Genomic DNA, 72,089 nt, shown 5'->3' with positions numbered 1-72,089 from the left:
GCCTGTGGTTCATGGATTTAACCAGACCTCACCTGGGAAGAGCCCCTAGCCACCAGTCTGCTTACTTTAATCCTTTCACTGTATTGCTAAATATCTGCAGGACAGGTTCCCCTGCCTAGAGGCAGGTTTTGCTTATCTGCAATCTCCGACTTTTCAATACAACAGGTTATAAGGAAGAACAGAACCTCACCTATACCTTTGCAAACACAGAGCACTAGACAGATCCCCATATTAAAATTTCACTTCAGGCTGACGGTAACAGCAAGAAGAGTTAAGTGGTTGCCTGGCGTACACTAAAGCCCCGTGTTTGGTCCCTGGCATTGAAAACAGAGGAGAAAGAGATAATTCTTCCTTTACTAAGTCTAATCCCCTCCCCCACGTCTTTCATCCTGTGGAGTTCCACTGAGTGAAGCCGCAAACACAAAAGTAATTATCCAAATGAATGTTCTAGACAGAATTAAAAGCAAAGGCATGTACACTCGTGCCCTTTGCAACAGCTTACTTAGACACACAGAAAAGATCCAGTATTGGTTAAAGTAAATTAAATATGTTGTTCACGACCCAAACATGCCATTCAGACAGGCCTCTGAATGCCCATGTGTGAGCCACTCCCATACACACACACACATGCATGCACGCACATGCACACACACGCGCGCGCACACACACACACCGAAACCATTTGAAATTTCTAAACATTTTGGAAGTCCATGAATTTTAAAGTAAGGACAGGGACATCCACAAAGGCCCAGCTGAGACTGGGGTGGGGAAAGTCCTTCTCTCTGAAGGGATCGACTCACGGCATTTTAAACACTGCACTTCCTTATGCGCACTGACGTCTAAAAAGCCAGAGATATGTTTAAGATGCACCCTTGTGCACAGAGTGGGTTCTAGTCCTTCCCATATGACCTGGAATCAGTTTAATCTAATTGCCTGCCTCCTCGGAGCTCAGGAGGAACAGCGGTTTTCCCACGGTAGCAGGGAAGGAGATGTGACTATGGATTCTAGGATCATCTCTGGGCCCTGGCCCAGGTGCATACTCAGACTGTGGCTTGGGTGGGGCCGAGAAGTGAGGCAGTAATTGTTGGGAGTTGGGCAATGTACAGACAGGCACATACTGAAAGTCAGGTCCCCAAGGAATGCAAAGTCGGAGCCAGAATAAACATTGTAAAACTGGGTCAGCCATCTCAAGGGCAGAATAGAGAGCGAGCTCTAAGGTAAAGATGCCAAATGGGTTAGCAAAACAACAGAAAGAAGGGCTTGGTGCTGTCTCCCAGAAGGAGCCAGAGACCACTCTCTGAGGTCAGCGGGCCATGTTTAGAACTAATAGAGACCCAAAGTAATGCCAGCCCCTCCAGTACCTCCAGGTTCTTACCCATGGCTTCTCCCTACATCTGTCTCCTAGAATGTTCCCAGGGGGACCGGAGCTTACATTTCTAAGGTAGTTGAATCTCCCATTGTCACAGTGGATAAAAGTCACCACAGCTGTGGCTGGGATCAGTGTCCCAGGTCAGACAGTCACTGGAGAAAGAACTAACGGGAATGGCAGTCTGAGGAGCATGGTCTAGATAGTTCCAGAAGGAGGTACATGGAAGAAGAAATGTACAGAAGCTGCATAAAGGACTCAGGTGGTCCTTTAAGAAATCTGATTTCTTAAAGTTCAGGTTTTCAAAACTGGGGACACCCAGTATCTTTCACTGAGATGTCCCCCTTGCGGGACTGACAGCCACTGCCCAATGATTTATTTTGACACTTGACTGCAGGTCTATTAGGAAATGGGAAAAGTGTCTTTGGGAAAAGTGTCCAGTGCGGTGTAGTGGCTGGAGCTGAAGGGAACACAGTAGGTATTTTGATCCCCACTGAGCCTCAGAAGTCTCCTGAATTGTCCTTGTATTGCAGCAATGTCGCTGAGTTGGCTGTCCAAGTGCTCTGCAGTCGTTGGCACTGGGCATGTCGTTCTCACTGAGGCATCCTATACCCGTGAGCAGCCCTCGCCCAGCACCAAGGATGCCCTGCTCCCTGTCTCCAGAGTCCACTCACTCCCTCTTCTCACTTCCCACTGCCCCCAACACTCTGCTCCAGGGTGGACCTGATTTGTCTACCCATTCCCCTTCAGCATTTTTCAGAAATGGGCACCGGACCCAATTTTAGCTAAGGAGGGGACACACTCCAGAGGTCTGGGGTGTTCCATCATCCCCAAGAGAAACATGAGAAGTAGGAGATTGTTTCGGAGCTGCTGACTTGCAACATGCCTGGAGTAGAAACCTGCTCAGGGGACAGCATGGGCCAGGAGAATCAGGATTAGTAACCAGGGCTGGAGACCTGGCTCAGTGGTTAAGAATGTGTACTGCTCTTGTTGAGGACCCAAGTTCAGTTCCTAGCATCCTCCTGGGAGCTCACAACTGTCTTTAACTCCAGATCCAGGGGCATCTGATTCTTCTGGCCTCTGTGCACGCACACTTACACACACACACACACACATGCCAATAACGTTAAGTTTGAGAGGGAGAGGATAGCAGGCAAGTTGAGTAGGGCATGGCCACGAGCCAGAGTTTAGACACACTGTCCCGGAGCAGGTTTGGTTCCTCTGAGTTAACACATCTTTTTTCACTTAAGCCAGTTTAAACAAGGGTTTCTGTTTATTACAGTCGGCGTTTCTCCCTGTTCTAGAAATGAGGAAATGGAGGCTTAGGGACGTTGGACAATGTTTCCCAGCCCATACCAACTTCTTCAAGCTGTGGGGCACTGGCAACACCGTATACCCATCACCGTCTTAATCAGATCACCTTGAAATCTCACAAGATCAGGCCTGTTGATGTTCCCTTACAAGAAGGGTCATTAGACCTTCGCCTGGGAGCCCACCCACTCCCTTCTTCTTGGGCCTCACCCCACCCTTCACCCCGGCTCAGTAAAGTTCTGCCCTGGCTGCTTGCCATCTTTGGAGACGGTAGAGTCTGGAGAAGGTGGGAGGTTAGCTGAAGAAGGAACACTGTCTACAGCTGTTAAGGCCGGTATGGGACTTTCTAGCCTTCAGCTACCCTGCAGTCACCTCTGCTCCCATGAGTAACCCCTCAACCATGTCCCTGGCAGTAAACTCAGTAAATTCATTAGTTCACTAAGCCAGGTGTGGGTTAATTGTCTCTTGAGTCTGTTGTTCATGACCTATGACCTATTTAGGTTGAATAGACATTTGCTTATGTCTCCCCAGGAAAAACCACATGTGAGTAAGTTGGGATTTGAAGCGCCCTGAGCCTGTTTTCTTCTTAAAATGTTTGTTTTATGTGTTTCTATGTGTACCACATGCATGCCGAAGCCCATGACAGTTAGAAGAGATCATAGAATCCTTAGAATTGGAGTTTCTGGGAGTTGTGGACTTCTGTGTGGATGCTGGGATCCAAACCCGGGTCCTCTGCAAGAGCTGTAAGTGCTCTTAACCTCTGCACCAACTCTCAGGTTCTTAAAACCTATTTTTTAGTGTCCCACTCAAAATATCACCCCTGGGCAACGTCATTAAGCTACCTCTTAGTCACAAGATCATATACATAGGTTTATGGAAGTGAATGTACAGGGTTCTGGTTACCCTGATGGCTCCCAACCCAGGACAGTCAGCCCTTGTTAAGATGCGTATCCTAAACCAGGATGGACCTTCTGTAGACCTAGGACTGCAGCAAGCAAGCAGGAACTCTCAAATACACATGCATGCAAAGGAATCTCTCCATGTCACAGAGACTTGCTCATCCTTCACGAGTCATCGTAAATGTCTTTTGCTTAGTATGGATCTCCTCGTAGGTCCAAGATAGGACTGATCCTGCATCATACACTCTCTAGCATCTACCATTCTTCTATACATTCTGGTTACAATTAACCAATGACTTAGCTTCTATCTTCCCCCGAAGCTGCAAATGCCCTCCACCCATTTATTAAGTTGCATGTGATGAGTGTATTGATTGAAACAAAGGGGATATCTATGAGGAATGGGTAGTCCTTAGTGGAGAATTCTGTGGAGCAGGGGAATGAGAGTCTAAGGCCAGGCATTGAAAAGGCTGGCTTTTCCCTGGCGGCTAGTAAGATCATGCTGCAACAACAGAGAGTAGACAGGAAGTAGGAGGACCCCAAAGAGAAATTTCATTTGTTTCAACGTACTGATAGAAATTCCCACACATGGAAAAGACAGAAAAACATTGCATTACATCTTCATCATCAAGATACACTCACATATGCATACACAACTACACACAACACACACACACTTACACGAGCTTAATTCTTTTGTTGAGAGAGCTACAAAGGAATTGTCAGGGGCTGGGCCTGGTGGCACAAATTTAATTTCAGCACACAGGAGGCAGAGGCAGGTGGATCTCTGTGAGTTAGAGGAGAGACTGGTCCAGATCTAGGAAAGTCAGGGCTACACAGAGAAACCCTGCCTCAAAACAACAACAAAGAATTATTAGGTTACATAAGACTTTTTAGACTGGTTTGAAAATGTTGTCACTTGAAATTTAGTTCCCTTGGGAAAAGTATTTTAAGGGTGCCCTAAAAGTCTGCATACAGACTTCATAAAGTATAACGATTGCTTTGTATTGAGACAAATTGTGTTGGACATGCGCTTTCTTCAGTAAAGACTGTGTGTCTGGAACTGTAGTTCAGCTGCACAGCACTTCCTCGGCATGGGCAAGACCATGAGTTCTAGTCCTAGAATCATTTGCACAAATGCATGTTCCTGAGGATGCAGTTACACATAGAATCCTCTGCAGGCAGGCTTGGGAGAAAAAAGAAAACACTAGCAAATTCATGGTCCGCTTTCCTCACCTTTCCGGGCAACAGGACTCCTGAATGCAGCATTCCCCCCCCCCCCCCCAACCACCACCACCACCACACACACTCTTCCCATCTGTGTCCTCAGAGGCATTGTGGGACAGGTGAGCCGTTTTGCAGGAGAAGACAACATGGAAGGAGTCCCAGGGGGTTTTATTTCCCTTCCGCTGGTATCTTATTATTGCATCTTCACCAGTGACTTGGAGGATCACATAGTCTGCAATTTGTTTGTTTTGTTGAATTGGCAGGAAATATTCAATTCTTAAGCTCTTAACTAGAGGGAAGCTGAGAATTAGGAAAACAGTAAAAATACAATTTGATTAAATGAAAGGAAAACCAGCTGACTGCAGAAAGGGGCTCGGAGGAACTTAAGATTGGAGAAGGCATTGGCTATCAGCAAACAGAGCTATCAAACAAGGAAGAGAAAATGGAGCTCCAAGGAGCAATGTCCCTGTGTCAGCATCTCTGTGACATGTGCTGGAAACCAGCTCATTTCTGGCTGTGGAAACACTGTCAAGCGAGCAAGAAGGAGGAATTGCTTGGTGCTGTGAAAACATCCCCAATGCTGCTATCTGAGACCCCCCCCCCCAAAAAAAAGGGCAAGTTCCACATCTTCATAAGTCTAATCTCTGTAGAAGAGATCACTTAGACTGTGGGAAAGCTTATAGAACATTCAAGGCAAAGTTCTCATCTAAAGACAAGGAATTTGAGATAATAAATAAAAGGACCCTGCTACACACACACACACACACACACACACACACACACCACAAACCAAGGAGGGTCGAGAGAAGGAGGAACAGAGAAGGGTGGAGAGGGGGAAAGAGTGAGAGGAAGATAAAAAGGGAAAGTGAAGGAAAAGGGAGAACCCAATGAGCTGCCTTCCAAACTTGGCTATGTAATGAGATTATCAGGAAAAAACAAACAGGATGCTATTTATGAATAAAGCTTTACATATGCATTTTATAAAAGCATTTTTTTTAAAACAGGAACAGTCACTGTTTATTCTCAATAGCAGTTAAACTAGAAATAGCTGTCAGGGCTGGAGAGATGGCTCAGTGGTGAAGAAAACAGGCTGGTCTTGCAGAGGACCTAGGTTCAATTCCTAGCACCCACATAGAAGCTCCCAACCATCCAGGATTCCAGGCACAAGTGACAGGCTGCCTTCTTCTGACCTCTGTAGACATTGTGCAAATATGGTGCATAGACCTATGCATGCAGGCAAAACAGCCATACACATAAGAATAAATAAGTAAAATGTAGGAATTACTGTTGCCATCGGAATAAGCAAATTTATTACTTATTGAAAAGCTGTCAAATTGCTTTGCTAGAGACAGAATGAGAGCCAGGGAACAGAGGAGGCTGTGGTGGGATTGAAAGCTTGGAAAACAAGCTATGACACTTATTGTGTTAACCTCAAAGATGGGAGGAGAAAGACTACAGACCCAAATCATCATGGCCAAATTTATTAAAGCAAGCTTTTTAATTGATGTGCATGGACTTCCTCCCCCTAAGGTGGGGTTTGAGAGGTCAGCCCTGAGTGCGAAGAAGGCAAGGCTTTTATAGCTAAAGAAGTAGGGGGTTTCCAGATGGGGAATTTGGTGAACAAAATAGGTGGAGTTACAGGAGCAGAATATAAACGTAACAATTTAGTCATAACAACCTCCTGAAACAAGGATATGATTGCAAGGTGGTCATGACAACGAGTAGTCATAACAAGGTAGCCACAACAAAGCTTTTGAAACAAAAGTAGGGTTGCAGGATGGTTATTAACTTTCTGAAATAAAGCCATTATTGCCATTCCTGGAACAGGCAGTGCAGAACCATCTGTAGTTAAGGTTTCAGGTGGGACATAGCCCAATCCTTGAGAAACAGAGGTTTAATCACAAACAGGAATAAACCTAGCTTGTCTTTACTATAAGATAGCTTTTAAGCTTAAGATGGAGGCAGGCTGGTTCTTCAATTGTCTCCAGTTTATTGATTAAATGTGTATGGTAAGGCCCTGGGGTAGGAGATGTGGAGAAGTGATACACCATCCCACTTCTGCCTTACAGCTTTGTAAGAGGAGAAGTAACAAATACATTAACATAACACAAGTAGGACAGGAAGCTGCTGGAGCCCCAGTGGGGGCAGAGGGAAGAGGAAGGACATAGCCTCCCAAGAGAGATGAGCTCACAGGGAGGAATTACTAAATCAGAAAAGTATGCTGTTAAGGAGGGAACTTTCTAGAGCAATTTCAGACTCACTTATAGTAGCAGAGAGCACGGATAATGATGAGCAAAGATATCATCAGGATGAAAGTTCATGCCGGAATTATTTGCTACAAACAGGGTGAACATCATCCTTCCTCTAAGAAAATGGATTGCCATCTGTCTGAGATTGTCTCATTGTGGTAAGCCAAGTTCCCAAGACTCATTCAACTCCTGAAATGTTATTTTTACAAAAACACAATTACTTCCAAATCAGCCATAAGCATGACCAAACGCAGACAATTGCTGCTCATGCAAACAGTGACTCATCTCACCACAGTGTCTCCTAAAACTGACTGCTCTCCCAAGCTGGGTCGTTATATCCAGACGCTCTTGTGCTTCCAAAACTCATTGTTTACAAGTTATTACGGAGCCTAGCTATCTCCCAGAACAGAAACGTATTAGCTTTGCTCCCCACAGAAGGCAGTAAAAGTTCTACAGCAATGTTCCACGCGGAATGCGGATTGACAAGGACTTAGCTGTTTGTCGACTGTGTGCTTTGTACTTAGTGCAAGGTACTTTCTGGGCATCGTTTACTCTGTTGTCTTCAGTAAATGCCAGAACAATAAAGCTGTCTAAAGCGCTACATCTAAGTAGCCAGCAATGACAACTACACGAAGCCACCAGTCACTGGCTCATAGGAACAACACATTACAACAGGCAATGTGTAAAAGACAGCTGTTCTTACCAGCCCATGGCGTGGTGGAAATGGAACACACAAAAAATAAAAATATTCTTACCATATACACCCTTCTAAAATAATGTGGAAAGAAAATGGTCAGGTCACAAATGATTACTCTGGGAACTAGGCTGAGCCAATGAGATAAGTCTGCTTCATCTTTCAAAGTGTGTATATTTCTTCTTAGCGGCTGTAAGCATAAAGTGCCAACTATGACCTTAAGATTTGCTTTAGATATTGACTGCTTAGCCAAGCAGAGCCTACCAATTCCCTTGGGAATTTCACTTTTGATTTTTCTCACCTCGCACTGGGAAAATGGATCAGGAAGAATACTCTCTAGGCTTATGTCTGGGTCCTCAATTCTAAGCCAAGGGTCCATGTGTCTGTTCCTATGCCAGGAACCTAATGTTTTCAGCAAGATAGCTCTGTAGCATGACTTGAAATTTGGTGTTTTGAGTCTTCCAGAAACTTTTTTACTGTTCTGGCTTGCTTAGGTCATCTGATGTCTTTGGTATTTCCATATGAAATTTAAGATATTTTTTTCAATTTCTTTAAAGATTGTGTTAGAATTTTGGTGATAATTATATTGAATCACTAAAGTGTAGGGTGGTCTTTTTTCACAGTATTAATCTTTACAAATCGTGGCCGTGAGAGGCCCTGCCATCTCCTGATATCTTCCTTAATTCCTTTTCTTCATTATTTTAAAGTTTTCATTCTACAAGTCTTTCACTCCCCTGGCTAGATTTATTCTAAGATTATTTATTTATTGATTATCTATTTTTGAGGCTATTGTGAATTGGATTGTTTCCCTGATTTCTTTCTCGGTATGTTTGTCATTTGTATTTAGGAATTTCTCAATTTAGAGAAAATAAACTGGTGTGGGAAATCCTTCTGTATATGTGTTGGTTTTATTGGTTAAAGAGTAAAGAAGCTGCTTTGGCCTGTGATGGGGCAGAGTAGAGCTAGGTGGTAAAACTAAACCGAATGCTGGGAAAAAGAAGGCAGGGTCAAGGAAGAAGCCATGTAGCTGCCACCTAGGAAAGATGCTGCTGCCAGAGCCCGCCGAAACTTTGCCAGTGGTAATGTACAGATTAATGGAGATGGGTTAGTTTGGGACATAAGAGCTAGCTGGCAATACGCTTAAACTATTGACCAAACAATATTACAATAATATAGTTTCTGAGTAGTTATTTCGTGAGTCTGGGTGGCCGGGAAATGAACAAGCAGCCTCCCCCAACAATAAACCTTCAGCAAATTGGATAGCTATACACAGAAGCATTCAAAGAGATACTTACTACTCCATTTCACAAAACATCTCCCAGAAACTGCCCTCTGATCTACACACAAGAGATAGATAGATAGATAGATAGATAGATAGATAGATAGATAGAGAGAGAGAGAGAACAGTGGAAGATAAAGGCTGGTCCTGCTTACTGGACCATCTAGGTGGCCATGACTGACCTGTAGAAGCAAACCAGCCATATAAACAAACCTTTACCACACTTAGGCTAGGGAGGGCATTCATGCAGTGTAGACTTCCTATTGCAGCTGAGCCCGATCTGATTTGGAAAGCTAGCTGAATAGAGCTGGTCTTAGCAAGCAGGGAAAGAGCTTATATGACATTAAAGCTTTCAGAAAAACCCTTTGCTCTTCTATTGCATGATGAAGCATTGGAAAAAAATCTCAACTCCGAAGTGCCTTTTAGCCATTAGAATTCTCTGGTTAATAACTTTGGAGGATGCAGTTGTGAACAGAAGTGACATTCTGAGATTTGCAAGGCTAGGAACTAAAGGGCTGGTAATTTTCCCCTTCTGGAAGCCAGTGGCTTTGTCAATATAAATATCCACATAAATAAGCTCAAACTACAAAATCAATAGTACAAAGGCCTGAAAGTAAGGTATGGAATTATATGGCCCAATTTTATACTATATATTAGTTATTACATTATATTACCTTAAAATAACACCCATTTCTTATTTTACAGTTTACACTGGCCAAGAGTTTGGGTATGACTTTGTCAGGCCCACTGTTTTGGCATTTCTCCCAGATTGTAACCTAGGTATTTAGCTAATCTGAGCAATCCTCGCAGTGAGGGTCCACTCCCAAACACTCTGCTAGTTGTTGGGAGGAGGCAGTTCCTCACAGGCCTTCAGACTTTGCTTTCTTAGTGGAATTAACAGGAAGACACCCTGACTGCCTTGGCATTTTTCTTTGCTTTATGGAGAAAGCTCCTAAAATAGTCAGAGAATAGGACAGATGAAGGAGGAGAAAAGGGGAGGGAAAAGGGGTGATGGGAGCACAGAGGGAATAGGGAAGAAGGATGGAGAAAAAAAGAAAGGGTATTGTTTTGTGGCCTAAATTTTGGAAGTAATGTTTCATTAGTTTTGCTTTTTGTTTTTATTAGCAATGTTATTAAACCAGGAGGTGGTGGTGTACACTTTTAATCCCGGCACTGGGATTCGCAGGACCTCTCCCTCCTGAGGTTATATAAGGGGTAAGGACTGTAGAGGAGAGACTTTCTGACCTGCAGAGTTGCCTTCCAGATTGTTGGAGGGCTTCAGTTGCCATGCTGGGGTGGGCTTTTGGTGACACAATTGTTTCTGAGTCATCAGTGCTCTTTTAGGTAGCCCCTCATCTGTGTGCCTGTAAGTAACCCCAATAAACATATTAGTTCACAAAGTTGGACTAGTGATATGATTACTTTGATCTGTCACACTAATTTATTTCTATATAGAGGATAGAAATTATATAGGTATATAGACATTTCTGCATGTGTCTCTAGGAATGGTGTTATATAGCTCGCTCTATCTATCCATCTATCTTTCTTTCTATTTATCTATCTTCACATACAATGTAGCAAAAATAAAATTAACTATTGATAGGTAAAATTATATTGATGGAATACTACAATTTAAATGTGTGTAATTTGTATACCAATAAGTTTATGAATACCTAATTTTAAGGAAAGATGTTCCAAATTTATTTTAATATGAAAAAGTAAGTCCATATTTACAGCGTATAATATATATTTGTATATAGTTCTATTTAGCTTGTAAATTTGTATCCAGTATAAAGTTGTACTTACAATATATGGTATGGTTTGTTTACCGTGTACACACATTATTTATTTATTGGTAACATGGTCCCAAATCACCCAAGCTGACCTCAAACTCACTATGTAGACAAATGGTGGCAGCGAGCTGCTTCCCTTTCTTCTTCCAACTCCAGGTGCGGGGATCATAGGCAGCTGGTATTTACAAGAGTATCCTACAATAGTATAAGAAAAACACCTCACCAACCTCTAATAAGTGTGACTTATTAATCTTTGTAGGACGAAGTCTTGAACTTGACTTGCTATGTGTAGTCAGAGAGAAACCCTAAAATAATGAGTAATTCTGTAGGACTGACACTGTGTGGCTCCTAATGGTGCAGTTGGCTTTCTTTTTACTCATTACTCTTTGAGGTCTCACCAGCGGCCAAATAAATACACGGAGACTTATTCTCACTTATCAGTGCCTGGCCTGAGTTTGCCTTGTTTCTAGCCAGCTTTTCTTAATTTAAATTATCCCGTTTACCTTTTGCCTTTGGGCTTTTACTTTTCTATTCTATGTACCTTTCTTTCCTTCTTACTTGGTGGTTGGCTGTGTAGGTGGGTGGCTGGGTGGCTGGCCCCTGATGTCCTCCTCTCCTCCTTTTCTCTCTTCTCTATCTTCTCTTCCCAGATTTCTCCTCCTATTTATTCTCTGCCTACCAGCCTCGCCTATCCCTTTCTCCTGCCTCGCTATCGGCCTTTCAGCTCTGACCAACCATGTGTTTTAGACAGGCACAGTAACCCAGCTTTACAGAGTTAAATGCAGCATAAAAGAATGCAGCACATCTTTGCATCATTAAACAAGTATTTCATTGCATCAATGAATATAACACATCTTCAGCTAATGTTCCACAACAAAGTGGGTGTGTCGTGAAGGAGGTGCATCTGGGAACCAAGTTCCAATACTCATCTTATTACATTTTTATTATACTATTATATTCTTTGAGCAAAACTCACAGCTTCTCAAATCTGAACACTACTATCAAAGCTGAAAAATCACCCACAGTAAGTTTTAGAATCAATTGATGAGTTTGGGAGGAGGGACACATTCCAAGGGCTGCTTAACATAAGGAATGAATCAAGTGAAGGAATTATATGGTGAATCTATATAAAGCATATAGGAGAAACAGGTGTGGACCACAGCTAGGATCAACACTGTTGCTGTCTGAACTCCCCATGTTGTCATTTTAGAGATATCAAAATTCCCAAACTTTACAAAGTGCCTGTGAAATTATCATCATCATCATCATCATCATCATCATCATCATCATCATCATCATCATTATTACAATTATTTGTTCTCTCCCGTTGACTATTTGGGATTTGCCTGCATGCTATGTATTTCTGTGAGTTCTTCCTGAATCGAGAGCTCCAACAGAATCCTTGAGTCTTTTTAATGTCGTTCTTCATCACTGGTCAACTCTAAAACAAAACTAAACCCTGTGACTGTCCTGTGCTGGGTATTGCCAAGAATTCAACACCATAGCTCCTCATGATAATCTATTGCAGATAATTGCTACAAGGCTTACGGTTTACTGACCAGCTGGGGTTCATGGAGAGTTATTGACTCAGAGCTAATTAAATTGTTGCCTGCTGCTTTTGAAATTCTGCCAGAGAATCCTTGCTGTCATTAGCAGAGACTTTCAGTTGGATGCTGTGGTTGAACTGTAACAAGGACATTTTAGAGGAAGTGCTCGCCTTGGGCAGTACTGGGAAAGGGGTGGCCGTAAAGGGGCAACTTGATGTATATAAAGGACATGCACACAGAAATGTCAATGTGAGGGTTTTAAAAAAGTTTTTGATTTTTCATCCTTTTCATTCTGAAATATTTTTAGGGTTCCTCAGATTTTGGAACTGTGTGTTTGACTGGGAATGTCTTGTTAGTAGAGGCTCCATTTGGCAGCCCTCCTGATTTCTTTTAGCATATAACTTCTGCTGACAATTTTAAAGAAGGTATTTTGCTGCAGAGATGTGAATATATGTCACGAGGGATAACTTCACACAAAAGGGTAAGCTTTTCCATTTGGGCTATGACTCAGGAAGCTATGAGAAGGGTCAGAGATGGCTCATGATTAAGAGCAGCGACTGCTCTTCTGTTGAAGGAAGAGCCACTTGTTGGTTCCCGGATGCTTATACCCGAAATAATCTCACAGGAACTGTTTTAATTATATTACTGCTTGGCCCATTAGCTTTAGCTTCTTATTAACTAACACTTACATATAAATTTAACCCATTTCTATTAATCTGTGTATGGCCATGTGGCTGTGGCTTACTGGCTAAAGTTCTGGCATCTGTCTCCGGCGGGGCTACATGGCTTCTCTCTGATTCTGCCTCCTTTCTCCCCATATTCAGTTTGGTTTTCCCGACCTAGCTCTGTTCCCTTGCTATAGGCCCAAAGCAGTTCTTTTATTAACCAATGATATTCACAGCATACAGAAAGGAATCCCACATCACTCTTCCAGAGGATTCAGGTTAATTCTCAACACCCTTCTGGCATCTCACAGTTACCTGCAATACAACTCACAATAACCTTCGTACAATTTACAATTTCTAAGTAAATAAATCTATTGTCTCGTGTGTCTCAACTGGAAGGAGTTAAATTATGTATTATTGTTTCTCAGAAATGAGGAGACGGGACAGAAAGGTTAAGGATTGTCCCTCAATTGACTAGTAAACTAGAAAAGCTCAAACTCCTGCAATACTTTACCAAACTCAGTCTTCAAGTATTTTATACCTCACCCTGCTTGCCCATCCAAGCATTGAATTTACAGCCAGAGTGAAAAATCAGAAAAAGTCCAATCCAAGCCTTTCATTGAAGGCCTGCAGATTAGTGGCTTCAGAAAGAATGATTTTTCCCAGGGTGGCCTCAGATTGTAACTACAACATAAAAGCCCTCTCCTCCGTGTGTCCAGTAGAAACTCTGAGAAGGTTGCACTATCCATTTAATCCTTGCTGGTGACAGAATAACTCAGGACAGGAGGAAATTTATGTATTACTGGTTCAGGGATACATACACTATCATGGTAGGGAGGCTGCCATGATGGGAGCACCTTCCAGGAGGGAGCTCCTCCCCAGAGTAGCATCGGAAATAGAGGCTATGGCAGAAATGGGGCCAGGCTACAATGCCCAATGCCTGCTGGCAGCAACCTGTTTCTTCTGGCTATGCCTTGTGCCCCATGGGTCCTACAACCACTCCAGTGTCATTGGCGAGGGTGGACTGTGGAAACACTTGGGATATTTCACATTCAAACCATAGTGAAAGCCTTGAAGGAGAATGTCCTTTCCCCAAGAAGGAGGAAGGTTGAGACTAACTTGGGAGAGCAACACGGTTTTAAAACTCCCAAGCTTCATGGGAGTTGCCCAGTCTTATTATTCTTATGCTTAGCACTACCAGGAGTGCGTCTAGGAGACAATGATGTCATTTTACTCACGTGGCCTCTGAAAGGAAAGGAACAATATAGCCTTTCCTCTTGTAATTCAGTACAGTGGTGCCTACAGTTTCATGGACAACAGCTTTCTTAAGGGCTTTACAGAAGGGCCAGGAAGAGCCTATGGGGTATAGAGGATAGGTATCAAATTCTGTATGATGTCAATTCTTTCCATTGTGCTCTGTGATATAGGAAACCTGGGGTGGGGTAGGGGAGGTAAAGTCTATGTTAGGACTGGTAAAAAGCATGTGGTAAAGATTGTAAATACATTTACCGCCGTGTCTGCAAGAGAAATCAAATTGCTCACTAAATGGATTTTTTTTTTCTCAAGGGATTCCTTTCCCACCTCCTTCTTAGATCATGCTCTCAGATTCTCAAAAACTGTTTCTGGGGCTTCCTTTCGACTCCCAGATATCTGCACTAATTCCCACCTCAGAGCATCCACACACGCCATCCTGTGTTGCTGCTGCTCTTCCAGCTCTTCTCATGCCCTTCTTCAGATTCTTTTATGGTGCTTTGCAGGATTTGAGGGAAGAAATGATTGTTAAACTACTCGCACCCCAAATTATATTGACAATTGAAGCTATCACCTTGAAAACATAACGTTTGTTCCAGGAATGCTGTCAGTCTTAACAATGTTTTATGCATCCACTCTATGTCCCTGCAAGATACATGTTACAAACCATGAAATATACTTACATTATCATCCTATAGACTAGGGAACTTATTTTATGTGGGCATTTCATTTGTTTGACTTCATGCTTTGTGTAAGTAACTTAAGGAATATTTTGTTTCCGTTCATGGTTTCAGAAGGCTCAGTCTGTGGTTCCTTAGCACCGTGAAAGTCTGCAGAGCATCATGGTCGAGGCCACTTGTGGCTGAGAAGGCTTGTCATCTCGTGGTAGCCAGGAATCTAGAGAAAGAGGAAGAGAAGTGACAGTGGAGGTCACAGAGAGGGAGGAAGGAGGCTGAGATGAGATGTAGTTTACGAAGACACGTCCCCAGTGACCTATTTCCTCCAACAAGTTTCCCAAACTTCTCAAAGAGTGCTGCCAGATGGGGTGTCAAATCTTCAACACATGAGCTTTTTGTGGGAATTCTGTATGTCTAAGCCATAATCGAATCCAATCATATCTACAAGCAGTCACACACCACTACTTAGCGACATTTCAGCCAGTTGCAAACTATGTCTACAGTGCGGTTACAGAAGATCATTATGGAGTTGATGAATCAATATCACACACTGATGTTGATAGGTGTCAGGAAGCACAGTGTGCTCCTCACATGTCTGTAGGGATGCCAGTGGAAGCCTCAACTACTACGACTCAAGTAATACAAATCTCCAGAGCAGAACACTTGACAATGACAGACGGTTATGTGACAGGTTTATGCGTTCACTGTATTTCTATTTCCATGTATCCTGTCTACTTACTGAAACAGGTTTAGTGCGAAGGAGGATGCTGTGTCACCCTGACAACAGTCTCCCTTGACTGCATCGCATCCTCTGGGCTTGAAATAATTTCATGGTGTTCTGTTCACCTTGGCCCCAGGGTATCAAGGTCTGCTCTAGAGACTACATACAGGCAGACAACCCAATTTATGTTTATGTGAGCATGCTCGATGATGTGTCAAAACCTCCTAACCATGCATTTTCAGAATGAGTCTTGACCTTTAAGCAAGAGGCATGACTGTATTAGGAAGGATTATCCTTCATGCTTGAGACTCCAAAGACATGCAAAAAGTGTCCTCTCCCTAATGTAATAAGGAAAACAGTGTTCTCTGAAACAGACCAGTCATCTCTAAGATCATGTTTTTGTCCAAGGGAGAGCAAAGTAGTTTAGTCATTTTAAACACAGACCCGTCTCTTTTGCCACTGATGGGCTATGCCTGTCACCTCTCACCACCACCTGGTGGCTAACAGATATAGACCATCATGGAGTGATTTTCTTCATTTAACAGTTAGTCCCATTTTCTTAAGAGTGATAAAGGCTAGATATGATGACTCAGTTCTTTAAGCCCAGAGGCTGAAGCAGGAGGATTGCTCTAACTATGAGATCAGTCTGGGCCACAGAGTGAGGTTTAGGTTTCCAAAGATCCCAAAGTCCCTGTCTCATTAAATAAAAACAAACAACCAAAAACGAGTGACAGAGACACATTTTAGGTTTTAACTAAAATAGAATGATGATGCACACTTACTATCTCTTCCATCTAGGAAAATTCCTTAACAGAGATAATGAAAGAAAAGCTGAGAGTGGGGGGGGGGGGTATGCTGGGAGCATCTGATCCCACAGCCAGCTGGCATTTCCAGCAGGACAAAGAGTAATTCTCCACCTCCTTCCCATCCTCTGCTTGTACACTCTCCACGGGAGAAAAAGATGGCAGGGGTTGGTGTCCAGTCTTGGTTGTCAGTTTTGCACACCTTTAGGAGAGACCCCTGTTGAGGAATCGCTTCCATCAGATTGGCCTGTGGGGATGCCTGTGGGCATTTTTTGATTGCTAATTGATATACAGGCTCAGCCCACTGTGGGTGGTTCCATCCTTAGGCAGGTAGGCCAGGGTTGTTTAAGAAAGGTGGCAGGGAACCCTGATTGCTCTTCGAGCAGATGAGGGGGGGGGGGACTTGATCGGGGGAGGGGGAGGGAAATGGGAAGCGGTTGTGGGGACGAGGCAGAAATTCTTAATAAATAAATAAATTAAAAAAAAAAAAAAAGAAAGGTGGCTAACTGAGCCTGGGAGGAAGCCAGAAAGCAATTTCTCTCTGTGCTTTCTGTTTCACTTCCTGGGAGGGAGAAGTCGGGGACCAAAGGTTCTCATTCCAGGACTATCGCCAACAGGAAAAATGAAGACCCAAACTAACACATGGGAAATGGAGACAGAACAGAATACTGGGGAGGAGGGAGAAAAATGACCTTTATTGTTTGTGACCAAAAGAGAATGTTATACAAAACCAAACAAATTAGAAAAAAAGAGAGTTCTTTGAAATTTATAAAATTTATTTTAAAAAAGTAACTGAAATTCATATAAAAATGGTAACTGTTATGCCCAGATCTGCGAAGTCCCCCAATAGCCAACAAGGAGACAGAGTCCTGTATGTAAAAGCAAAGAGCTTTTATTTTATGCAATTTTGCAAACTCAGTCTCTCCACATGTCCAATGTATTGAAATAAACAGAGAGCCCCGAACTTAGAGTTTGGTTTTTAAAGTAGTAAAGGTGGGGGTGAGGGGTTTCTGAGGTTCAGGACCCCTAATTGGCTGACATTTGTCTAGGGGTATCCTAGTGAATGGGTGCTGGCAGGTGGTCCTATCTACAGCGGTTGGAATGTTAGGCATTTCCTTTGGATGGTCTGTTCTCAGATGGTGCTCGATTAATCTCAGTGTGTGGTTCTTCCTGCAACCAGGTATTGCTTCAGGGTAAACTACTGAGACTCAGGCCTCCATTAAACTTACCCATGGCTGAGTCCTACTCTGGCAAGTGATAATGGTTGGAAGTAAAGAACTTCCTTGGGATGAGGTCTGTTTCGATTTAGCTTATCGTGGTTGGCTCCTACAGTAACTAAATGAAGTAACAATTTATTATGTTTCAAAGGCTGAAGCTGAGGAAATTCAATGAACACTCAACAGAAAAGAAATTATATGAAACAGATAAAAATTGGAAGCTGAGAACAAACCTAAGTGAGAATACTGACTGATAGTCTGACAGAATTTTTCAGCGAAGGAAAAGAGGAGGGAAACAACTTCATTTCCTGACTTCCCTGGGAGTATTTCCTGTGTGCTATGATGGTTACCTGGCCTTCCAGTGAAGCCTTGGGTCCATCCCTTCCCAGAGACATCCTTGAAGCGCCTCCCAGCTAGCAGAGTTCACCAGACTCCGTTTATTTTAGTCGTCGTGCCTAGAGCTCAACAGTGCCCTTCATACCCATCCTTCCACCGGCAGCAGATTTGGCGCTCTCCTGATATTTGCGTGTGTGTGTGACACCCGCCATGCTGCAGTTCATATCACGAAATCCCTCTCTTTGTTGGTGCCTGAATATTTCTAAGGAATTTACTATAGAGCAAGATTTCTATATCAGGAAACATGAAACAGTTAAATTAAAACGTTTTTAAAAAACGGCCCCCTCCTCGTGATACACAACAGCAGAACTTAGGGAACATGTGTGCACACCTCAGCCAATACTGAATGTGAATGACCCTCTTGGTTTCTTTACAACCTAGTAGGTTGAAGAATAACCTTGTATTTAATTTTCTCACCTACATTTCCTGTTCTTCCTGTAATTTACATCACTGTTGTTAAGGCTGGGGAGGGGCCAGTTTGGTTTTCTGTTTCTTCCTTCTTCGTGGTACTCTAAGCAATCGGCTACTGCTTACCCATACACACACAATATGACCCAAGCATCTTCTAGAAAAATGTCATTTATTTGCATATAACCTACACACACCTTGCCATATGCTTCAAATCTTTAAATGACTAGAAACACTAAATGCAGTGGGCTGGCCCTGCAATCCCTCTTTGGCTGGGTCTGTGGAAAGGGAGGGTCAACTGTACCAGATGTTGATTGCATGGAGGAACTCAGGGAAGCAACTGGAGTTTTACAACAGCCCTGAAAGGGATAACTCCCAGATTGCGCCAACCAGAGCAGTCCTGGTGTGCTTTGCAAAACTAAAGGCACTGGAGAAGCTTGCGGGAGGATGACTTAAATTTAAATGAACAGATATCATGAGGTAATAAAGGAGGAGGATAATCTGAACTTACACTTGTTAAGAGGTACAAGTGAATGAAAATCTGACAATAGACCACTGAATGGATAACCTTGGTCAGCCTAAAATTAGTACCTAGTCAACAGTATTGCCTTAGCAAAAAGAAAGAATTGTTGGCATTTGCCTACTTGATAGACAAGCATAAGTCTTTTAAGACCAGAGACCCATGAAAGGTTCTTTTAGACAAGCGACTCATTCATCCAGGATCCCGTATGGGTGGGGTTGACCGTTTGGTTTTTATTCAGATGTTATCATCAATTGCTATGCATTTGGGATCTTTAATGCATGTAGGAGCATTTTTGGCTTTATCAATATAGACATTTTATACAAATGAGAAAGTGGGACGTATGACTGGCACTTCCTGCTGCGTTTGTGTTTTTCCAATTTTCTATCAATTTAGCTAATTGATAATCTTCCAGCAAGCCACATAGATCTAAAAACTTGTCTAAGTGAATAGCTGTTTACCACTAATGGGACTGGATCACAGGAACAGTAAGGATGAATGGGAAATCTATGTGCTTTGTGCTTTTTGCTAATCTGTATCGGTTTTAAAGGATACATTGTTATTCGAAGCTATGTTGAAAGAAACAATGTAACAAAAATAACCATTTAATCTCAGTGCATCTGGGCCCTGAGAGCAGCATGGCCCGCCCCGCCTCACATCTCTAGGACCCAGCTTTTTGGTGTTTGTTGATGTAGAACTTTCCTCTACATTCTGTGAAGATGTGCCGCTGTGATTGGTTTAACAAAAAGCTCAGTGGCCAATAGTCAGGTAAGAGGCATAGCAGGGGCTTCTGGACAGAGGAGCTCCGGGAAGGAGAAAGGTGGAGTTTCTAGCCAGATGAAGAGGAATCAGGTTGGGCAAAACAGAGTAAAGGTAACTGAGCCACATAAAAGAACATAGATTAAAAGATATGGGTTAATTTAAGTTGTAAGAGCTAGTTAGCAACAAGCCTGAGCTAAGGCTGAGCTTTCATAATTAATAATAAGTCTTCGTGTCATTTTTGCAAGCTGGCCGCCCAAAGAAAAATTTGTCTACAGTTTGTCATTGCATTTAAATCCCCCACCCCTTTTGCTAGCAGTTGGAGTCAAGAAAGAAAACCCAAATCTAGACATAGAAAAGTAAATCTTGTTTTTGTTTGTTTGTTTTTGAGACAGGCTGTCACCATGTAGCTCTCCCCAGCTGAAAAGTCACCATGGAGTCAAGGCAGGCCTCGAACTGTCAGAAATCTTTCTGCCTCTGTATCCCAAGTGCTGGTATTCAATGTGTGAGCCACCATACCCTGAATCCGCCTGTGTCTTTCACATCTTTCTCTCCGTTCAAGCTACACAGGCTTGAATAAGGTTTTCAGTTCAGTACTGTACTCTGCAGTTGATCATCAGCGCCACTAGGTGGTGCTCGTGACTCTACAAGGGAAACAATTCTGCGCAGCCTTGGTTCTAAGAGAATCTTGGAAATCTGGGAGTTAAATGAATCTCCAACCTAACTCAACAGAGAAGATAAGAATAGGTATTTCTTGACAAAACTTTATGTGATCCCAAAAGGGAACTCCACAAATTCCCCTTTCTTTGCAGGAAAACATGATGCCTGATTTCTGTCTAAACATCTCACGTTTGAACTCTAAATTTATATTTAAGATCACAGACACGTAATTCCTGTAAGGAAATTGTGCATGGTGTCCACTTCGGCCGCAGGACTTGGAGGCTCTGAGCTGGATCGGACCCGAAAGCCTCTTGCCTGCACTGTTGTGCCATCCATGAACCACAACGATGGCCAGCATGGTAAGATGTCCCTAAGGCTCATGGAACATCAGTGTGAAGCTTCCTCCAGGAGCTAGAAATAGATCTACTATAGGATCCAGCTATAGCGCTTGAGGGCATCTCCCCAAAGGACGGCGTGTTCTACTACGGAGAAACTTGCTCATCCATATTCATGGTTGCTCTGTTTGCAGTAGCCGGCAAAGGGAAGCAGCCCAGATGTCCATAATAAGATGTGGTATATTTACATAATGGAATATTAGTCAGCTATTAAGAAAAGTGAAATTCAAGGCGAATAAGCAGATCTGGACATAATCGTTCTGAGTGCTGTAATGCAGATGCAGAACCCTCCTGAACTTATGTTTGCATAATTTATCATTTATGAAGCCTTTGTTTAGCCCTGCCTCTTGGATCATAGCCCCCACTGCTTCCCAGCTCTCATGGAATTTTGGTCACGTTTGCGTGATATATCTATTTTCCTACTAAACTAAGTTTCGAAGGAGTGGCATTAACACCCAAGCAGCTGTGTGAGGGCCGGGCACAGGGCAGACTCTAACAAGTAATTTTAAGGACCACAGACCTGAATTTTAAAATGCTGTTAGCTTATCTAAAGGATCTAAGTTTTCTCCCTGTTGCCAAATGCCAACCTTGAGATATTGCCAAAAGTCACTTGCAAAGCTTGCGTAAGAATCCAAATAACTTAATGACCAGATTGCATTATACTAATAAAGACACGGGTACATGTTGGCCTCCAAAATTCCATGCTCCTGTAAAATCTGTTCATCTTTTTTAACTTTCTCTTTATTTATTTTTGCATTCTTTCACCCGTTCATCTTTCTATCTTGACACAATGAGGAGGTTCCCGATAGTGAGAAAGCCACGCGGTTGGTGCCTTTCCAGGCATTGGTTGACCGACTCCTGTGTGCCTTGGTTACGGGAGCCCTTAGGATACTCTGACATGGGGCAGGAGCACAGGCTACCCTTGCTTGTCTCACAGTTCACAACTCCTCTCAGTAGACTTGTGGAAACATCTCTGGAGCCAAAGTCATGATGGCTCAGAGTCTGCGGTGCCGCTCATCCTGGACTCCTGAAAATCTCCCAGTGCTGGGTCCCTACCATCAGCTACAGTGCATGGTCTCGCTGCTTTCCTCCTCACAGCTGTGTTGACATCTTTGTGACCAGTCTGAAATTATAACCGAGCTTTCTAGGGCTTCCATAAGAAAACACCGCAAAGAACAGAATCATTCCTTCATAGGATGAGGTTACAAGTCCAAAGTCTGTCTCCCCCCTCCCCCACTCTTTCCCTTCCTCTCTCACTCTCTGGCTCCCTCCTCGTCTTCCCCCATCCCTGTCCCCCCCCCTCAGAAATGATTCCCCCCCCCCCCGCCCCTCCATCCCTCTCATCTCTCTCATGTCTCTTATTCTCTATTTAGGAAATAACCACCGCCCCCGGGATTGATCCTTTTGAGAATCTTCCACCCTAACATTCTTAGGCTTGTGGATTCTGCCCTTCTGCTTCTATGGTCACAGGGCTTGCTGGTCTTTGTCTGCTCTTGCCTTTCAGTGGCCTCTCTTCTCCATGGGGTGGCAACCATCATACTGGATTAAAGACACCTTCTTCAGAGGGACCTCTGAAGATGTTTTAACATAACCACAACTGCACAGATCCCATTTCTATATAGAGATGACTCTCAGATGTTCAGGGTTAAGACTGCAACATAGAAATTTTGGGTGACAAGCAGCTCAGCCTACAGCAAGCAGCTTTAGTCAGCAAAGCTAAACACTAAAAATAGCCCAAATGCCCTTCAACCTGGGAATGAATGAACAAACATGGTATTTTTGTACAACAGGATATTACTCAGAAACACAAGCAAATGATTTACGGATAAGTACAGAGCCTTGGATGGCACTCAAGGGCCTCATGCTAAATGGGGACCACATTCAGCATTGGTGCAAAAGCTGCTGCTTACAACACTGTGTATGAGGGAAACTCACAGGACAGAAAACAGATCGCTATTTCCAGGTATAGGGAAGATGGGGAAAACGTTTCAAGAGAGACTTGGGACTGATAATTATCAGCAGCAGCATCTTGGCATGAAGCTGGCTCTATGACTGTACATGTTTGTAAAAACCCATAGAACCACACCCCAAAAGGGAGAATTGAACATATGCAACTTACACATAGGATGCTTGGCCAATCCCCCCACAATGGTATATGGAAAACCGGATATCAATGGCTATGGGATGAATATAACTTTTGTTTCCCCCAAAAGTTTGTTGAAATTGAATTCTCATCAGGACATGCAGAAATAGGACCAGGGGGCAGGGTGGGACATTGAAGAGGTGATTGGGGTTCTGCCTTCATCCATAGGTGAGTCTGGTCATGTGATCGATAGAATGGTAGCACAATGGACTATCTATTGTGGAAGCCAGTCTGGCTCCATCTCGTATATGTTCCCCACCTCTTGCCATGCATGTCTGATGCCATCTTGAATGTAGGCCCTCAACCATGGACCAGAGTGTTGAGTCTAAATAAGCTTACCCAGGGACTGGGAAAATGGCTCAGTGGGGGAGAGCCCTTGCCTTGCAACCCGGAGGAACTGAGTCAGAATCCCCATGTGGACCCCATGGGGCATGCGCATACATACACATAGATACACACACACACACACACACGTACACACACCATATACACACAAAAACAACAATAACAATAAAAAATAGGCTTTACCTATATTATGGTATTGTATTCTTAGCTGTAAAAACTGGAGAAGACAGCCACATATGAAATACACACATACACACACACTTCCCTGACTGTAGTGGTTTGAAAGAAAATGTCCCCCATAGGCCCACAGGGAGTGGCACTATTAGGAGGTGTGGCCTTGTTGGAGTAGGTGTGGCTTTGCTGGAAAAAGTATGTCTCAGTCACTTCCTGTTGACTGTGGATCCAGATGGAGAACTCTCAGCTCCTTCTCCAGCACCATGTCTGCCTGCACACTGCCTTGTTTCCTGCCATGATGATTATGGACTAAACGTCTGAACTGCAAGCCAGTCCCAATTAAATGCTTTCCTTTATAAGAGTTGCTGTGGATATGGTGTCTCTTCCCAGCAAAAGAAACCCTAAAACACCCTCACACACAAGCATTAGCTTAAAATTGATCACTAACTTCAAGGTGAAAGTCAAAACTACCAAACTTCTAGAAGAAAACAGAAAAGTCCTCACAACCCAGGAGAAAGTAAAGTCTTCTTAGATGTGATATGAAAAGCAGAGTTTATATAAAGAGAGGGAGACAGACAGACGACAGATGACAGACAAGAAAATAGAACTTCACCAACATTTTAAATATGTATGCTTTACAAAGGAGTCCTCTCTGGGATATTTAAAGAATTCTCAGAGTTCAGTAAGAAAACAAATGATGTCAAGGAGCAAGATTCGGGTAAGTATTTTTGAAAGTGGATAAGCATAAAAGATGCCCACCGTAACCAGACGCCAAGGCGCTGTAGATGGCGATCCAACAACCATGCGGAGAACACTTTAGAACAGCTAAAATAAAACAGACAAAACAAGTGTTGGCAAGCACTTGGAGCAGTTGATGGAAAGAGCCAAGCACTGCATTACTAAAGGGAGTACAAATGGTATTGCCACTTTAGACAACTAATTGTCAGGTTTTTACAAGGTTAGACATGCATTTAAATATTATTATTATCTTCTTATTATTATTAGTGTTTATGTGTGTTTGAAACAGGAGGGGGCATGCATGTACCATGGAATGCTTGTGGAGGCCAGGGCACAGCCTTTGAACCCCTCCTTCTATTGTGGGCTCCAGGTAGTAAACTCGGTTATCAGGCTTGTGCTGCAAGTATCTTTGCCTGCTGAGGCATCTTGGCGACTCCCAAACAAACAATTAATATTTGCCTAATTTTCAGGTCTATGAAAACATATTTATGCAGAGATGGCTACCTCTCTGGAGGGTTGTGACTCCTGGGTCCCATGAGAATCCTGTTTAACCTGATTAAGGAACTTCTAGAATTTTCCAAAGTGATCTCACCGTTTTGCATTTCCTAAATTAATAGACTATCAGGGTTTTAATTTTCCACATTCGGAGCACCACTTCTGGTTTCCCATGGAGCTCTTGTTGGTGGCAGCCGGGGTTGATGGCGAGAGACTAAGGGTAATACGTGGCTGTGTTCTCGCCTCACTGACATGGAAGAGTTCTTGAGACCAAAGGCACACTTTCCTTTCACTCTCCTGTCTTGCACAGGATTTCTTAAAGCCTTTAAAAGACAAACAAAATGCCCTTTGTTATGCCATCTTGTTCTCTTCCTTTGGAGTGTTTTAACAATTACACTGCTTGCCAAGGATACGTCTGTATGTTGCTGTTTCTTATTTATCTTCATGCTCTATTTGTTCCTAGGTGTGTATGTCCTCCCTCCTCCCTCCCATTCTCCTCCCTCCTTCCAGCCTTCCTGTCTTCCCTTGGAAGAGTCTGACTTAGCTTCCTGGAGTAACTGACTCATGAGGCTCTGCCTTACATCGAGGCCAGGTGAATTAAGATAGGGACACATTCATTTAGCTCTCCTTAATAATCTTGAGGAGTGAAGAAGACATTTTGATTATGCACAGATCGTAGATTTTTTTTTCTGGTGTAATTATTATAGACAAAGGCTCCGTTTGTGGTTTTGTTATCGAGTTTTGACTTCTGCCAAGTGAAATTCCACAGAGATGAGAATACCCACCTTGAAATTTGATGGAATCATTTAAATATATGTCGAGGTAATTATCATACCTGTTGGGGCTCGCCTCTCATCACGGGGGTAAAACTACTTGAGACAAATCACCTTGCAAGGAGGAAAAGTTTGTTTGGCTCATAGTTTTCAGTTCATAAGCACTCGGTCCTATTGCTGTGTGGCCAGGCGACATGCCATTGCAGAAGGGCGTGAGTGAGGGAAATGGCTCACTTATGGTGCCCGGGAAATAAAATGTGCAGAAGGAAGAGGCTGGGTCGCGATATCTCCCTCAAGAGCAGGCCTCCCTGTCCTAACTTCTTCCCAGTAAGTCCCACATTCCACACGTTCCACCCTCTGCTGATGTCACCACAAGCCGGTGGCAGAGCTCAGGGGCTTGAGGGACATGCCCACTAGGAAGTGGGATGAACTCTATAATCAGACCAGGTAGTTAAGAGCTGCAGAGGAAAGTGGATAAGAGGATTTCACATTGCTTGAGGGCAGAGACGTGTGTGTGACAGGGGAACTGGTGTTTTTGGCTCAGCATTAGAGGATAACCAGAATTTTACAACTTAGGGCAAAGGAACATGGCTTTTGGGCCACAGAACCAGGGCGAAGAAAAAGACCCTTAGTCTGTTTCAGGATAGGTGGGAAACGCGGCAGGCTGAGGTCAGAGCCGAGGAGTCGGACTTTCTCCTGCCCTTGACTAGGGCAAGCGAGATGAGAGAAGCAAGGAGAGAGGAAAGAAGCAGTGCGAGGAAAGATCATCCTGGGAAAGGAGAGGACAGAGGATGTCGGGGAGGGGCTTCCAGAATAACTCAGGGCTGAGGGAACAGTTGAAATAGTCAGTCTCTTGTGCCAACACATTTGCTTGCGACTTCTCTAAAGCAAAACTAAGACCATGCTCTTGTCTACTTTTAGGTTGAGTATACATTTTTTATTATAAATTTAAATGACAAAACACACTTTTCAGCATATATTTTTTAAAGATTTTATTTATTTATTTATGTATTTATTTATTTATTATGTATACAACATTCTTCCTCCCTGTATGCCTGCAGGCCAGAAGAGGGCGCCAGATCTCATTGCAGATGGTTGTGAGCCTCCATGTGGTTGCTGGGAATTGAACTTGGGTCCTCTGAAAGAACAGTCAATGCTCTTAACCACTGAACCATCTCACTTCCATGTACCTAGCAGAATAAATTTCAACTCCACTTTCCTTCAAGAATGTTATGGGCATATGTCTAATACTTGAAAGTCTATTATTTTTTGGCATTTTAAAAAATTTTATGTATATGGTGTTCTATCTTCTTGTACACCTAAATGTCAGAAGAGGGCATTGGATACCATTACAGATGGCTGTGAGCCACCATGTGGGTGCTGGGAATTGAACTCAGGACCTCTGGAAGAGCTGCTAATGTTCCTAACCACTGAGCCATCTCTCCAGTCCCATGATACATTTCTTTGCAACAGGAAGTGTGGATATTTTATTTACATATTATAAATGTTTATCTCCTTGGCAACGAAGCTCTAAAAGAAGGAATATTTCCTTCTGGGTTGCGTTTCTTCCGGCTTGAGTGTACACATGGAAGTGTAAGTAGTGATAACTTAGAAGTGATCAGAATTCTAGATGCACACTGTAGATTTTGATAATGTGTCTACTCATGAAATAGATTTTCATCCCAGATAAAGTATTAAAGAACACAGGGTTTGCCCTTCAGGTGTTTTATTACAACAATAACAAATGTAATTAAGCCATCAGGAAACAGAAAAGCTTCAAACTTTCTAGGCCAATGGGGATATCTTCAATCCAGGAGAGTCTTTATGTCTGAGGACTTGACCCCACATGTTTTTAGTAGATACAATTTGTGGAGCACTCAACTGGGCTTCCCAGAAGATAAAGTTGTACCCCCATCTTCATGAGACAACTGGCTGGGAGACTTGAAAGACCCTGTCATTCAATTCAGTGGGGTCACAGATGTGAGAGTTCTCAGAACAACTGTGTAAGCGGGAAGAATTTTTGCAAACATCCTCTTCCCCGACCATAGGATGTTAACACTTTGAATTCCCGATTTCCACCTTTGCTTTCTTCTCTGAGGTCCCAGCACAGAATTTGGGAAGTGCGAATGCCTAAGCAGCCATGCATAGCCAATGATGGGGGAGAGGATTATGGGCAAGAAAGCACATGATTCCAGCTTCCTCCTCAGCACCCATAGAACCCTGAGTGGATTCCAGACAGCACAAAGAACTTCCAGCATGAGAAGCATAGGAGACCTTGATTTTTTTCTCAGTTATTTGTGTTTGTTTTTAGGACAGAAACCAAATAACTCCCTTGTCTAATCAGAATGGAAGGTACAGAGTGGTGGATCCCTAAGGCCTCCGGGAGGGATTTGTGTCCTAGCGTTCCTCATTATCTCTGGTTCCCTGAGGAGGAAATAAGCAAAATCTCCCAAGCAACCTTCCCTCCTGACCTCCTGCCTCTTCCACGTGATGACAAGTTCCAGGGTGTATCTTATCTATCACAAAAATATTTTTAGCTTTGAAAAACAATCTTTTAGGCTAGAAAATTACTAGAATCACATATCTGCTATCTTCTGCAAGCCAACACTGTTTTGGTTTTCTCTCCCAGGTTTGAGATCTCAGCTTATGCTAGAATCCTTGATTCCGTTGATCCTCTGTTGCTCCGCCAGCCAGGAGACCTCCTGGTTCCTACTGCCTAATACTCTCTTGAGGTGCCCACCACCCCACCCCCTACCACTCCAACCCAGCTCCTTTGTTCCTCTTCCCTTGGCTCCTGAACATAAATAAGTACAGAGGATCTGAGCCTAGGGACCCAAACTCAGGTGTGAACCAAACATTCCCGTCGTTTCATCTTAACAAAACATCAAACGCTGACTCTGAATTTACACCGTGGTGGGATTGTTGGAGGGGGGGGGGAGATCAACTCCTATCATTTTATAAAAGTTTGCCTTCTCCCACCACACAGTTGTTAGGTTTCTAACATCCAGGTCATTGGGAGAAAAGACAGATCTCAGTAGTAGAGAGTATATTTAGCCAATAAAGTCCTAGGTTCCGTCCTTAACACTTAATACAAATAAAACAAGTCTTTGGTATGCCTCTGTTTTCTGCTTGGTGATACAGACCAAACTCTGCTGCTATGCCTACCCCACCACGAGAGACTGTGTTCATTTGAGCTGTGAGCCAAAGGAAACAAAGACTTCTTTCCTTCAAAAGACAAAGACAAACCACAAAACTTTGGGGGTGGTGTGATGGGCAAGCAGGTAAAGGCATTTGCCAAGTCTTGAGACCTGAGTTTAACCTCGGAGTTCCACATGGCGGAGGAAGAGAACAGATTCATGGAAGCTGATTTTTGACCTCCACACATATTACTTGTGCTGATTCTCCTCCACCCCATCCAAGGTTGGGGGGGGGGCTCAAATGTAATAACTATTCACATCAAAATAAACAAGTTCATTACAGGTCTGGGGAGGCTGCTGCTTCTCCACTATTCTTGGGGTGTGAGGCACAGGAAACAAAATGGAATACTGCAACCTATGGTCTCTATCTACTTAGTTATACTCCCAGCCACCACTCTCTAATGCCTTGCTAATCAAGATATTCTCCCGCGTGACACAAAGGGGTCCCGTTTTCTCCTAAGATCCCAGATCTCGGAAATGTTTTATTCATCACTAATGCATAGGCTTTGTTTCTCTCATCATTTCAAACCTTGCCCAAAATCTTTCAATTGCTTAGATGATGGTGATGATGATGATGATGGTGATGGTGATAATGATGGTGGTGATGATGGTGATGGTGATGATGATGATGGTGGTGGTGATGATGGTGATGATGATGATGGTGATGGTGATGATGATGGTGATAATGATGATGATGGTGGTGATGATGATGGTGATGGTGGTGATGATGGTGATGGTGATGATGATGGTGGTGATGATGATGGTGATAATGATGATGATGGTGGTGATGACTGTTGTTTTTTGAGACAGGACTTCTCTGTGTAGCCCTGGCTGTTCTGGAACTCATTTTGTAGACCAGGCTAGATTTGAACTCAGAGACCCACCTGCCTCTGCCCTAGTGCTGGGATTAAAGTCGTGTTCCATCACCACCTGGCTCAGTTTTAACAAGAAATAGAACAGCTACCATTACCGTCTCCCTGTATCATACCAGGCTACTTCCAGAGGCCAGAAATGTAAAACTAAGATATCTACTTTCAGTGGCTATATAAATTATGGGCATGCAGCCACTCAGTAGTGAGGAATATGAACATTTCAATTAACTACCCTGTCACCTATGCACAGAATGGAAAATTTGATTATAGATCTACACACAAACAGGGCCTATCCTACATATAGCCTCTCATGTGGACAAAACCATCATCTCAGCACGATGCTCTAAGATGGCAGTGTGAAAGAGCACTACTTTGCATCCTGACTACAGATTCCTAAGACAGCAAGAGTTGTTTCTGAGACATGTAAACAAAAAGCAAAACTCAAATTGCAACTCAAATCTCTCCACTTCTTATCCAACTCTAGACAGAGCTCACTCAGCCTGCAGCAGTTACTAATGTCCCCACAGATAAGTCCAGAGCAGCGCCAGTGTCTTGAATGTCAGGAAAACCAAAGCTGAGGGTGTTGCTGCATAGTAACTACTGAAACCTTCCCAGCATGCTCTTCTGTCCTGCTGTCATTTACCTGTGAGGGTAAATCCTAGACTTCCCCAGTGATTCCTAAGAGTAAAGTGCTGCAGACCAAAGCCAAGATTCCCCCTCTTAAATCCCAGATTATATGAGCCACTTTCTCCATGTCCGGTTTCTCTGTATTCCTGCCCTATAGTACACAGCTGTTTAATGTTCAAAGGTTGCCTCTTGTTTCAGATACAAGGTCCTTTTGCAGATTTACATTGTGTTTGTCTTCAACTCTTATTTTGAAAAGGGGAAATCTGAAAAAAAGGGGGGGGGGAATCTGGGAGTGGAACTTGATTCTCACTACCTTTCCTGTCACAGGAAGTGACATCCTCTGACATACAGCCACTTAAGAGCTACAGCACTTGGGAGGTAGAGGCAGGTAGATCTCTGAGTTCAAGGCCAGCCTGGTCTACAGAGTGAGTTCCAAGACAGCTAGGGCTACAAAAAAGTCTTTATAATCTTATGAAAAGTCTACAGGTCTGATGAAAATTAGGTCATAAAAATGTCATACTTCAAAGTCAGTTCATTTTATTTTTAATATTCTGTCCATCATCTACATTTTAACTGTAAGAATGTCCTGGTCTCCACAGTTCAGCATCCTCATTGTTATAATGTCTTCAGACTGACTTCTCTTCATATATCCTATTACTGAGCCATAGCAAGAAGACACCAAAGTCACTGTTACTGGCATATGGGCATTCAGTTCTTAGCCATCTAGTTCTGACGTACCTCAAAGACAGTGAACTTATCAGTGACCGCAATGTACACTCAGACACGACAGTCTCGATCTTAGCTCCCAGTTACCTTCATAAGGCTAGGTTTCCCACAGAGAAGCCAAATTACACAAGAATACATCCTTACATTTTGGTTTGCATCCCATCTTCTAATCACTGTGTTACATGCTGCAGGGTAACCATGGTATAACAACAAAATTGAATCACACATTTTTGTTCATTAGTCCCGACTGAATACTTAAGTTTCTCTTTGCTGTTTAAATTGTTGATTATTTCTGTCTTTGCTGTTCTAGAGCCTTTGAAAAATATTCCACCTATCATGCATGTAGCTTATTTACTTTTAAATTACTCCAACCCCACCCAAATTCTATTGGCTCCAAAGTATGGACATTGTAATGATCTTGATACATTATGAACTATCGCTGTCTAAAGAGCGTATCAATTTACCCTGCTTCCCAAAATACAGGGCCGCATCTCTCTCAAGCCTTTCCCAAACATATCCTAATTCCATAACTGCAGAATGCACCCTTCACATGTAAAGCCTATGCCACCAATCACTTTGGAATGCTCATTCCGATCTGATTACCTGATGTGGCAGCAAGGCAGATCAAAGCTACCTGGACTCAAAGCTTCCGTGACCACGTGGCAGCCCTACAATCCTCAGGCAGTTAGATAATCACCATGCTCAACACTTTGGCTTCTCGCTTGTATTCAAACACCTTCCTTACAGGATTTTTCTGAGGGCAGTTGTGATGCCCACATCTTAGGGTTACTATTGCTGCGATGAAACACAATTTTTAAATGTTTACTGATTTATAATTGTGTGTTTGTGTATGAGTGTGCGTGTGCCAAAGCATGTATGTGGCAGTCACAGGATAACTTGTGGCAGTCAGTTCTCTCTCCCTGCCACATGGGTTCTGGGGATTGAAGTCAGGTTAGCAAACTTGGTGGCTAGTGCCTTTGCTGAGCTGTCTTACCAACCCTAACAATTTTTTTAAGACTGTCATGGTAACATTGGCTTATGCAGAAAACTCACGTTCTTAAATTTGTGTCCTTCATCACTGGTCAATGCTAGATGGCATATGGCTATGGCTGTTGTCTTCAGTTGATTACGTGGATGGATCTGGTCCCTAAGAATGCATATAGAATGTTGCTCAACAAGACTCATGGAAAGTTACTTCTCTCTTTCCTTCTGCTAGTAAGAAATTTCTCTTAGCCAGCCAGGCATTAAATTTCCTCTAACGATTATTCGTGTCCGTGGTCCTTCACACTCCTATTCTCATCCTCTTGAACTCTACGTCTCTTAACGGCAAAGGCTTTTGCCCCATCCTCCACTAGATTCATTATCTGCCTTCGGGCTTCTATTTGGCTCAGCGACAGACTTCACTTTGATTAATTCATTGGTTGAATGTTACTGAAGTCCCTAACGGTGGCGGAGATTGAGAAACTTTCTTGGTTCTCTCATATTTGGGAGGTTTGTGACATGCCCTGATCGCAGCACACTGCTGTCTTATCTTTAAACGTCGAGGACTGGCCTGTCACTCATCATTGTTGCTGGAGACAAAACATCTGGGGTTACTGGTCCCGTGGAGGTAGTCCAGCTATGCTGACCATGGGACATTTGGGAACATACTGCTCAATGTGAAGTAGTCTAGTAACTTATCTCTGCGTCACGGTTCTTGATTCCACAGATCAGTAGCTATGCAAGGTATGGTGAATATTCTCCGGCCCAACTGCTGTTTCTGTCTACAGCACAGCCGGGGTGGGAGACAAGTTCAAATTCACACCAACATTCCCTAAGTATGTTTGCTAAGATCACCTCTGAGAATGTGTGCGTGGGAGGGGGCTGAGCTATGTGTACTTGGCCTACAGTTAGTTCTCCACTTCTTCAAAGCCATGACTTCCTCTGGCCAAACACGCCAGCTTTCTCTTAGACCTAGATATTCTCAAAAGCACATGCCAGTTCTTGAGGCTCTAATATCATATGCCATCTTCATTGCTTTCCTTTGCATTATTATTGAAATCTGGGAAGAAGGAAGAGATTTGCTCCTCCATAATCTCCTTCCTCAACTGGAACCTTTTTTCTTCCCTTCTAAAACAGAGTCTCCTATGTAGCCCAGGTCATCCTTGAAGTTGTGATCTTGAGTGATGAGATTGCAGATGACTGTCCCCACAATCAGTGTGTAAGCACTTATTTCAGCTCTGTTCGGAGGTCAGTTTTTGACCCCTAAAGCTGTCTGAATTGCAGGAGCAGTTGGAGAGCCCCCAGTGGGGTTTGTGAACAAATCCTCGTTACTCCCACAAGTCTCGGGAGCAAAATACAAGGAAAATGCTGTGGCATTCACAGTCCCCTGGCCTGAAGCATCTCAGTCAGACCTAGAAGAATTAAACCGCAGGCAGGGGTAAAAAGCAGCAACCTAGACACTTTAGCTAAAAATATTATACCTATGATGTTACATAAGCACCTAAGGTGATAAGGCAGACAAATTTGTTTCTTTGCTTTCCTTTTTGATAAGATATATAGAATATATGATGAGAAAAAAAAACAAAGTTAGACTTAAAAAAGTCTATAGACTGCCATAGAGCATCTGCCACAAAACCAGAATAAATAATAGACAAGGCCCACACACTCCCATTGGTGTATGTATGCATCCATATATAGAAACCATTCAAAGCCCACCTTCGTGTGTAGCACACACGTACACATTAAACATGTGGATTTAACACCACGGGACTACTTTCACTGTCTGGTGTTTTGAGAAACATAGCAGTAAACCATTTACACACATTCCCATTTTAGTAGGCACTTAGCAGTATTTTTAATTACAAGAAAGTTTAACAATCCAAAACTATTGATAAAGTACTAGTGATGATAAAAGAACTATTAATAAGGGAGCACTGGGTAATCTATTATCCATTCATTGGCTGCTTTCTGTGAACGTTCTTCTTTGTTAATGGTGCCAGGGATCAAAGCCAGGGCCTGGCTCAAGCTAATTTTCCAACAGAGACTAAGTTGCCCACACTAGCCTAAACTCACAATCTTCCTGCTTCAGCCTCCATAGCAGCTGAGTTATAGACCTGTGCCAACAGATGCTGGGGATGTTTGTGCCCAGGTTAACTGTGGGTCTGAGTGGGGTCTTCTGAGTCTTTCCTGCACAGGTGCAGCCAAAGGTGTGGTTTACAGGCATGGGGATGTGAACCTGTAATTCCAGCAGCTGGAGTTTGGGCCAGGAGAGTGGCAGGTCTGAGATCTGCCTGGGCCACGGTGAAATCTCATCTGCAAACAAAACCAAAGCAGTATCGGGGAAATCTTAAGGACCTGGGGACAACAATGACCATGCGTGTACAAGGAGTCTTGATGGGCAAGAATGTAGACAGAATTTTATCTTTAAAATTTTAAATTCATTAGTGACATGTTTTTTTTTTTTTGCGTACATGTTTTTTTTGCATATTTAAAAAGAATTATCTTTATCCTATAGGGACTTTTTTTTAAGGTTAAAAAACAATACTTTAAACAAAGGCTGTTGGACCTGAAGCCTCAAGACATCACATTCTTTGTTTATAAAGTGTTTTAAAACCACAACTTGCTGGAGGCAGTGGCAGATGCCTTTAATCCCAACACTCAGGAGACAGAGGCAATTGGATCTTTGTGAGTTCTAGGCCAATGTGGTCTACACAGTGAGCTCCAAGACAGCCAGAGCTATGTAGAGACACCCTGTCTCAAAAAACACTACCCCCCCCCCCCTTGGCCGGGCGGTGGTGGTGCACGCCTTTAATCCCAGCACTCGGGAGGCAGAGGCAGGCAGATCTCTGTGAGTTCGAGACCAGCCTGGTCTACAGAGCTAGTTCCAGGACAGGCTCCAAAGCCACAGAGAAACCCTGTCTCGAAAACCACTCCCCCCCAAAAAACAAAAAAAACCCACTACCCCCATCCCAACCAAAAAAACCTACAACTTAAGCCTCATGCCACAAAACAGGAAACCAAACATGTATGTTCATATATATATCTTGGTCCCTGTATTGATTTTTTACATCACTTTACAATTTAAGGGAAAAAGTATTATGAATTTAGCTTTTATTCAAAATTAAATAAGCAAAAGCAAAAATTTTAAGAAACTTGTACAAATTACTTACATAAAAGAAAGATAATAGAGACAGTCACAAATCTGCAACAAATAATTACCAAAGGGTAGGTAGGGCAGCATGGATATAACCATGTCACAGCACGGTACTCTAACTGGGATATGAATAAGGCATAACTAACATTGGCACCGAGACCAGAGGAAAAACAAAACAAACCTTACAAGCTTAGTTCTACGTTAAGCTCCTCCTCCCCCAGATCCTCGACGGATTTATACGCTACCTAATTCCTTAATACAAGCTATCATGTCAAACTCTAAATGACAGAGACGGGCAGTTAATGTGAAAAGCCCCCTAGAATGTACAAGCTAACTGGGTGAACCGAGTTCTCCATCTACCTTTATGTACATTGTAATGTAAACCATATTTTCACAGTTTTAAGTGTTTTATGAATGGATGCACAGTACCATGTCAGGTCTGCAGTTGTTCCTGGAGACTGGCTCTAGACGGCATCCCTGCCTGCCGGCCGTGGGGATGCAAGGATTTACATAAATAGGAAACTGTCAGAGTCAATGGCCAAGACAGTTGAGCAAGAGCAGGATTTCCAACAACAAAGAATGATACTCTGTACCATTGTTGATACACTTGTGCAAATAGAAGCATCAGGACAAAGAAATCTGAGGCAAATTCGATCTGCGAAAACGCCTAGGACTACCGCTGTAAACGTGGGCAATAGAGGACCCTCAGCAAGTTCACTCTCTATGGCTTTTTTTTTTTTTTTGTCTTTTAAAATTTAAAGCCAGAGTAAAAGCACACACACTACCCATACAAACACACATATGCACGCACGCTTGCATTCACACAGGCACACGCACGCACGCACGCAGCATCCACACAGAGTACTTAGTTCAATTAGAGTAGGGTACATAGTGCAACTTCATCACAACGTAGAGGTTTAACACACATTTAGTGTGTGTTTTCTGTGCAAGTTCTTAGTGGTCTAGGACCCAGTGGAAGGTATTCATTTGCAGATCCACGAGATTCAGGAGGTTGAAGAAAAAGAGTTTCCTTAATTCCTACACCAGCACTGGGTGTGCAAAGGCAGCGGACAATCTGGCCATCGACGGAGCCAGATTAGGGTGACTTTAAAATGAGATCCAACCGCTCTCAGCCTTGGGGCTAAGAGCAAGCTAAGGAAGATCCAAGCAGTTCACTACTTAGATTGGTCTCTAGAGAAGTAAGTCAGGATATGCTGTATCTTTGTTAGCCGCTCTTCCAGAGACTTCATTGACAGTACAGAGAGCTGATACCGAGGGTCTACAGGAAGGACTGCCAGCAGCCACCAACACCACGCAGGCCCATTGGGGGTCGCCTAAAACCAACCAAACAGTTCAGAGTGTTAAGAAAATATAATAGTAAACACTACAAAATAACCATGCTAGGTGCTACCAAGTCTCTTCATCATATAAGGCAGGGGATTATTAAGCTGACAGACACTGAGGAACTGAAGCTGGGAACTGTATGTAATCACCCATGGTCTCTCGGCTCCCATGCTATGGAGTTAGGATTTTACTCCAGTCCTGACTGCAGCCCTTCGGCAGGTGCCTGTGACTTCCACCCACTATAGACATCAACAGCAGCTCTCCTTCCAACAGTCAAATGTCCCCAGTCCTGCCAAGTGCCTCACGGGGCCAAACCTTGGTATTTAAAGCACTGCAGGAAGTTAATTGATACTTGAAATTTTTATTCAAAAATTAGAATCCTGAAAAAGAAGAAAAAACTTGGCTTCCCAATTTGAAAGATTAACATGTCTCTGGCAAGGCAGTTCCTGTACATTTCAGGAGCAGCCACCAAGACAACAAATTTAAGCAAAAGAATTTGAGAGCCTGCCTAATGTTCACTGTGCTGGTGTTCACAAAGCACGAGACACCAACTTTCAGAACAACAAAGGAGCCGTGACAGTGCAGACGGGATGGCTCCATTCACTGGCTGCTCTATGTCTATGTCCTTCTGTGTCCCAGACAACATTTCCCAGAACCCTCTCCTCCACATATCTCCAGGTCAGACTCAGCCAGGCCAATGGCACTCGTAGCACAGGCCAAAACTGGAAAGAGAGGTCATTATTCTCTAGAAACTCTTCCAAAGTGTGTGTGTAGGGGCGGCATTCCAGAGGATTCTAGGAAACCTCCACTCGGCTGATGCTGACGGACAATGGGCACTCCCTGGGGTCCTCAAACTGTAGCACTTTCCTCACAAGTTTGTGTGAAGCCCGGTGTTCTGCCATTCCAGATGCATCATTGTGACATGCTGTTTGACCTCTGGAGTGGTTCCCACTGACCTCTCCTCCAGTCTCCAGTGGCGGTATTAACTGTCCATCATACAGCGCACTCGTTCCTGGACTCCACTCAGTGGTGGCCTTGTTTCCCTGACTCCTAAGGTATCATTAATGGAAACCAGTGGCAGCGACTGAACTACAGGACAGAAGTGAGGGCAATGGGGAAATACCATCGGATCTTTAAAAAAGTTACTTTCTAAAGATTTTAAATGTACTTTTCTACTTTGTCTTATGAAAGCCATTTCTATACTGTTTGGCCAGATTCAACACCAAAATGGGCAAAGACATGGCATAACACTAAACACAGCATGGGTTCTGTCCTCAGATGAAAAGAGAATCACTGGGATTTGACAGGCTCAGACCAACCTTTGAAGGATGGAAGGAGAGATGGTGCCTCACAAGGGGATCTATTATTGTTTGATCTTCGGATGTTTACATCTATTCTACTATGGTTATCTTCTAACCATAATATGCTGATTCAATTCAAAATGCTGTGCCTAACCCTGGTTCCTCGTGGGTCTGTGATTGGATTCCCCAGGGTAGAGAACTCCTCATGGTGTCTGCAATTGCTCCTACAGAGCTCCATGCACGGAGGGTACCTTAATCACATCACTAGTTAGGTTCAGCTTTACATCAACCCCAGTACTTGAGTGGACCCCAAGAATGATAGTTATAACAGAAATGTCAAACACAGACAGACAAGAGGGACTTGAAGCGGTGAATAGGACATAGGGATAAAAGGAGAGGTGAGCAGTTTCTAAAAGATGGAAAAAACATACATTTCTCAATGGTCAAAGTGGCAGTTGATGGCTTGGAAGTACAGTGGCCTCACAGTCACAGTTTAATGGCAGCCAGTGTTCCATCTGAAAGCCCTCACCCCTCTGGAAATCCGTACACAAGCCCTTCCTCCCCCTGAGGCCCTCTTTCCTTGAGGCATCCTTGCATGCAGTAGGTATCGGTGCTCTAGAGAATGTACTTGTAATTCAAAAGATGGGATCAAAGAATATAACACAAGGAAATGTGTAAAGTTACTGGGTTTATGAAAAAGTAAGACCGTCGGTAGCAACATCTTACCTGGAGGTTTTCCTCCCTCTCAGGCATTGATCCAAAGTGTTGAAGGATTTGGCTTCGAAATCTGTCTCTTAAATTCTGAAACCAGCTACAGGCTTGCGAGTACACCAAGTCATGAAGCTCTCTCAGACTCTGGATTTCATCTCCATTCTCAATCTAGAAAGAATGGCTGGTAAGATCTCTGGGTCCAGTTTCCCAGCCCTTATCATCAACCACATAGAACACAAAAAAGCGCCGCTGAACGGAGGAATGTCCACACCAGCGCTGGACTGTCAGCGTGATAGCCTTATGCAATATCAGCTGGTGTTTCCGCCCTACAGAGTCCTATTGGGAGTCACCGGGAAGAGCATGGCCTGATCTCCACTGAGAGCAGGCAGCAGTCTAACCGACAGCCTGAGAAGAACCAAATTATGGTGGACAATGAGCTCTGGTGTGAAGGGCTGCACAGATTTGGAATAAAACAGTTACTTCAATAAGAAGAAAAATGGGTTGTCTAGGGTGCAAACCACATGGCAGAAAGCAGTATTAAAAGGGCAGCCATAAACACATCTTTTACCAGAGAACTGGGTCAAAACACAGAAACAAAAAGCAGCAAAAATACTTGCCCCAAAATTGGCAAACCAAAAGGCAGAGAACAGAGTATACAATTTTCAGCTTCCGCCATAAAAGCTGTAGCCCCTCCATGAACTACTCCATGAACCCTTTAGAGCCCAGATGGTGAGTGTGAGATGAAAGGCGTCTTCCAGCCAGGAGACGCACAGAACACAGGTGGACAGTCAAGGAACTCATGCATTTTTATAGGCTCTACCGCGCTCCTGTCCCACTGGCCATGTGCCTGGATGGGCTCTGTTATGGCACATTAATTCATCAGAACAAACAGCAAGCAGGTGCCTGCAAGACAGTTTGCTGGGTAAAGGGACATGCTACAGAAACTGACAACCTGGCTGGGGACCCACATGGTGAAAAGGAAAACGGACTTCTAAAAGTCGACCTCTGAACCACACATGAGCACCATGGCACTTGAGTGCCCTGTCCCCACACCGAATGAATGAATGAACGAATGAATGAATGTAATATTTTCTAAAAAGCAGAATGAGAGAGAGCTTTGTGTTAGACAAAAACAAAACCAGCCAAGAGGCAAACAAATTTCAAAAGCAAGCTTTTTTAAGGTTAAGGACACTGCTACAATTAAATGGAGCTTAAAATTTCATTAGACATTACAGAAAGTAGAATTACTACCACAAAAAGAAAAGGTAAATAATAAAATCGAGATCTTCCAGAACAGAACAGAGAAAAACAAAAGCAAAAAGCCAAAACATATGAAAGAATCCCTAGACATTGTTATGGCCAAAGATGAGCCCTGTCTCCAAAACATGGCAGCAGTTTCTAAACACACTTCCAATACATTACTCTCCTAGATATGAGCTTTCAGCCATATATATTCAGTTATACACACAAGGGACTTTTTCATAAAATGTGATATATCATTATACAAATTTACCTAAAATTAAAGTAGGCTCAAAAGTTTTACAAAGAACACTGTCTTTTGCAAACAATTCCATCAGCCAAGCATTATCAATCAATTTTCAATGCATTCAATATTCTTCCCTAACTGACAAAGTATCCCCCATAACATCTATTTTTATTTGTTTGAGTCAGGGTCTACATAGCCCCATCTGTCCTGAAGCTCACGCTGTAGACCAGGCTGGCCTCAGACTCAGAGACCTGCCTGCCTCTGCCTCCTCCTGCATGACATCGTTCTAAGAGAGAACGGGCAACACCAGGTCAGTCAAGTCTATCACCACAGAGGCCGTCAGCATGGTGCAAGGGCAAGACACAGCACTTGGAGTCAGTCAGCTGTCAATCACTTTTGTTACACATCCTAGATCCCTGGCAAACGAAGCGCTCTTGCTTCCTCTCTCTGGCTGCTAACTGTGAGAACTCCATGGACTCTCTGTGAGGGTGCCTAAGCCCACCACTCAAGAAACATCGACTGAAATGAAGGCCAAAACAGATCAGTGAATAGTGACAACGTAAGACCTATGTTTTATCCTGCCTTTCCCATAGAAACCACTTCAATTTGATACAATTCCAATTTGGTAAACTAGGTCCTGACAACATTGAGAAGCCACATCGACCCGGTAGAAAGATGTTGGTCACTATAACCTTCCTTTGGAAAGCTATCAGCAGCACATATACACTGGCAATGTCTTATCTAGGACATCCTACCATTTTAAAGTAGCATACAGTTGTATTTATTTTTATAATTAAGATTGTTTTTGACATAGGAAAAATCCCAACACACAGTGCAACCAGGAAAGAATTTTGTGTTTATTTTCACATTAAATTTTAATCTATGAATGATAATAATTTTAATTATTAATGAATCAAATAAAATAAGGTAAAGACAAACTTAAAACTTCGATGACCCAGAAGTTCAATTTAGTCAGTTGCTACTGTTAAGTGGTTCCTGTGAACACAGTACTGCCTGGGATGCCTGGGACATGAGGAGACTGCGGATTCTCATCCCCATGTTCTCCTGAATGAGCAGATGACTCAAGATCGAGGTAAGGAAAAGCAACGGGAGCTAATCCTTAAAAGTGGCAATGATGACTAGAACTGGTTCCTGTGTCCAGAAAAGCTCCCCTACATGTAGGTACTGAGCCCTAGGATGCGAGAGCCCAGAACACACCTGAGAAAGAACATTTTCAATACCTTAACATCTTCCAGATACTCAATGTCTGCGGTGCAGTATCCATCTTTCATTCCTCTCTTTAAGACTCGGAACCGCTTTCCTCCAACCGTGTCGACCACAGACCTTCCGTCAGGTAAGAAATGCACATTTCGAATTTGTAACATACAACCGTAATCTGCAAAACTAAAAGAAAACCAGTGTTTGAGCAAACGTGTGTGAAGTCTCATCCAGACACAAAGAAAGATTCAGTGTAAACAAAGACGTCAAAGGTCACAAAGAGTCTGCCTACCTGTTTTGTGTATCACTGACACACATCCCGAACTGCTTGGTTCCAGTCTGTATACTTCTTCGAATCATGAGCCTGTATCTGGGCTCAAATACGTGGAGAGGGCAAGGCACAGTGGGATAGGCCATAGTGCAAACAAATATTGGGACATTCTTGGTTAAGCTGAAAGAAAAGAAGTTTCATTGTTATAGGCCAAATCAAATGGCAAAAATATATCAGGCTTACAACAGTAAAAAAAAAACGGGTTAAGCTGAAAGAAGTTTCATTGTTATAGGCCAAATCAAATGGCAAAAATATATCAGGCTTACAACAGTAAAAAAAAAACGGATGCAAAAACAACAGCAAGGTCTATTTTAAGCATGTGCTCTCCATTCCTGGCTAGAACAGGAGGCAGCTCCCCTTCCTCAAGTTCACACTGCTGTATTTCTGTTCCTCTTATTCATAAGCCTGAATGCTAAAACAGTGGGGATCATATAGAACTAACTATTTTAAGAATCAAAAGGAAGTTTATCATAACTAACATTGTACATTGAGAACTTGTTTCAAAATACTTCCAACACAGGACAGAGTTACAGCTCTTATCACAGAACACTGAGAAGAAAATGGGCTCCTAAAATGGACACAAATTCTTAAGCATGGTGTTTTAAAGCTATCAACAGAGATAACTAGATAAAATAATGCTCTGTCAGGTAACTTAGATGACGTCACCTTTCTTCTCCCAGACTGTGAACAGTGAGAGGGCAAAGGGCAATGCCCGGGTGGCAAGGATGAGAAAGCCTGGCCTTGTGGGGGCAGCGGAAGAAGAGATGAACATCCTAGCGCCTGGCTCCACAGCAGAAACCCCACAGGGTTTTAAGGTAGGAAATGTTTATTTTTCTTTGGATCAGGGATTTTCCTTTTAGAAACCCTTTAGATGCAGAAAGGGATATTCACAGCAGCACTGTGGGGAGTGGCTGGAAGCTGGCAACTGTAGGAGGAGACCGTAGAGCATGGGCAAAGCATGGGGTGGCCGAAGATGGAGGGCCAGGCTGCCCACCAGGAGGCCCAGGGCTGCACTGACTTACAGTGTGCCAGCACTGTGAAGAGGAGGGAGGGATAAGGCAGCCAGCATGGTACATGTCTACTGGAGTAAGTGTCTGCTCTGGTAAGGTCATGGAGGGCGCATTCCACAGCTACAGCTCTGCTTCCTTCCACTCCCTTTACATATTGCTGCCACATGACCACTAATGACCTAAGGACACGCGATGCTCAACAGGAAAGCCCAGTTAAAAAAAACAGCCCTGCTAGCAAGCACAGATGTCCCCAGCTTCTGGCCACTGCTCTCGGCTTTCCACTTGCTGCCCCTGCCACTTGCTGACTCTCTCCTAAGGACGGGCTGGCTGCCCTACTCTGCTCCAGATCTGTAGCGTTACCTCCACTCTCTAATCTAGGCTTCTCGCTGAGTATCAAAAGGAGGCAGAGTTTTCAACTCAATATCTTCTATCATAAAACTACACAATAAAACATCAGCTTCGTGGGAGGACAAACCACTGCCGGGCTGTAAAAAAGAGCCAGGAGCTTTTGTGCTGAGAACCACTAGCCTGGGAAGCCTTCCGTGGGCACACTTGGGAGAATACAGGGCACACGCCTAATTCCTTCTGCTTTAAGACTGAGAAATCCAGCACGTTCTACTTGTGTTTTGAAAACAATAGAAGCAAGCAGTTCCTCAGGAATAACAACACACAAAATTAGCAGTGTTCTTCAGTATTCAGTTGCAAGAAGTGATGGAAACAGTTAAGAAATTAAAAACCCAGCAAAGAAATTCAAAGATCCAAGATCAAAACAGCAAAAATATTCAGGGAAAGGGGGAAAGAGAACAAGAAAGAAGGAGTGCATGGCAGCAGAGCGTTCAAAAGTACCCAGCTCACGTCAGTCCATGGCAGTGGGGACAGCTGCGAGCACCCCAGAGTCGCCTCTGGATGTTTCCTCGTCCTCCTGCCAACCTGCATGCTCTGCCTGCTGCTATCTTTACTGAGGGTTTGATCCCTGAGGCTTCCCGTCACGTTTCATTCCCATCCCATTCCAAGTCTCTAGCCCAATGGTTCTCAGCCTGTGGGTTATGATTCCTTTGAGGGTCACATGACCCCCTTACAGGGGTCACCTAAGACCACTGTAAAACACGGGTAGCTACATTATGATTCATAACAGTAGCAAAGTTACAGTTAAGAAATATCAACGAAAGCAATTGTATAATTGGGGGCCGCCACCACACAAGGAACTGTATTAAAGGGTTACAGCATTAGAAAGGGTGAGAACCACGGCTCTAGCCTGTTAACATGCCTGCTAATGTGGGCAGATGTTCCTCCTGCTCTGGGATGAGGGAAACCAGTTCCTTACCTAGTTCGCCTCTACCTACTCCACCACCTGCTGTCAGGGCAGGAAATCCCTCCATGACCTCCAACTTTGCTTCAGTCCAGAGCTGCAGCACTGGCTCTCCACAGAACACCCGGACTCTCCTGATCGCTTCCTGGATCCCGTCTCCTCAGGGCAGGAACCCTGGTCAATAGTTGGTTACGATACACCTCTGTGCAAGACTGACTGGCTGAATCCTGCTCACTCAGGAAGGGCTCTCGTGCTGTTTTCATAATCTCAGCTAATTTAATAAGACACTTACTGTGAGAGCTCGGCCGTTTCTTCATCGTAGATTTTCTTCCTCTCTGACAGCTCATCCGGAAGATACTTCACTATTAACTCTTCCAACAGCTGTGTGACACAGTACCTCCTGTCCGCTAGATACTGAAAGACAGAATTACTGCACACTCCAGCAGATGCTTGTCTACTGTATAAAGCAGGTAAGAGTTTAACGGAGATCAAAGCCTCTGGTATGAACTGACACACTCGACTCTGACTGCATTTAATCAGTGAGGGGAGCCCTGCAGTTTGTGCAGCAACACAAGAAACCTGCCTGGGCCTCTGCTCCAGTGCGGAAGACTGGAGACACAGCTGGAACCAAGCTCCTGTGTAGAAACTGCCCTGCTAGGAGTTTTACTGGCAGCAGCCAGCCTGGGCCTGCCATCTCCACAGCACACGCCAATTTCTAAGAAGTAAAAGGAAGATGTGGATGAAGAAAATAATGCACTGTCTTATCTCGGAGACTCAAAACAATTCTTGTTTTGTCTGCTTTCAAAGATGAAGTCTCTACATCACTTTTGTTGTTGGGAGTGCTGCTTGCTTCTGTGAGATAAGGTCTCACTGTGTAGTACAGGCTGGCCTCAAACTTGAGGTTCTCCTGCCTCAGCTACCCAAGTGCTGGGATTAGAAGCTACTAATCAACTAACCACTACTACTCAACCCTCAGCCACCCGAGCCACCAGTTAAGCAGCCACATGTGGCCGGCAGCCACCAAACTGGATAGCAGAGCTGGACCATTTCTACATGCAGAAGACTCTACAGGTCAGTTGCTCCAGGTGATAAGGGCTCTGGAACAGGCGTCCAGTCTGGGTGAGATGCAGGCCAGCAGAATTTCCCCTAATAATGTCATCATTAAAACCGAACCTTCCCCTGACCAGGCAACTGAACTTTAGTCTCTTCCCAGCTCTCAATTTCTCTTTTCCTGAACAACATGGTGTCCTAGTCAGGGTTTCCATTGCTGTGACCAAACACCATGACCATAAACCAAGTTGGGGAGGCAAGGATTTATTTGGCTTAAACTTCCACATTGCTGTTCATACTGAAGGAAGTCAGGACAGGAACTCAAACAGGGCAAGATCCTGGAGGCAGGAGCTGATGCAGAAGCCATGAAGAGGATCTGCCTACTGGCTTGCTCCCTATGGCTTGCTCAGTCTGCTTTCTTACAGAACCCAGGACCAGCAGCCCAGGGATGGAACCACCCAACATGGGCTGGAGCCTCCCCCATTGATCACTAAATGAGAAAAGGCCTTACAGCTGGATGTCATTTCAGTTGAGGCATTTCCTCAACTGAGGCTCCTTCCTCTCTGATGACTCTAGCTTGTGTCAAACGGACACACAAAACCAGTTAGTACAATGGGTAATAAGCAGTGTGTACTTGGTCAGACAGAATGTATAATGTGAGTCACTTTGAAAGTAAAATCACTTTTTGTGGCTGAACAGAAACCAAACCATGCTGTCAAACTTAAGGCCAATAAACAGATACAAACGCACACGAACCTCTTTTAAGCTCTCTTTGCAGAGCGGACAATATGGCGTGTGGTCTAAACAGCGCTCAAGACAATTCTTACAGAATGAATGTCCACAAGGGGTTGTTACTGGCTCAAAAAACAACCTGAAATCGAAAAAAGTACAAGTTAGCTTTCACGCCATAAGCGTCTGTTAATAATGGACCATAACACACGTCTCTACTTAGAGGAGGAGGGAGGCCAAGCTAGGGTGCAGGGGAGGAGGAAGAGGGCAATGCTAAGTAAACTGTGCTCTCCTTAACCTTCTGACAAATCGTCATCAACAGAAGCATGCTCCAGGGGCCTAGAACTGTGCTGACTACTGCAACGACCACTGGACGGACACCAGTGGCCACCAAACACTTGAGCGTGGCCAATCCAAACTGAGCCTTGAAAGCACTGGTGTCACCAAACACTTGAGTGTGGCCAATCCAAACTGAGCCTTGAAAGCAAACTCAAAGTAAATGTAGATGTCAAAGACAGTTCAAAAAAACAAAATAAAATAAAGTATGCCAATGATGGTCATCAGATTTTTATATAGACTCATTAAAAATGGTCCTTCATAGTTTGATAAAAGTCTCGCTTCATAAAATAAACTAAAAAAAGTACATTCTGAGCAAACTGTACAGACACAAGTATGAAGATGCCATGATGAATTCATTTTGCATAGTAACTTCAAATTTAATTTAGGGAAAGAAGGACTTAGCTTGGCATGGAGGAGCAGGTATTTAAGCCCAATCTTTTTTTTTAAAGATTTATTTATTTATTCATTCATTCATTTAAAATACAGTGTTCTCCCTCCGGCCTATATGCCTGTTTGCCTGAAAAAGGTCCCAGATCTCATTACAGATGGTTGTGAGTCACCATGTGGGTGCTGGGAATTGAACTCAGGACCTCTGGAAGAGCAGTGCTCTTTCTTAACCTCTGAGCATGTCTCCAGCCATAATCCCAATATTTTAACCTAGCACTCTAGAAGATGAGGAAGAGCAATTATGAGTTCAAAGCCAGCACAGGCTACACAGTGAGATTCTGCTTCACAAAAGGAAAACATAATAAATATGACTGAGGAAGCACTAGAATGTAATATCAGATATGACTCTCAGTACAGAAAACTGTATTTATTCTATAATTATTTCATAAAGATAAACCTCTGGCTTTCCCAGCATACTGCCAGATTTGTATATGCTTTAGAAATCATACGGTGTCATCCTTGGATAAGGAAACTGAGCTTCAGAATGAAAAGACCTGCAGAGGAGCTCACAGATGCTTATGCTCAGCCTAGTATGGCCAGTCCCAGGCCTTGGATAGGTTGTGAACCCGCGAGTCTACCATAATTCATGGAAATGAGAGAAGTCCTTTCAAATGATTCTAATGGTCAGAATTATAAATATTTACATAATGGAAATCTTATTACATGCTATTTTAAGAGGACTTGATGGTTACTATGAGAAGGACAATACATAAAATGCATAATTTGTATTCTTATGCAATACATTACAATTTCCCACATTCTTTTCCTAGTTGACCAACCAGGTTCACCCTACACTGAGGTACAGGCTGTGCAAACACTGCCTTACTGAAATCTGAGATTCAGAGATCTCTTTCCTCAAAGGTGTAAAAAGCTAAACCTAGGAGTAAAATTCTACCTTCTGATCTTTAACCAATATCACGACTTTATCTTACCCAACATTACCTTTAGCTATATGACATTTCTATCAATATAGTCATCTTAAAAAAATGTGATACACTTACCTCATACAGAGAGAACATTCAAAATCTGAGACATCTATTAATTCTTCTGGGATGTCACCATAAGCTAACGAAAACACACAGTCTTCACGGGGAGATTCTATTGAAGAAACAGACAGGGTTTTACTACTTAGGGAAAAGGTTCAAAGGCCATCCTAAATCAGTACCTGTCGGGGAGGAGAGCCTTACCACCTTGCTTCTTCAGCTTGTTCCTCCCATCTTCATTAATAAGCATGTCCTGCTCTAAGAGAGACAACTTCCTTTTCAGCAGAACACCTCTTCCCTGAGCGGACAGTAAAGGTTCCGAGGACACGCGTTTTAAACCATCTTCTCTGGCAGGCACTGCTGCAGTATTGATGGCTTGTGCTGACCGAGCACGATTTAAACTCCCTTTGACAGGCTCTGGGGCATCCTCTGGCTGTTCTTCCGTCTACAGAACACAATAAACAAAGGTAACTCTCTTCTTCACCGTTTATTCTTCTTGCCCAAAAGAAACGTGGAAGCAAGATCTTAACTCATTTAATAAAACTTTTTAGCTCTAATACTGGGCAGTGAAATGACTTCTGTCAGTGTTTACACGGCCTTAGACATCAGCTGCTGATGTCACAATGAGGTGGAAGGCAGTGGTGCTAACGGAGACAAACGCTCTGAGACGAGAATAAAATATTTACAGCCACCTGCGTCTTCTAAAACACTGTCCGTTCTCTGACAGTTAAGTGACCTAAAATGGTCGTCAAAGAGAAAACATTTTACATACCAAGCTTTAGTATAAGTCAACAGCTGCAGACAGGATCCTGTAACTATAACTAGATAGGCAACACACGCTTAAGCATGTCTTAGTGCTTGACCACGAGAAAGTGGGGTCTTAGCTGTAAGGAGGCTGGGGTACAGAGCAAACGGTCATCTTTTCCACCCCTTACCTGCTTCAGGCTGAGCTCACCAGGAGAGTGAGGCTCTTCCACTACTGAAGGAAAACCAAAAGGTTTGTTTTTACTACATGGTAGGGAACTCCAGGAAGACTCCTTCAGGCCTTCCTTTAAGTTGTCAGGTGACAACAAGTCACACAAGATCTGTAAGAAATAATATAAAGGTATAACAGAAGACATATACTGTCTGTAAGAAATAATATAAAAGTATAACAGAAGACATATGCTATCTGTGAAGAATGGCAACATAATTACCTATTCAAATTCTGGGAGGTGTTTGCAGCAACAGGCATTATTTTTAGTGATCAGGGGGAAAAATAAACATATTTTAAAGTTTCTCAAACCAAGGTATGTCTCAGCAGGGATCATAGCACTTCAAGAAAAAAATGAGGGGGAGTCAAACCTTTGCAAGAAAGGAAGACATAAAGTGGCCCAGAAGGCACTCAAGGGAAAGGCTGGCTTTTTACATAAGGATGATAAAGGGAAGGGATTTTATGAGAAGCAGAAACTAGTCTATCAGTGAGCCTGATGCTATCAGACAGACTGAGGTGTACACACTAGTGTGTTTGAAGGTTGGAGCTTGACTACTGTGGTGTTGTGTGAACCAAGGAACCTGGACTCAAGCACAAAACGCTAAAGGTGCCCGTGTTTACACTGAACTTAGCCTGTCACTGACCAGCTACCCATATGGTGGCCTGTACTGCTGGGCACTTGCTTGGGAGCAAAGAGCTGCCCTGCGACAGCTAGGAGTTCAAATGGAGCTGGCTGCACGACAGACACTTCAGGGTGGTCTGGTGAGCAATACATGCCAGTCACTCACATAAATAAACAGGTTTATTAAGATGGAGGGAATGCCTGGCTGAAAGAAAAAGGCGTTTTATAAACTGTCATATTTCTATGTGCAGCAGAGTTAGGTTTCTTGAGTGTACCATCGCTCAAACACACAGAATTTGGTTATCCACAAATCAGTGTAAGGAAATAAACACAGTGTGAATAGAGCAAGTCTGTAGATGCTCAAACAATATCCACTTACTAGAAAGCCACCTAGGGCCTGGAGATGAAGCTCACGGGTAAAGAGCTCTCACGTGACACTCTCACAGGCTCAGTGTGAGCCCTAATACCGAAAAACTAAAACATCAAAAAAATCTATGCACATACACATTTATAGTTCCTCTAATTAAAAAAAAAGAAAACACTAAACACATCTCTACCCTAGAACTCAGCAACTCCTCTCCCAGGTATTTGCAATGAAATGCTTTGAAACAACAGTAAAACAAACACTGCGACCACCACCACCTCCAAAAGAGTACCACGGAAACAAAGCAAATGAAGATCGCTACCAACTGAAAACCACAAACTCTGGTGTGTTCATGTAGTGGGACACGTGGGTCAAAACCAAAAACTTCCCACATAGAGTATGTAAGCAAATGGAAACCCAGAGTACACATCGCATGCCTCACACAAAATTCTAGAATAAGCAGAGTTCTCCTGCGGGGACAGAAATCCCAATGGCAGTTTCCTTGGGAGCATGAGGTGGCGACTGACTGCTCTGGGATGCTGGGAAAAGCCTGGACGGGGTGGGCACTGTCACACTGCTTGTCTGCTCCTAAACTCTCACTGAACTGGACATTACCTACTTTGTATGCACAATACTCCACGGTTTATAGACTATCGTTGTCAATGAGGAGGATACCCACCAGCATGGAAGGTGCAAGGTTCGAGCTCCTTAAGTGTCTGTAGTCTCACCAAGAGCTAATGGCAACAGACACGGGGTCAGAGGACAAGGTTTGTGAAGATGCTGGGCTAGAAGGTATGTGCACACCTCGCTGCTGGATTCTTTATTCTTATTATTATTTATTTATTTATTAAAGATTTCTGTCTCCTCTCTTCACCGCCTCCCATTTCCCTGCCCCTCCCCCAATCCACTCCCCCTCCCTCATCAGCCCAAAGAGCAGTCAGGGTTCCCTGCCCTGTGGGGAGTCCAAGGACCTCCCACCTCCTTCCAGGTCTAGTAAGGTGAACATCCAAACAGCCTAGGCTCCCACAAAGCCAGTACGCGCAGTAGGATCAAGCTGAGAAGTCGCTGCTGGATTCTTAAGGGAGGAGAAGATTGAGAAAAAAATCTCAAAATTCTCCTAGTTCAGGGCGCACAAAGCTCCCCAAACCAGCCTGTTAAATTTATTTCCCCAGTTCCAGGGGTGCTGATTCTGTGAGATGGGGCTCAGGACACCTTGTAGTTGACATAGACCCAGGGGATCCTTATGAAAGGCCACACTCTTAACACCATAAAGGACAAATGACGTGGCATGTTTTGTGAGCACTGAGGTCACATGGCTAGACTCTAAATCAGAGGATTTTCTCAAAGAATTTTCCAAAGACCCTCTCTTCTCATATGCTGTGTCAGTTCAACTAGAGCTAATTGCCTTTTTCTTTTTTTGATGACATTGTCTGTCTAACTTGGTTTGATCCAGTCTTCCAAGTCATTTGATCACAGAACTCTTGTCTCTCACTCTCCACTCCTTCCAGTCCCCACTGTCTACTAAAATAATAGCCATGTCAACCTTTACAGGGCAGTCTATGCAGAGATGTGTGGAGCGCTGAGATAAACAAGGCAGAACAAGCTGACGGGGCAACATGACGGTCAACCACGGGAGGAAAAGGGCCTGAGTGAAAGGCACAGGCAGGTCCTGAGATTCCTGAGTGAGGGAGAATGGAAATACCTCCCAACAGAGACTACCAGCTTTGTTCTGACTGGACAATTTTGGAGTATTTACGGAGAGATAGCTTGGGGGTGGTACATAAGTCTAAATACAAAACTTGTCCGTCAGCACCTTGTACGCATTGGCGGTAACTCTGTATCATGTTTTCAGTGCTCTTGTGCTTTGTGTTTGACTGTGACTAATCAGTCACATACGAACTTTTTCACACAAGGCACGGCATTCCATCCCCAATGCTTCAGGTGTTTGATTTCAAATTAGGGATGTTGAACTTACATTTGGAAGCATCTGTATTAGTAAGCTAAGCTACCACACTGAAATATCTGCGAATGAAATTCATTGATTTCATCAAGAACTCAGTATCTGAAGATAAAACCATGCTTGTCCCACTGCTCCTCAGATAAAATTCCTCCCTGCATCCCTTGTCTCCGTTTTATAAGGAGCTTTGTGGGTGTCAGCCTGGCTTAGACGACAGACGATTGGCAAACATACTGCATTACCTTTTCTACCTGTAGCTTTGCGGGTGCAAAGTCTTCATCAAGGGCTAAGCACTGGAGGAAGAGCTGTAAAGCATCGCCCAGGAACCCTGCGTCCTGCAGAACCTTCCCCTTCCTGAAGTAGACCTTCAACAAAGCACACACACCAAACTTTATGCACGGAACTCTTGGCCAAAACCACCCAGGAAAAAAAACAAAGGATTCTCAGATATGTGGATTCTGCAAACCGAGAAGGACAAAGCATATGTGCTACTCCGAAGAAATGCTAGTGGGGAAACTGAGGCCTCAAAGTGAATGAACTGATGTTCATAGCAGTTAGTGTCTCTCAAGAACAGAGATACATCTTCACTTGAGAGATTACTGATGCAAAGACTTATTCATCTTTTATTTGTGCATGCGTGAGTGTGTGTGTGTGTGTGTGTGTGTGTGTGTGTGTGTGTGTACGCAGGTGCTCGAGGAGGCCAGAAGAGGGCATCTGAATCCCTCCAAGAACTAGAGTTAACAGGTGGTGTGAACAGCCTTCCATGGGTGCTGGAAACTACGGAATGTATCTTTCTCTTTAAGTCTGTCTTAAGAAAGTACTTATAGACACAGACTCATCAGAATCCTTGTTGTCTTACTTTTCTCCATTATATGAATTCAAGTCCTATTACAATAGGTGAATCCTAGGAACCACATGAATTCTGCAAAGATTCAGTGTGCGGGTTCTTCCACAGCAGGCAGCTTGGAAACATCTTATGTGGTCAGAGGGAAGTGATCTTATGAGCCCCAGGATCATGAGAACTAAACAGCGTTTTAAAGGAGCTAAATACTGTCCATATCCATTCTTAGCTATCATTTCAATTGGTGAAGAAAATCACACTTCTTTTCAAAAAATAATTTTGGGTTATTTCATGCATATGGAATTCGGCTTACAGTATGTGTGTGTAGCAGACGCATGCCTGGTGCCTATGGAAGCCAGAACTGAAGTTACAGAAAATTCTGAGCTGCCACATTGATGTTGGGAATTAAATCCAGGTCCTCTGGAAGAGCTGCCAGTGCTCTTAATCACTGAGCCATCTCTCCAGTATAAAAACTATACTTCTTATTACACTGTTTCAATGAAAATACCAGAGAAATTGTTCCTTTTTAAGTCTTAACGCTATTTGTCTTGTGCCAATGACTAGGAGAGCAAATCAGGAGAATGGTAAATGGATCACATCTTATACACATCCCTCAGTCCTTCTAAAATCCTCCCAGGCACGGCCAACTTGTATAAATTCACTGTCCAGTTACCCCACGGCAACCCTATCATCTCACAGAATCTCCCAGCTTCAAGGGCCATGCTCTTTCCATCACAAACTCTTTCGGGGAGTCAAGCTTGAATCCATCTTACAAAACAGCAAGTTGAAATTTTTATTTAAAAATATGCATAATATTTTTCTGTGTCATGAATCGCTTGTAATTTACTTGAGAAAGAAAGGTGTTGGACTTTTTGGGTTTTTTTTTTTTAACAATTAATTTTTTTCCTGATAAGAAAATTGGCTTAACATACTTATCTTAACTAAATTTCTAGGAGGCTATATATTTCTTTTCAGAAATGATTTTCTTTTGTGTATATGTGGTCTTGTGTAGGCAGGTATGCACAGAGGCCAAAGGCCAATCAATGCCACCCTCAGGTGCCACCTTGTGAGCCCCAGGGCTCTGCCTGTCTCTGCCTCCCTGGCACTTGGATTATTAATCTGTGCCAAGACACCTGGATTTACATACGGGTTCTGAGGCTTCTTGAACTCAGGCCTTTAAGCTTGTTTGGCAAACACATCATTGACTTAGCTCCAAACTATGTATTCCATCTGAGGCCAACCACACATTGTGTTAAGACTCGTCACTCTAACTGAAGTTCCTCAGAGCTGCACTTTGAAACCCATGCAGATGTGAAGTCACTTTACCTCGGGCCAGTTGGGAAGCTGAAAGAGAACCGCGTTTAGATCCTCGATGGCCGCTTTGAACTCCTGGAGGCCAGCATAGGACTCTGCTCTGTAGATCTTGAGAGTCAGGTCGCTAGGCTCTGAAAGAAATAGTTCACAAGGATCTGGTTATTTTAGAAAGATTACTATGCTAATCTTCAAAATATTATTATAAGAATGACCAAGATAAAAAACACTGATGACAACTTATGCTGGAGAGGTTGAGGTAAAGGGAACACTCCTGCATTGCTGGTGGGAATGCAAGCTGGTGCAGCTCCTTTGGATGTTAGTGTGTCGATTTCTCAGAAAATAAGGAAACAACCTTCCTCAAGGCCCAGGAATACCACTTTTGGGTATATATCCAAAGGATGCTCAATCGTGCCACAAGGACATGTGCTCAACTATGTTCATAGCAGCATTGTTTGTCATAGCCAGAACCTGGAAACAACCTAAATGCCCCTCAACTGAAGAATGGATAAGGAAAATGTGGTACATTTACACAATGGAGTACTACACAGCAGAAAAAAAAGATATCTTGAATTTTGGAGGCAAATGGATGGAGCTAGAAAACATCATTGTGAGTGAGGTAACCCAGACCCAGAAAGACAATTATCACATGTACTCACTCATAAGTGGTTTTTAAACATAAAGCAAAGAAAAACAGCCTACAAGTCACAATCCCAGAAAACCTAGACAACAATGAGGACCCTAAGAAAGACATACATAGATATAATCTACATAAGAAGTAGAAAAAGACAAGATCTCCTGAGTAAATTGGAAGCATGGGGACCTTAGGAGAGGGTTGAAGGGGAAGGGAGAGGCAAGGAAGGGAGCAGAGAAATATGTAGAGCTCAATAAAAAGAAAAAAAAAGAAATGATTTGTGATTCCTAAGCCAATATAGCATTCTTGCAATAACTTCTTACGTCAAAAGTTGAACAGAAGTCTTATTATAAGATTATTTTAGTGGTGAGAATTATAATTAGGAATACTGAAAATGTTTTTGTGAACAAAAATTACTTGTATGAAGACTTCTCTTAGCTGGCACATCTTTAATCCCAGCACTTGGGAGGCAGAGGCGGGCGGTGATCTGTGAGTTCAAGGCCAGTCTGGTCTACAAAGTGAATCCAAGATAGCCAGGGATTTTACACAAGGAAATCTTGTCTTGAAAAACCAAAAAGAAAGAAACCTACTTTTTCCCCTAAAAAAGTACCCTCTAAAGATTTTCAAGTCATGTTTTGCCTGTTTAGAACACTTGCCTTTTTTGAGACTTTATAAATGAAAATAGAATTATATTCCTCGCCCCCAAAATTTTAATTTATAAATTACTGTTTTTAAAAACAAAGAAAGAAACAAACAAACAAAACCACTTCAGATGAAAGTTCCACAAGGCATGGGGAAGTGACCAAGGTTTGTCTTATGAGGGTGTAAGTGTCCTGATTCTAAAGGGAATGGGCTGAAAAAATTATGTTGTGGTCAAATCTTTCATTCCCAGCCAGAGGACTCGTACCTAAATACACACATCTAGTTTCAAGAGCTCTGGGAAGTCACCCTGTTTCCTTCACTGTCCTCTATGCGTATGCCTCGGAAACCAAACTTATCCAATCAGCACTTAGCTGTCTTCTTCTAATACTGTAATTAAGTATTATAGGCAGACAAACTGTCAGCTGAAATCTAAGCAAAAATTTAATAAATTATTGATGAGGTTCAGCTGAGCCTTCTTTTAAAACTATTCATGTTGAGCCTTCAAAACCTTGTTAATAAAATAAATCATTTGTTGCAAAAAGGACACAATGTCTCTTAATGCCTCCAAAAATACATTTAATAAAACCCGCTCCTGGTTTACTCTAGTTTTTAAGTCAATGTTTTCTACAGATAGCCCCCATTTTAACAACTCAATTAGGCACTTTTAAGTTTCTGCAGCAGGCTTGAGAACTGGAATGATATTGTTCCCTCAATTCTACATCAGTGAAAAACTTTGAATTAATATTTCATGAGAAATACTTCCTAAATAATAAGAAATGGTAGCTGCGCATATGAGCTCACAATGGTGGTAACAGCATGCACAAGCCCCATATATCCTCAAGCCAGAGCAAAGCCAGCACGGAGAGAGGAGGTGGCCATGAAGTCCCTCCCCAGCGGAGGATGAGCTTGGCAACTGCCGGCTGCTGGCAGACAAGAACCCATTTTCTTTAAGACTGCTGCCAATGGGTAGGTCAACCATGTTCCAGTGTAAGGTCACACATCCACGATTCCATGTGCCATACAATGGCATTTGGTGGGTGGAAGAAGAAAAAAAGGACACAAAAGAGGGAGGAGAAAAGGATCTGGGAGGAGTTGGAAGAAAGGGCAACTATGACCCAAACTTGGGGCGTGCAATTCTGAAAGACCTGAGAAAAGTACTTTGAAAAAGACATGACAAAAATTCCATGTTTCTTCTTAGAGCAACAACTTAAAAACAGATCTCTGAACAAAACTGTGCAGAAATTTTAAAAGCCCGGTGATGAATTAACCAAGAGCTAGAGAGGTCCTAGCACACAGTTTGAATCTGTGAGTGCTCAAGCTCCATCTGTTACACTCCACCTGCCTCTGGGCACCTTACAACCTAAAGAGGAAGCTCACCAGCAGCACTGGCTGGGGAACAGACTGTGTGGCCATCACTGCCCAGAGAGCGAGTAGCAAAGTCTCAGCATCCAGGAAGTGGGATGTTTATCACAGCTCAGGGGCTTCCAGCTGTCTCAGCGGGCAGAGACCCATCTAGAGGGGTTCACAGCGGACGCACAGCCTACTCTGTCTTTGGACCCCTTGGTGGGCTTCTTCTACTTCCACATGTTTACAGCAAGTTATCACACACTTGGCACATGGTACACACTCAGATCTTCCCATCCACCTGCTAGGACTGGAATGTGAAGCGGCTTCCTTCTGCTCCCATGAGCACTTGGTCTCCAGCTGCTGGCAGTTTGGGGAAGTTGGTGAGGTTTTTGCACATGGGGTCCAGATGATAGATACTACTGGAACACGGTGGTGGGGCTAGAGGGGTATAAGCTAGCCTTTTTCCAGCCAGACATGGTTCTGGTTGGAGTCATGTATAGTGCAGTCAGCCCTAGTTTGCCACCACCATGAAGCCACCCAGTGCCAGGCCCTCCTAGTCACGATGCATAAACAAACGCCATTATAAAACAAGAGCAGAAGCTGTCCTCACTCTGACAAAAATGGAAAAGGGGCCAAATCTTCTCTAGAAACACTCAGTTGCTTAAGCCCCCAAACCCAGCCCTAAAAAGTGGGTGTACTCTAAGAGAGGAGCACAGAATTTAAAACACTGCCCAGCTCCTTGTAGGTCAAATGTTACCTAATAATTACTCTAAGTGACTCGAGCAGTGGGGCCAGTGAGTTTACACCCATCACTTCTGAAGAGAGCAGGCCCACCCCACTTGATCACGTCCCATACTCAATTCTACAAGGGAGCCAAGCACACCACTTCAGGCCCTTAGTATACTCAAGACACAGAATCTTTACTCTCCAGATAAACTTTCAAGAAAGCCAACCAAAACCAGCAATCTGCACCGGCTGTGCCATCAACCCAAGTCTGAAAGTCAACCATGATGAAGCACCTGCTCTCTGCGCTTGAACACACCAGAGTAAACAAAGGGCTTTATCACCTGTGACATCACGGAGGCAGCGTAGTCCACTACTGCAGGGCCCACGGCACCGAGCACATGCCTGGCATGCTATGTATACACTCTATTCAACAGTGAGGCATTGGGATGGCACGGTTCAGGCTAACCACACTGTGGACAACTGCTGTGGCTCTTACAGCCTGGCATGGTGTTGCACACCTGTTGCCTCAACATTTGGGCGTCTGGAAGACCCTGAATTAGAGGCTAGCCTGGTCTACCTGCTAAATTCTAGGGCTACATAGTGAGACCTGGCAAAAAATAAATAAATAAAAAGGTGTGGTGGTCTTGAACTCTGACATAACCTAGCTGCTTCCTGCCACCAGGACCAGGCACGGAGCTAGTCTTTGCCATTATCTACCTCTAGGGTCTGTGCCCCCAGTCTTAAATTTCCAGCCTAACTTCACAATCGTATTTCCGTCCACCTGCTATAGCTATCCTCAAATCAGCTTGCTCACCATCAAGAAGTACTCTCACTGTTCTATTAGTGATACAGCTGATACCGACTCCCCAAATCAAAGCTATCCTCGTGTTGCCAAGTCTCTCTTCTCTCTTCCAGTTCTGCCCGTAGACCTAAGTTAGGCTTCTAGACTCTCTTCAGGGTTACTACAAAAGTCAGCGTTCTCCTGCCACTGGCTTCACGCTGCCTTCACCATCCACAAGACACAGGTGTTGCCGAGGGCCCTGCCTCTTGCGGCCTTTCTTCTTATCACCCCTCCCCCATTTCAATTTCCAACTAGAGAGGACTGCTCTGTGGATGACATTCTCTGTCCTGACTCCTCCCTTTGCTCAGTCTTCCTTCCTCGTCATTCTATCCCTTACGGAGCCCTCTTCTTCGGATGACTTTTCCATCCAACATGACTCAGCTCCAACCTCCTCCCAGGATGTTTCCCACTGGAGTCTGCCTTGCTATAGAATACCATTAGGATTGGCCCCTGCTCGCTGTCATCTGGGGCAAATGACAAATATCCTTTACTTCATTACCTATGACTGAGCTTTTAAAACTTAAAAAGAAAATTGTGTGCATCAGAACAGGTGTATACACATCACAGCACCACGTGAAGGTCAGAGGACAAGCTCAAACATCAAGTTCTCAGCTTTTTCCTAAAGAGACGGCTTCTCTTGTTCCCACTATAGAAATGCTAGGATTACAGACACACGGTGCTGCATCCATTCCTACCTGAGTCTTCTACTAGAGATTCCAACTCAAGCCCTCAGGCTTGCACTGCACCTAGCGAGACATCGCACCACCACTGAAATGCACTTTTATGAGACAGGACCTGGGGCTTAGGCCTGTAATATCAGCTACTAGGGAAACAGAACCACGACCATCTCAAATTCAAGGCCTGCCTAGGTAACTTATTGAGGCCTGTTAAAATAAAAAGTGAAGAGGGCTAGGGACAAAGCTTGGTGCTGTAGGACTTTTTCCAGCACGCACAAGACCCTAGTTGTAATAAATGTCATTTGCCCAGGCTGGGAATGACAGACTCAAGATTCTCAACCCAGCGTTCTTGCCATTTACCTCTACGCTGCTAGTAATGAGAAATTAGCACAGGACTGACGCGTGGAAGACGTGGCGTGCTACACTGTTTGCAGTCCTTCACTGTATGCGCACAGCATTTGAAAGCGGCTCCATCTGGAGATAAGTGCCCTCTCCATCACTTTTACTCTGTGGATCCAGCTCCGACAGTGCGTTGTGACCTATGGGAAACACCAAGACCCGAACCATCTGAACTCCTCGGTCGAGTTCTCATTTCCTCTTGCAGTTGGTACTATCATGATCAGACAGCTAAACTCTGTGCACAGCTAAAGAAACTAGGCGAGGGGGGCTGGAGAGATGGCTCAGAGGTTAAGAGCACTGGTTGCTCTTCCAGAGGTCCTGAGTTCAATTCCCAGCAACCACATGGTGGCTCACAACCATCCGTAAGGAGATCTGGTGCCCTCTTCTGGGCTGCAGGGATACACGCTGGTACAACACTGCATACATAATAAATAAATAAATAATTAAAAAAAAAAAAAAAGAAACTAGGCGAGCTGCCCAAGCACGACATGGGCTGAAGGAGTTCTCTAGCCATGGTTCCTCATCGTTGTGTCTGTCTTCAGGGACCCACAACATTAGCAGGAATCTTAGAGTTGTTTCTTTAACCCATCTTAAAGATTTTTTTTTTTTGCCATACTGCAAAAGTTCTAAAATGCATACTGAGAAATTGAAAAATAAAGAAAATTAGGAAATAGCTGGGGAAGGCAGTGCATGTTATTAACTGCAGCATGTGGGGAGGTTGAGGCAGAATGGGGAACTTGAGGTCAGCCTATACTAAATGAGTTCAAGGTTAGCCTACATGACACAGAAAGAAACTACCTCAAAACACACACACACACACACACACACACACACACACACACAATCATTTCACTCCACATCACCTCTAAATAACCATCAAAAAACAAAACTGAGGTGCACTGGCTGCAACCTTCATCCCAAGAAAGGAGATCAAGATAGGGTGGAGGCGGCAGTGGGGACAGGTGGTACTCTGGGCAACCAGGAAACTCGTGACCTAGTGACAGACAAGCTCCTGTTCCAGCTGTTCCAGCAGCACTGATGGGCTGAGGATCACATGTCTCCATCATCACCCATAACTCAGCTATTCTCTCCTCCAGGAAATGGATGAAGGGTTCTAAGCAGTCACATGGTATGAATTTGGGAATCCACTTGTGCACCGGCCAGGATTCTCACCAGCTCAGTCACATGGTTTTCAGGTTAATCAGTCTTCAAATTCCCCATGGTGCCAAATATACCACCATCACCGCACTGCCAGGTACACCACCGTCGCAGCATGGCCAGGGAGAATTCTCACCCTTCCTAGGATATAGCCCAGTCAGCTGTGACCCAATCATGTATTATAATAAGCATGAGTCTATACGGAGGCAGAGAAGGTTTCTTCAATGAAGATAGGAGTCATGAGGATGAAAACCATATATAAAGACTAGTAAAGACAGAGAGTGCCTGCCACCTCAGGGTGTGTGTCAAAAACCAGCAATGTTATTAAATAGCCATTTCAGCCCCCGTGACTAAACTGGTCTGAATTATTTTGAAAATCTATAAAGAATAGCTTTACAAACTGCCGTGTTTCTTTATACAAATTTTAAAACCCACATCTAGTTTCATACAGAAACGAAAACTGTGATTCCAGTTTGATTACACCGATAACCTCTCAATACTGAAATCTGTCCATCCATCCATCCACCCATCATCCGTCCATCTAGCCAACCACCCATCAACCACCCACCCACCCATCCACCACCCATCCACCAACCCTCCACTCATACACCCATCCATCCACCCCTCACCCCCACCAACCCATCCATCCACGTGTCTTGAGTTTTAACAATCTCTCACTGAACCTGGAGTTTACCAAATCAGCTAAACTGGCTAGTCAGCAAGAACTAAGGAGTTTCCTTCTTCCTCCCCAGCCTTGGGACTACAGGTTTAAACTAATCTGCTCAGCTTTCTCCACGGGAGACGGGCACAGAACTCAGGCCTCCATCCTTGTGCAGCAAGCACCGTACATATCGATTCATTTTCCCAGCCCCATCTGCGGGTTTTATAGAAAGTGCCACTATTCTTAACAATTTCAGACGGCTTGGAATGGGTGAATTGTACAGATTAGCTGTATTATGGAATAAGTATTTTAAATATATTATCTATTATAAAGAAATCTCTCGTGAATGTATCATTTCGGAGTGCTTGATAGAAAGCATTCAAGTTGGAAAGGTTATGCACATTCTGATAATCAGAAAATATGCTTAGCAGTGATTCATTTTATTAGCATTTTGAGAAAACTTACTGGTTACATCTATCCCTAGATAGATCAAACTATTTACCTCCAAAGTATATAGTCTATAAAAGGTTTCAATGATTTTTAAAACTCTAATTAAACACACAGTTCAAAATCTAAGCATGCTACTTTGTCCTAAGATTTCTGAAATTTTCCAATAAATCACAGCTGGGCCCACTGGCCAGTCCCTATCTATACATTTTCACCTGTGGATTAAACTAGTGTTTGATGGAGGAAGGTCATTGGTTAAATAAAAAGAAACTGCTTGGCCCTCATTGGTTAGAAGATAGGTGGGAGGAGTAAACAGAACAGAACGCTGGGAGGAAAAGGAAGTGAGCTCAGACTCCACAGCTCTCCTCTCGGGAGCAGACGCCTTAGAGAGATGCCATGCTCCGCTCTCCCGGGCAGACGCACACGATAAAGCAAGCTGCCAGGTTAGACATGCTGAACCTTTCCCAGTAAGACCGGTGCTCACAGATTATTAGAGATGGGTTGATCAGGATGTGAGAATTAGCCTGTAAGGGCTAGAGCTAAAGGGCCAAGCAGTGTTTAAATGAATACAGTTTGTGTGTTGTTATTTCGGAGCATAAGCTAGCCAGGCTGCCGGGGTGCTGGGAACACAGCCCCGCCGCCCCTATTACTACAAGTGTTGAGATTATTTTTCAAGGAGAACAAAGTGTTAGGCACAGTCAGATAAAACTCTGAGTCAGTTTTACCCATCATATTTATTTTGAGGTAAAGATCCATGAAGTCATATAATGGGAAGATAATGCCCTACCCTCAACATCTTATGCCACATTAAATTGGATATTTCAATAAAAAAGAGATCTGCATTCTGATGGCGATCCAGTAGAATTTAAATATCACCTAGCTGTGTAGGCTATTCCACTTAGGCATGTACACAAAATACAACGTAACAGGCTAAAGACACACCCGTATATGATACAGGACACCCACCGTTAAGTTTCTACATTCTATGTATGCACAACATGTCCTCAATGATGGCCTTAATATTTCTCTTTCTTATTGATATATCAAACTATCAAAATAGCCAATGATTAACAAAAAATATAAACTTTTCTATCACTCTTTGAGTAGTCACAGGAGAAAGATCCCAACTGAGTGTGGATCCCAAGATGAGGGGTCAGATTGCCGTCAGACAGCTTATTTCTTGGATTCTGCGTTTCCCCACCTAGAAAGTGCTTCTCTATCAAATAGTTACACTGGAGGGTATGGTGGGGGCAGCACTCAGGAGGCAGAGGCAGGAGGATCTCTGGGAGTTCAAGGCCAGCATAGTATATATATATATATATATATATATATATATATATATGTGAGTTTCAGGACAGCCAGGACTGTTACACAGAGAAAGCTTGTCTCAAACAAAACAAAATCCCCAAAACTTAAATCATATCTCAAAATCTGAATAAAATAACATATGAAGGAAAGAAAAATAGCCTAGATGGGGCTGGTGCACAAGTACTCAAGCAGTAACGACACTGCAACAATTTCAGAACGTCACAAAAGCAGTGGATCAACTCTCCATGAGTGTTTAGAAAAGGATGTTCCACCTTGTCATTTACCCACGTAAATCCTGGACTAGATGAGAAACGTCTCTAGGGATCAGTAATGTAGACTGGACCTACAGCTGTCCTGCGAGAGTCGAGTGCTCTGAGGGAATTAATCGGCGACAACTCAATTCCAATTCTGAAAATACCTCGCAATAAAAGAAATGGGATATGGTCATACAATGTTATCTGAAACGTTACTTGAGGAGGATGGAAAGACGGCTCAGCAGTTAAGAAGCGCACTTTGCTGCTTTTGCAGAGGATCCAGGTTCGAGTCCAGCACCCATACCGGGCAGCTCATAATTGCCTGTAGCTCCGGTTCTAGAACCTCCGACATCTCTTCAGAAGGCACTGGTACACACTGATGCATATAACAGATACATGCCTCTGTGTGCGTGCACAAACACACATAGACAATTTAAAAAATAACCAATCTCTAAAATAATGCTATTTTAAATGAAATAGAAACAATTTTGACAAAAAGTTACAGTACAAATAACTCTCAATCCAAGGCAACAACGTTTTGGTATACTCTGCGTTGTTTCATGAATAAAAGACAGGCAAAATATGGAGAGTACTATTTAAAACAGAACACTTTAAAGATATTTATAGGACCAGGGTTTTCCATCTTCTTCAACGAAAAGACTGCTACTATAACCAGGCTTTTTAGTGATACTACACTGTAAAGACCTTTCAAGCCCTCCATTAACTGAATTACTGGAGTATCAGTTCATTAGAATTTAATAATTAATAAGTTCAATTTTTGAATATTTTGAATACATATTACTTTGCTACAATTAAAAACAATAATGACAGGGGCTTTATTTTGTTCTTTACCTTATTTGCAGAACCTAAAACATATAGTATATGTTGCTGACACATCAAAGACGCTCAGTCAACACTTGTTGAAGGAACAACAGGAAGAGTTAATATTCCTCCTTTCTGTTCAGTTCTTACCTGACTGTAAGTCATCTAAAACTTGGGCTCTGGTTCCCCAGCCCGTTAGCTAGATGCTCGCCTTCCCAGTGGCATGGATTTTGTGGGGTTCAGCTAAGATGATGGAAATGAAGATATTCTGTGAGTTATGAGATGCACATATCTGACCGTGATAAGTTCTTTGTGCGGTGAGGATATAAATACATTTTAAACTAGCTGAATTGTCAAGACTGCAAAACCCCTTTACATTCTCTTTAAACATATTCGGAATGTATTTGATTTGACCAATCTTTTTATAACTGAATCTCTGTAGTATCTTCCCCTCAAACTGATAGTGCAGCTGCTACTAACTGACACATACAATCTACAATCAGGATCTAACCTTTCCTTGGTAATAATGTATATAGAAACTGGAATTGAGCTTGAAACCACAGGCTTAGGTTTCAGTTTCAGCTAGTTCACCCAAGCATAACAAAGCATTCACGTTGTCAAACTATCTATGGTTTTCTGGGAATTTACTGTCTGCGGCACTTTTTGAAGCAGCTCACGTGTTTCCACTCAGTTAATTCTCACAGCGGCTCACGCTTTAGACAAGGAAACCAGAGCACAGAGAGGTCAGGCCACACACCTAGGTCACACAGCACGTAGAGGCTGTATGGGGACTCTGTCAGGTAGCCTGCTTCCAGCGTGCAGAACTTGGTCGCGAGCCATAAAACATCATTAGCTTTAGAGGCCTCAACTTCCTTCAGAAAGTTCTCTGTAGGACCCACTTATACAGATAAAGCTACCGACAGTCAAGAACTATATAATTAATACTAAAGACAGAAGTCTGGGCAGGTGAAACAGCTCATCTTGTAAAAGCTTTGCTGACAAGCCAGTCCCAGGTTCAGCACGGAAGAAGAGAGGCGAGTCCCACAGTTGTCCTCTGACTTCCACAGGCACACCACAGCATCCATGTGTGCACATGCAATAAGGTAAATGGATGACAACACCAAAAAGCTCAAAAAGTCCCTTTTCCTTAAACAAGCTAAATACACACACACACACACACACACACCTTTTTAAAAGCCAGTTCAAATCGTCATTACACTACTCTGTTACTTTCTTTTGGAGAGTGGGGAACACAGGACAGGGGGAGGCCAGTGTAAAAACCCAGTATAAAAGGCAGCAGCGCTCCAAGTGGGATCAAAAGACTTGAGGATAAAGATTCAGTGCAGGAAAGACTTTTACATAAGCTCCCTGAATACTAAGAAGAAAGTTATGAAACATCTGAGAGTTAATACCAAAAGATCAATGGATTAAATGTTATCTAAATATATTTCAATGCAACAGAACCTTATGTAATCTCAATGGGACTTCTGATTTTGGCAAGGGTTTCCAAGCTTTCTTTTTCTGTCGACGGGGAGAAGTTTGGTAGTGTGTGGGCCAACTGCAGACTGGATTTTTTTTTTCCCTAATAGTATCTGTGTCATTTTAAGAAACATGAAAAATTACAGCAAGGGATTTTTTATTATCAATGTTGACAGTACCATTAATAACTACAGTTGGACAATTATAAATGCACTTCAAATGTTTACCTAGCTACCTCACCAACTCCAAAAAAGTCAACTCTGACAAACTGCCCGGGCAGATTTGCGACGCTAGTAGCTTACAAACTGTGGTGTGCTGTTTGCTTTGCAGGGCAGGAATGCACAGCAATGTATTCCACATGCCAGGCAAGCAGCTACCTCAAGCTATACGCCCACTCTTATTAATGCCCATAAATTATGAAACCTACAAATTTGCCATCTACCAACTAAAATACATTTTGTCTGTTTTCCCTTTATCTCACACAAAGAATTCAAAAGATACAAGTTACTATTCTCCTTAGTACTATTGAGATACATATGCAGGTGTAGAATTACTGATTTTTGACAAGCTACAAATAAGAAAAAAATTAATAAGCCAATAAGCTAAGAAAGCAAAAGGCAAGAGACCTGAGTTCTAGTCCTGCAAAAGTGTGGTTACGTAGCTTGTGGGCAATCTTACATGCAGTCTGTGAAATTTGGGAACAAGAGTTCGGCCTTCACAGCTTTTTCTATTAAAGATAACATCCTGGTCTAAGCCCTAGAATCAATACTGGGCACAGGATGTTAAGTGAGTCCCTACTTAGGAAATGTACTTACTATTCTCCCATATTAGGACCTGAATTAACTTAGATCAATAACTACCTCAGATGCTGGAGGCAAATATTGCTTCAAGTTTCATTCTCAATTACATACAGATAACAAAAACCCGTCACTGGAAATATACATTAAAATTTCTTTTAGAGGAACTAAAGAGATGGGTGGTGGCTTGTATAGGCGGCTCAGACCCACCACCAAGATGACTGGACAAGTCACCTGTCCTAGTTCTGCCTCCTCATTAAGGTCAGACCACAGCCTGTTACTGATGATTGGGCCAGGTGAGGCCAGCTTTCCCATTCGGCTTTATTCACCCAGCTGGCTAGAGTCATCCCCACCAGACTGTAGCTTCCAAAGCTTTCTTTTGTTCTGGGTTTATCATTCTAGTTTATTAGCGCCTACTCCTCATGAAGATACTGGAAGAAAATGAAACCGTGCCCCATTTGTGCTCTGAGCTCCAGGGGTATGACTGAAACTACTGTCACCTGCTCCATAGGAATAAAAGACTCACAAAATTATACTTTCTGTTACAAGGTTTATAACTTACCTAAAACCTAAAATCAGTTCCTATTTCCAGTGTCACTGATTTCCTGGTGACTATTCCCATAAGTAATTTCTCCTATCGGGCAACAGACACAAAGCATGCCCAACAGCAGGTGACCAACGATGGCACTGTTAACATTTAGGCCTGATCGGTCTTTCATGCAGGAGGCTGTGAGTCTAGGAACTGTTTAACAACATCCTTGGAAGGGCTACTAGATGTCTTTACTGACACGACTCCCACAAGGGGTGCCCACTCAAAGGTGTCTCTGGATGTTTATCTCTGTGTGCTTTTCTAGATAAGGTCCCCTGATGTAAAAAACCCAGGAGTTAAGTCTCCACAACCGCCCCCCTCCCACCCCGGTCCGGTAGAGAATAAACGAATTCAAATATTTAAAGGGGAACTTTTGGTTTTACTAAGTTTGCATGACCCTTTTTCGCAGCCTAAAACCATCTTAAGAAAAACGTTAACCAGGAGACAGGACAAAGCTACTGCTTCTTAGAGACGAAAATATAAACAAAAGACCGACAAAGCTTCCCTTCACAGGTCTACTTGTGAGTAAGGCAAACTTTTGATGGGAGGCTACCTCTCCACCAACACCAGGGGTACGTGGGAGCACACCCACAGTCTATGGAAGCTGGATCTGAGATAGGCAGGTGGCGGCAGTTCCAGGAGCAAGTGATCGTGCAGACGCTTTCAGGTAAAAGTTGACTGACCACCTCAGGGGTAGCCGGCCACTAACTCCGGGCCCGGCCTCCGCTGGGCCTCTGGGTGCCGGTGCCCGGGCCGAGCTCCTGCCACGCCCACCGAACGTCACCCGTTACACAACGCCCCCCCACCCAGCTTATGCAATTCTGCCCTCCCGCGGCTTCCAATTGCCCCAGTGACTTCAGTGTTAGACCAAGGTAAACGCGGTACCCCTGAGCCCCGCCTCGTCCGGGCGATGCCTGCCCCACCCCGGCTGGGGTTCCCGGACACCGCGCAGCGGGAAGCCCGCGGCCCCTACCCACCCGTCCACCCCGCGCCCAGGCTCCGCGGCCCGGGTCCCCACTCGGCGCGCGCGCACGAAAGAAACTCGCGTCCGCGCCCCTCCCCGCGCCGCGTCACTTGCGGCTCCCAGGCGATCCCCACCGTGACCGAAGCACCCCGGGGCGCCGCCCCCTCCCACACCCGCGATCCCCGCTCGCACGGCCCCGCACCGCAGCCCCGCGTCACCTGCTCGCAGGGCGTCGCAGGCGGCCGCCAGGGCCTCTCGGTAGCGCCCTTGATGGAGCAGCTCCCCAAGGCGGCCGGCCGCCCGCGCGCGTTCGCGCTGGCCCGGGAACCACTTCTCCGCCAGGTGGTTGAGCACGACGCTGGTTCGGAAGTCGGCGATGGCGGCGGCCAGGGGCGGCGGCCGCGGGGTCCCCTCGGCGGCGGCGGCGGGCGGCAGGCGGTCCCGGCACAGGCGGCAGCGGGCACGCAGTTCCCTTCGCAGGCAACGGCGGCAGTAGCTGTGGCCACACGGCACGGTCACCGGCTCGCTCAGGAAGCCCCGGCAGCCCAGGCAGCTGAGCAGCCCGGCCGCGCCCGCCGCGGGAGTCGCGCTCCAGCGCAGCCCGTGGCGGAGCCGGTAGCTGAACACCAAGCAGTCCACTAGCGACCCGAGGCGCTCGGGCCTGGCCGGGGCCCCGCGGCGGAGCGCGGCCGCGAACGCCTCCAGCGCTCCCTTCAGGTGGCCGCCCAGCGCCAGCAGCTCGCCCCGGCGGAGCAGCAGCTCCCAGCGTCCCGGCTCCGCGCCCGCGCGCTCCAGCCGCTCGCCGCCGCCGCCCACTTCCCACGGCCCGTTCCGGCTCCGCGGTCCTCCAGCCGCCTCCCGATTCCCGCCCGGGGACGCCCTCGCCACGGCCGGAGAAGACATGGCCCGCGCAGGGCTGCTCCGCCACCGCCGCCCGCCGCCACGGTCCGGGAACCTCCGGGGCGCGCGGCTCCGCACGCGGCCGGCGAGCAGGGGGGCGTGGCGCGCGGACATGGCGGGGCGGCGCGCGCCCGGGGAGCCCCGGGGGGGCGGGGTTTGGGCATGCGGGGCTGGGCCTGACGAGGCCGAGCGGGGCGGGCCTTGGCTGCCGAGCCCGGCCTCCCGACGCGCGGCTGGCCGCCCAGTTCCCGGGAGCGGGCCCACCGGTCCCGCCCTTTCTGAGCCCCTCCTGGAGTGGGACGAGAGATCAGATGATCCCCAGCGGGATCCTAATTGGCTTCTCTGACAAGGAGGGCAAGGCTCGTGACTGAACAAAGCCCGTAGTTTGCCGGGCGGCCTGCCCGGTTGACACGTCCTGTAGTCGCGGCCAGTCCCCATGCCTATATGGTGGGCGTCTGCGCACCCGCAGTTCTGTGGGCACAAACCTGCTGCACCTGAGTAGGGACCTCGGTCCCTCCAGGAGGTAGTAGGAAGCCTTAGGTGACTCTGGATGCTCGGGGTTAAAGGTGACAAGAATGAGCAGAGGGACAACGAATGCACGGTGTGATGACTTTGAGACTCACATCTGAAATCGGACAACTTAAGACACACACACACTCCACGTCCTGAGGCCTCTTCCTCCCAGCATGCAGAGTTTCTCCTGTTGCTAGGTTAGTGCTGACTTGTGTTGGAAGTTCTTTAAGAATACGAACGACAGAAGTGAACTGTCCTAAACGAAGCCCGGGACTTGGTGTACGACCTTTAAATTTAAAAAGTGCATTAAAAAGTGCAATAAAAAAGTGCATAAACCCATTAAACTGTAAGACAGACCAACAGATGCACTTAGAGAGTCAAAGTCCCCAAGTTCCTCAGGTGCGTTCCAAATCCTACATATACACACTAATTCACAGTGGCTTAATGTTCTTTCTAATGAGAAAACGGAGGAAAAATGCTTTCCCAATGACAGAGACCAGGTCACTACAATGCAAGCAGTCTGCAGCTTTGTCGACAGAAGATGGTTTGGCTCCTATATAATGGGTTAGTTCCTTTAAATGTGACAGCGGCCAGTTTAATACTCTCAATGGAAATATTTATAGATTTGATTACAGGGTACTGGATTGTTAATGTAGGAAGGGATTTGAGGCTTTTGGTTCTCTTTCAGATACTTGGTAACAGGAAGAGAAACATTTGTACAAAAATCCCACGCGGTCAGATTTATAAAGAGATTTTAAGATCTTCTCGCTGTGCCAGTATCATACACAATGTTTAATAAACTGTTGCCTCCCTTCCGCAATTTTTACTTGCGATTTTCAAAATAAAGCAAGTCGATGATCATGCTGTCTGAAATTAGCTAACAATTAATGAAAGCCGCTAGTTTCCACAGAACCGGTAATGAAGGTCCCCAAGTGTCTTCCCACTCCACAATAAACAAACCCCGTCTTCAGAAACGATAGCAGGGACAGGAAGAAAGAAGCAGGGAAAGAAGGGTTAAGAACGTCTCAGGCTTCTGCTCTCTCTGTAATGCAAAGACTTTCCTATTGCTCAGAAGGAAGCTGCAGTCAGGCAAGGAGCTCATCCTCATCATCTGTGGTGGGAGCACAGGGGAATCATTCATGAGCAGAGCCTTAAATCTAAGTTACAACAGGCAGAGCAATCGTGTTTACCTTATCTGTGTAGCTCTGGAATGGAGCCCAGGACCTCCTGCCTGCTAGGGAAGCCCCCTAGGATGGAACCACAGCCCAGGCAGAACAATGACTTTAGTTAGATGCCTAGATATTCACTTAAGAGTTAAAAAATCTAACCAGTATAGCAAACACACACACACACACACAATTCACTTTTAGGCTTCATTCTTGTCCCCGGTAGTTTTCAAAATGTGCCCCAGCAAACATTTCATTAGTGCATTCATGACTAGACAAAGTATGATAAACTGATAAACATGTATTTCTTTCCAGATACAGTTTAAGTCAGGTTTGTTACGAGATTTCTCTCAGAAGGAAAATGGGTGCTTCGGAAAATAAGATGAGTCCCTCTGTCCTTAACGAATGTGACAGATACACCTGATGCTGGCATGACATGAAGAGGCACAATTGTGATAAGGCTGGGGGGAGGGGACCGTAGGAGGAACCACATCCTGTTCTCCGTGGCATTTGTGAATGGTTATAATTCATGTTTGCTGGTTTATACATTTACATAACCTGTTCTCTCTCATTTATGTAACTTATTTATGTAAGAGGCTGTGCTTCCACTGTGGCCTTTGTATGCAGCATGGCTTCCCGGTGAATCAGGAAGCCTGAACACAGTAACCACTGGTTTTGTAACAGGTCATTCTTCTGTCTTTCTGTACCACCACAAGGGGTATGCCCCTTGAGGCAACTGCCTCTTAAATGCAAAGAAGAGAGAAATCAGTGGCTTCATTCATTTTCTAAAACCTAGCCTTTGGTCTCTGACTCATCCAGCAGGCTGTGATGAGAAAGGAGGAAGGAGCCCTGCAAGCCAGCGTCTGGGCAGGAGGCGTCAGAGGGCTTCGAGAGCTCGTTCCTTTCTTCCCTTGAGCACTACTGACTTTTCTCATTCTTTGCTAACGAAGTAGTAAAGTCAGGAGATTTGTATTTCATTTCAGTTTTTTTTTTTAGTGTTGTCTTCTAAAATAGACCAGTTATGTAAGAGAGTCAGAAGAAAAGCGTATCTGTTTCCTAATTTGGAAAATGCTTATCACCGTCATTCCATACTTATCCCTCCTGCCCACTGCCGCACCCCAAGACTTTTCCTGATATAGTTAGAATGTTAAGAATAACATTGACACAATGGTTTTCTTGCACACAATTCAGCAGAAGGGCATTTGAACCTCCTGTGTGCTCAGTCAATGAATTTACCATTTGTTTTTCACATTGTCGTTAAAAAAGGAAGACAGTTGAGTTTAAACTTGAAAGAATATGGGCTGGGGGGTTATAACACAAAGGTAGAATATATACTAAGGCAGTCCTGGGTTCAATTTTACACACATATAAATGCATCATATATACATACCTACCCTAACTACATATGTAAATACATTCATACACACACACACACACACACACACACACACACACACACACAAGTCCATCTCCTGGTTCAGGTTAATGACATTCTAGCAGTTAGAATCTAGCTAATTCACTGAAAACTCAACCATAAAGTTTCATATAATCAGCCCATATCCCATAGTGGTTCTATAGGTGAAGCACCCATTCAAAGCCCAACTTCTTCTAAGTCTCATTCATTATATATGTTAGCAGAACTGAGAGACCTCTGGCTTGACCGAAGTCCTCTAGGGAAGGGAATCCAGACACCTTAGTGCTGACTGTGTTCCCTGGGTTGTGGGGGGAGGTCATGGGCTTCACTGGCCTCCTATTTGCCATCTGCACAGAGGACAAACTAAAAGTGGCTCTGGGTTGCCTTCTACCCCTGGAGCCTTGCTGGAGAGGCTCATATGAAAGCAACGGCAGGGGGAAGAGAGTTTCCCAAGCTCAGGAACACAGCAGATGACACCTGATGCAAACGGAACAGAAGGAAATGGCTGGAAGGGAGGGGACCGTATTTTGAGAGCTGTATGTTATTGCTGCACCCGCAGCTCTGCTCAGAGCAGGTGGGATGAGCCTCGGGGACATGAGCATTATGCAGCCACTGGCCAGGGATCCCCTAACCCCAACACAGCTGCTTGCCCCACCATAAATTTGGGAGAGGCTGGAGACAAGCCTGGGGGGAGGGGGGCCTGTTATGTAACAGGCATTTGTAAGGAAGTTTATATAAGATGCTAAAAATACAGTATATGATCGCTGCGATGATGTTCTAAGCAAAAGCCCTAATGAGGACAACCTGAGCAGGTTAAATAGAGGTGATCCTGCGCACACGTCTAAACCCGGTGACTCGTGGAGGCAACTGTCTGAGGACCGTTTTACCACTCAGGCGGAAAGTGGTCCTGGACCACTTTACCACACAAACTAAAATGCTTGCTATCCCTGTGAGGAGTACTTGCCC

General features: G+C 44.1%; 1 protein-coding gene across 2 annotated transcripts; it reads right to left on the bottom strand.

Annotated features, from left to right (window-relative positions):
- Nucleotides 1–34,823: 34,823 nt before the first annotated feature.
- On the bottom strand, nucleotides 34,824–68,142 carry Lonrf1 (LON peptidase N-terminal domain and ring finger 1). Of its 2 annotated transcripts, none has more exons than XM_041673964.1 (12): nucleotides 67,349–68,142; nucleotides 53,401–53,519; nucleotides 51,476–51,598; nucleotides 48,253–48,402; nucleotides 47,522–47,762; nucleotides 47,336–47,432; nucleotides 45,576–45,690; nucleotides 44,062–44,183; nucleotides 41,412–41,570; nucleotides 41,143–41,305; nucleotides 38,431–38,583; nucleotides 34,824–36,393 (listed from the first exon to the last, which is right to left on the bottom strand). In XM_041673964.1, the coding sequence occupies exons 1-12, from the start codon at nucleotides 68,031–68,033 to the stop codon at nucleotides 36,235–36,237; spliced, it is 2,286 nt and encodes a 761-aa protein (XP_041529898.1). In that variant the 5' UTR covers nucleotides 68,034–68,142; the 3' UTR covers nucleotides 34,824–36,234. The 2 variants fall into 2 exon arrangements, with proteins under 2 accessions (XP_041529898.1, XP_041529899.1); XM_041673965.1 differs by having other exon boundaries at nucleotides 47,525–47,762.
- Nucleotides 68,143–72,089: the final 3,947 nt, after the last annotated feature.

The sequence above is a fragment of the Microtus oregoni genome, unplaced genomic scaffold, assembly GCF_018167655.1.
Source record: "Microtus oregoni isolate MIOR12 unplaced genomic scaffold, Mior012 000024F_ref0000369, whole genome shotgun sequence".
Taxonomy (NCBI): domain Eukaryota; kingdom Metazoa; phylum Chordata; class Mammalia; order Rodentia; family Cricetidae; genus Microtus; species Microtus oregoni.
Note: the sequence above shows the minus strand (reverse complement) of the source record. Positions and strands in the feature narration are given on the sequence as shown.

Bases quoted from the DNA above. Each gene is read 5' to 3' on its own strand.
- Lonrf1 (XM_041673964.1), bottom strand. From the start codon at position 68,033: ATGTCTTCTCCGGCCGTGGCGAGGGCGTCCCCGGGCGGGAATCGGGAG. The intron at 53,520-67,348 runs GTGACGCGGGGC...TATTTCTTTCAG, and splicing joins CTGCGACGCCCTGCGAGCAG to AGCCTAGCGACCTGACTCTC. The intron at 47,763-48,252 runs GTAAGGGGTGGA...TGTGTTCTGTAG, and splicing joins GTGAGCTCAGCCTGAAGCAG to ACGGAAGAACAGCCAGAGGA.